Source organism: Miniopterus natalensis, chromosome 12 (genome assembly GCF_054644295.1).
Source record: "Miniopterus natalensis isolate mMinNat1 chromosome 12, mMinNat1.hap1, whole genome shotgun sequence".
NCBI lineage: Eukaryota > Metazoa > Chordata > Mammalia > Chiroptera > Miniopteridae > Miniopterus > Miniopterus natalensis.
This window is the reverse complement of record NC_142092.1, coordinates 31,742,360-31,814,448: the sequence shown is the minus strand read 5'-3', so window position 1 is coordinate 31,814,448 and position 72,089 is coordinate 31,742,360. Positions and strand designations below refer to the sequence as shown.

General features: G+C 41.8%; 1 protein-coding gene across 3 annotated transcripts; it reads left to right on the top strand.

Annotated features, from left to right (window-relative positions):
* The first annotated feature begins 14,093 nt into the window (after window positions 1-14,093).
* Window positions 14,094-43,250, top strand: VLDLR (very low density lipoprotein receptor). 3 transcript variants are annotated; one of them, XM_087822684.1, is made up of 19 exons: window positions 14,095-14,225; window positions 25,185-25,304; window positions 27,310-27,432; window positions 28,813-28,935; window positions 30,612-30,983; window positions 31,086-31,208; window positions 31,295-31,417; window positions 32,106-32,225; window positions 32,330-32,455; window positions 32,959-33,130; window positions 34,276-34,494; window positions 35,350-35,468; window positions 36,062-36,201; window positions 36,518-36,659; window positions 39,191-39,337; window positions 40,260-40,343; window positions 40,711-40,791; window positions 41,656-41,825; window positions 42,605-43,250. In XM_087822684.1, the coding sequence occupies exons 1-19, from the start codon at window positions 14,144-14,146 to the stop codon at window positions 42,638-42,640; spliced, it is 2,622 nt and encodes an 873-aa protein (XP_087678810.1). In that variant the 5' UTR covers window positions 14,095-14,143; the 3' UTR covers window positions 42,641-43,250. The 3 variants fall into 3 exon arrangements, with proteins under 3 accessions (XP_016069777.2, XP_087678810.1, XP_087678809.1); XM_087822683.1 differs by lacking the exon at window positions 40,260-40,343 and having other exon boundaries at window positions 14,096-14,225; XM_016214291.2 differs by lacking the exons at window positions 40,260-40,343; window positions 42,605-43,250 and having other exon boundaries at window positions 14,094-14,225; window positions 41,656-42,584.
* The last annotated feature ends 28,839 nt before the right edge of the window (window positions 43,251-72,089 follow it).

The following is a 72,089-nucleotide window of genomic DNA, read 5'->3' as shown; positions in this document are numbered from 1 at the left end:
GAGTAGTCCATGAAAACCACCAACAATCACTTATATGTACAGTCTCTCTTTGGAGCGAGATAAAATGCTTTACAATAAGAGATAGGTAGGGCAAGAACTATCTCCTTACCCAGATGAAGAAAGTGAGGCTCAGGAGGAGGTAAGATGCCTTCTCAGGGACCCAGAGCTTGTGAGTGGCAGAGCCTAGACTCAGCTCCCAGTTTTTGAATCCAAATGCCAGCACAGGTCACATAACATTAAAGTGATGAGAATGGCAAACGTTGCAAAGCCACCCCAGAGTCAAACGAGCCGCTTCTACAACATCCCTTTGAAAATATATTCTCTCTTTCTGGAACAGGTAACCAGAATTGCCCTCTAGACAAGCAGAGAGGATAATATTTACAATTTGGACAGTATTTTATCACCAATAGGGGCCAGAAATTTTTTTAACAGACATACCCTTGCACCCAATCTCCCACCTGCTTCTTCCTCAGCTGTTTATTAAATGGGACATGTCCACGCAATTTAAAATTGTATCTAGGGCCTGCAAGCTTCCTATTGGAATTATCAAAATACATTGCTTACTATCCCATGTTCCTAAACTCAAAGGACCTACAGAGCCTAGGGAAGAGCAAGAAGTTCAAGAGTGTCACTTTTGCCCTGGCCGGTGTGGCTCAGTTGGTTGGGTGTCATACTGTGCACCAAAGGTTGCTGGTTTGATTCCTGGTCAGGGCACATGCCAAGGTTGGGGGCTCAGTCTCTGGTAAGGGGAGTGTAGGAGGCAGTCAACTGATGTTCTGCTCTCACACCAATGTGTCTCTCTGTCTTTCCCTCTCCCTTCCTCTCTCTTAAAAAAAAAAAAAAAAAAAGAATCAATAAAAATCTATTTTTTAAAAAGAGTGGCGCTTTTAGTATGAGTTCCTCATCACAGCAGGAGAGCTAAGGTCTCTTTGTTCTCTAAAATCCCATGTTGCTAGGATAAGGGCCATTTTGCCTTTTCTTTGTCAACCATGGGCACCTCACTATTTCTCCTCAGAGGGCACCCCTCAACTGTGGGAGGTTCCAGTGGAGTAGCTCTCCTGAGCGCCTCCCGGACTAGCCTAGGTCTCTGAGCTGCATGTAGCTCTGTGAGTGAGAAAGGCTGTGGGCTTCTGGAACCCAGAAACCAGTGCATGCTACCACCAACAGAAGCATCTCCAGGCTGCGTGCATGGGACAGATGGGCACCCCCAATGCCCACCCATTGGAGCTCATACCTTAACAATGGTGCCTGTTCTGCATAATCCACATTAATGAACAAGTGCCATAAATCACATTCAGTGGTTAAATCACATACAGTGGAATCCCACTGTTCACTTCTTTCCATGAAGCAGCTTTAGTATAAGATACATTTCTCTTGTGTCCAATTCCAGACTCTATGCTGCCAAGTTAGGCAAAGATTCTGGTACACAGAGTCCCATCAATGAGAGGCCATGCTACGTGCTCCAAAGGACAGAACTTTATGAACGTTTCCAACACTCTGAGTCTGAGCTCTGATTCCAGCAGGAATATCAGGAGGTTATGAAATGTACAGTCAGTTCAGGCTGGGTACAGACTGTCCTCATTAATCACTGAAAGGGTATGTGCATGCTAGAGCCTTCTACTGTGAGCTTCCCCAAATTGTTGTGATCCCCACAATTATAGGAATGTCAATGCAGTTGAAAGTCTGGGCAGAGCCTTAAAAAGTTAAAAACAACAAAAGGAAGGCAAAATTACATGGCAAACAAATCGTCATGTTTTGTGATCCCCAACTGGATAGGACATGTATACAATGGCAAAAACTTCAGAGACCTGCTTTCCTCATGATACTAGCTCAAAGGTCAGCTATGAGAAAACACAGGACTACAGCAGGGGGTTCCAGTGGGAAGAGACAGAGATGGGTGTGGGCAGGAGGCTCCAAGTGTCCATACTGAGGGGGCTAGCCTTCCAAAGGAAAGACACTGGAAATTTCTCAGCAAGAGCAATGTGTTCAACAGGGAAAGTAGAAAAGATGAATTTGGCAGTTCAATTATAAATAAATGGCACAAATCTCATAGCCATCTCTTATTCAATGCAAAGAAGTCAAAGACTCCCACCAGATCCCCAAGATGATATTTTTAAAATTAACAAGGGAGTATTCGGGGAGAGAAACACAAAGAGCCCTCACAAATACCTAGGGAACCACTTGAAAAGGCATAGTCGGCTTGCTGCTGTGATTGTCAACCGACCATGTGCACTATCAGGCCCAGGCACAGAACAAGTATTTATCGCAGAGCAAGATTTAAACAGCCAGTGACGTTTCCTTCCAGAGATACTTTGGTGATTAATAAAATAAAGATTCTAATGGAAGAGCTACTCTATCTGATAGAGTATCAGACCTGTTGGTAGAAATACAGGAACTGAAGCCAGTTCAGATCAGCATCAAAGGAAATGGGAAGAGAATTTCACCTGATGATAAATAGTTCCTGTTTTTGCCTTCAATTTCCAAATAATCCTCGTTGCAATATTTCCGATAATTTCTCCAGTGAATCTTCCCCTAAAGTGGACTTGATTTGAGGAAATGATATCAGATCTACCAGGCACCGTTCCATCATTTCTCTTCATATCCTGTGAATTTTTTCCCATGGGCCGAACCTCCTGAGACTGTGGGGTTTTTTAATCCTCACCTGAGGATATGTTTTTATTGATTTTTTGGAGAGAAGGAAAGTGGGAGACAGAAGAAGAGGGAGGGGGGAGAGAAACGTCTATCAGTCTCCTCCTGTACGCTCCCGGGCCAGGGATCGAACCCGCAACCTAAGTATGTGCCCTGTCCAGGAATCGAACCTGCAGCCTTTTGGTGTATGGGACGGTGCTCCAACCAACTGAGCCACCCAGCAGAGGTTGTCCTGAGATTTTAAGAGAGCCAAGCAAAAGGCAGGGCAGGGACTGGGGGGAAGGAGTGGAACAAAGAAAGAAAACTAAGCAACTTTATTAGATGTGGTTTAAATTTCCTTGCAAAGACAGAAAAATAACCACTGCTTTTTTCCCCCTTCAAGTTATTAATAAAATTTCTAGTCACTGCACTCTGCCATGAGGTCCTAATTCAAACAGAGGTAGATAAGGTGTTTTTATTTCTCTCTTCAAGGAATCTTGTCTAAGACTCCAGGTTTTACCTGAGATGAGCCAATTTGGTATTGTCATAATATCACAAATACTACTTGGTGTCTTGGTATCTCTTGTTTTGTTCTATCATTTTATTTTTGCCTTACTCCAAAAAAAAAAAAAAAAAAAAAAAAAGCTAGATGGAGGCCAGCTCTAAGCATGGCCCTTTTGGAGAAAAGAATAAGAAATTATAAAAATTTACAGTGTGCCTTTTCAAAGCATGAGCTGTAGATCAAGAGACCGCAATTAGACTTCATCTAGCCATGTTTAGTATTAAAGTCCATCTTTCTGTATGTGAGATTTGGAACTCAAACTATCTGGGGACACTGGCCTAAACTCAGTAAGGACACTGATCTGTGCCTGAGCCCCTCCAAGCTGCTGGAGAGGGGCTGTTCTCCTGAGAGTCAGTTCACAGTCTCCACCCAGGGAGCAATGACATCATGTTTGCAGAGTACTTTGAATCTCCTCAGCAGAGGAGTGCGCAAACCCAAGACATTCCTCTCACACCACGTAAGACATAGCCATCATTATTTTTTTGTTTCACATTTTAAAAACTGCCCCGTAGTCAGGAGAGCTCTAAGGAGCCACTAGAGAAGTAAGAGAAGAACTTCCATGAATGACCTTCACAGGTTTTCCTGTTGAGTATTGTGAATAGTCTTTGTACTAGCCAGTGCTCTCTCCCTCATCTCTTTGTTCTTTGTTCTTTTTTAAAAATATGTTTTTATTTATTTTTTTAGGGCATGTACAACTTGGGAATGTGCCCTGACCAGACACTGAACTGGCAACCTCTCGGTGCATAGGACCTGGAGGGTGCTCAACCAGCTGAGCCACACTGGCCAGGGCCTCTTTGTTCTTTCCTAGAGTGACTGGCAAGGGGAGGAAGAGAGAAATGAAGGACCATAAAAAGAAAACTAAACAATGATCCATTCTCTTTGCAGTCACTTATTCCCAGAAGGGTGCCTTTCCCATGCTCGCTAAAAGAACCTGAGTAAAATATCTGCTTGTATGTTCCAGTTCAATTTTATACACACAGCAGGCCCTACAAGTATTTAAACCATCGCTTTTGCCCTCCAAGCGCTTAAGTCTTGTAGCAGGAAAAAAGTAAGTTTTTATTTCAAAGGACATTGGTGATGTTGGAGTGTTACAGATAAGAAGGTAAAAGGCAAGTATTAGGTTTAGTAGAAGTCTCAGGTATGTCTCATTTCTCAAACTCCCTCCTCCTGATCCCAGTCCTTCCCCAGCTCTATATCTCTGTGTAAGACGTCTAATCTGTGCTTCCAAACTACCTTCCCTCATCTTCCTCCCAAAACAGATCCTAAATAATTTAGGAACGAGGTCTGACTCAGGCCATTAAGAATCAGTCATCCTTCACTTTGGGGTTAATAAGCATGAACCATCCTTCAATTCTTGAAGGAAACCTCTCTCAGAGGATGAAGCTTTCTATTTCCCTCACATGCAAGAATTGCCCATCCAGAAAAACAGTCAGACCTAGAAAACTGCTGTGATAAACACACTTTCTGAGAGAGTTCAATTTCTCCTGGGGTGGGAGAAATAATCCTTAAGATCCCAAAACAGAATTCCAGTCTCTACTGGGCATTAAGTCTGTTGCCACCATGGTTTAACAAAAGCACAACCTGCACTGTGTTATCCTATCAGATGATCAGCTAAAATCACTATTTTCAAAACATACTTTTTCTCCCACACAACTGATTCAAGGGCTCCTTTAAGGTTTCAGTGGAAGACCCAGCTCCTGCTAAAAGTGCTCCTCCAATCACAATGAAATCCCCTTAACTCTTTGGTCTGTCTATCCATTTATTCCAGACTTCTGACTCTAGGAATCATTAAGTGGTCTTTCCTCTTTTAGATGGCAAACTCTGTCATGCCTCATAATTGAGTGGGCACTCGATAAATGAATGCTATAGTGCTCTGAGGAATAATACACTTCCTATTGGCAGCAAATCCAAGAGAAAACTTACAAGAAAGGACTGTCAATTACCACTTAACAAGCCTGATTTTGGCTCCTATAGAAAAAGCAGACAAAGCAATAACAATTTATTCTTCAACAGCAACCACACTGCTATCTAGTTGCTGCCCTCCAGTCACCTGGCAGGTGGCTGGTCCCACAGAAGGTACTCAACCAGCCCTTGTTGGTAGATTGATCTGTAAAGACATGAGATTGGTGATGTGTAATCCATCACTGATAGGTAGATGCCAGCTGGGTTCCTAACAGTCTGGCTGTGCAGAGTCTCTGACCACCCACAGTCCTTGGCTCTCTTACAGCTGAGCGATCTAGCTGGATTTGGGATGCTGAGCCAGGAGCAGAATTCACAGCTTGAGGAAGGGGAGACTATTCTGGATCACTGACAGGGGATTTGTTCTCACTTCTTCTGCAGCAGCCACCACAACTCCCCTGTCTCCATAGGGTACAGTCCATTTCACCTTCACTGCTCAGCTTGCCTTCTGTACTGCCCTGGCCCAGAGCTTCAGGCTTGAACCAAGTGGGTCACAGTTAGAACACAGATTACCTGGGAAGCTTAAAAATGCTCACACTCAAGCCCCATTTGCAGACATTATCATTGAATTGGTCAGAAGTGAACTCCAGTGTTGACAATCTTAAAAGCTCTCCTAGGAATTTGAATCTGCAGGCAGGGTGCAGAACCACTGCCTTCGGTTTTTCTAATCCTGAGGCTGTACCTGTAACCCCTTTGCTTGTCATTTATGTGGTGCCTGCTGATAACAACAACAACAATAGATGTCATTATCATTAAAAATAAGAGCTAGCAATTTCTGAGCATTTATTATATGCCGGGCATTGCTCTAACTGCTTTACTGGTATGAATGCATTGAATTCGGACCATTTTTCAGGTGAAAAAAACTGAGACATAGAGAGGGGTTAAATAATGTGCCTAAAATTTTACAATTAGTAAGTGAGGGAGCCTGGCTTTGAATCCATGAAGACTGGCTCCAGCACCTTCTCTCTCTATTTTAATTTTATTTTTCAATTACAGTTTACATTTAATATTATTTTGTATTAGCTTCAGGTATACAGTATAGTGCTTAAACAGTCATATACTTGACAAAGCGTTCCCCCCGTATTTCCAGTACCCACCTGGCACCATACATAGTTACTACAATATTATTGACTGCATTCCTTATTCTGTACTTCACATCCCTGTGACTATTTGGTAACTACCAGCGTGTACTTATCCCTTCACCTTTTTCACCCAGTTCCCTAACACCCTTCCCCTCTGGCAACCATCAGTTTGTTCTCTGTATCTATGAGTCTGTCTCAATTTTGTTTATTCATTAATTTTGTTCTTTAGATCCCTCATTTAAGTGAAATCATATGGTATTTGTCTTTCTCTGACTTATTTCACTTAGCACAATACCCTCTAGGTCCACCCATGCTGTCACAAATGGTAAAATTTCATTCTTTTTTATAGCAAGTAATATTCCATTGTGTGTGTGTGTGTGTGTGTGTGTGTGTGTGTGTGTGTATACCACAGCTTTTTTATCCACTTATCTATCAATGAGCACTTGGGTTGCTTCCATATCTTGGCTATTGTAAATAACACTGCAATGAACATAGGGGCAGCGCCTTCTCTCCTAACCATTAACCTACACAGCTTCCTTGCATTCATTCAATGCCTGAAGGCTTGCAGGTACCACACGGGTGCCTTCAGGATCCTGTACAAACAGAATAACCTTTTCAGACAGTCATACTTGTAAATACACATATCTGATCCCTTTGTCCCTTGATCAGAAACTTTCCATGGTTTACTGTTTACAGCATAAAACTCTCAACAATATTCAAACACCTCTGCACTTGTCCTCCCACCTTACACCCCTCCACCCTCCAGCAAGTCCAAATTACTTGTACTTTCTTCAACCCACCAGAGAACCTAAAAGTAGCCTTGAGAATGAGCACTTTCCTCCCCTATTCCAGATAGGCCCTTATCAGCATTGCAACTCCTCATAAATGTGTTTCTAACACAAGTTAGAGATGCTAAGACCAAAACCTTCCCAAACAGCCAGGTTTGAAGGAAGCAGATCCACTCAGAAACTCAGCCCTTCTGGGAGTGTGAGCAGTGGCATAATACAAATTTAAATCACACACATAACGAGTAAGAAAACACTGGATACATCAACTACCTGCTTCCACAAAACCCCTAGAAGTTTGAAAATGGAACTTTCATGGTTAAATGGTACATACATAAAAACTTGCCGCATTACTAATAACTTGCAAGTTGAAGTTCTTATGTCCTAAAATGCATCTGCACATGGCTAGCCCAGTAGGGGCCACAAAGCCTCCACATCCATAAAAACTCTGTGTTTTAAATGCTATAGCTCCCCATTCCATAACCTTCTGTAAAATGCATGTATGACAAGTGAGAACAACCCAATTTGGGGCCAAAATCATAGAAATTAATTATTGGAGTTTCTGGAAAGTAAAGAAGTTGTCCAGCACTTCATTTCTCATGGAAAAACAAGCCAAACAAAAAACAAAGCACACACTTTGTAAAATAAAGGACACCAGTGGGTTCACAAGGCCACCAGAATGTAGATGTCCTATATGGGTCCATTTCAGTTTAAATGTAAACTACTTGTGGTTTGCTTTACCTCTCCCAGATTTGTAAATCAACCCTGCCCTGATGTTGCATTCACATCTGCCATCCACTGGACAAAACTCTGTGATTCCTTAGTTCAGAGAGAGAACATCTTTTTATTGGGCCACCCAAGTTCCAAATACTGTCTCCCTATCCTTCTCCAGACAAAAAGCTCATCCCCAATTTCTTATAAGTCTAGACCAGGATGTCTCAACTGTAGCAGCACTGACATTTGGACCAAATACTTCTTTGTTGTGGGGGACTGTCCTGTGCACTGTGGGATGTTCAGCAGCAGCCCTGGCCTCTCCTTCCTAATTGCCAGGAACACCTCTCCCCAAGGCATGAACACTAAACATGTCTCAAGACACTGTCAAATGTTCCCTGGAGAACAAAACTGCTCCCAGCTGAGAACCACTGATCTAACCTCATATTTAACCCATTTTGAAGTTTCTCTCCAGCCATAAACTTTTTACCACATTTAGCCTTTTTTTTTTTTTCTGAAAATGCTCAAAACAGTCTGCCAAATAGTCTTTGGACTTGGGGTTTCAAAAAAACATATTCTTATTAGATCAGAACATTCAATAGGGGTCCATCAGTAGTAATAAGTACTCACTGAGCATTTGAGTTGGGGTTGAAGTAGGAGTGGAGACTTGCCTTTGCCAGGATGCAGAAGAAAGCAGTTGTTTAAAACAGTCCTTACTAACATCTGCATTCCCCTCCTGAATACTCTCCAGGAGGGGTCAGGCATGTTATTTACACTGGGTGGCCACATGTGGAGCTTTGCCCAGTGCTTTACAGTAAGCATGCTACATCCCTCAAGAGGCACCTCTATCATTAGGAAGCAAGTAACAGAAAACTCAAACCATAATGCCTTAAGCAACAAAAGGACTCTATTGGCTCAGGTAAGTGAGAAGCACTACAGAATGATCCTACTGAATCAGGATCTCCAAGGGAGAACCTGGAGAAGCTAACCTGGGCTCAGGCTCGAGGTCAAGTTTGGATGCCATTTCTCCAATTCTCTCAGCCCTCTCTTACCCGTGAGTCAGTTAGTCTTCATACTGGTTTCTTTCTTTCCTGGAGGAACAATGGCTACGACATTTTTGGCGTAATATCTATGCACCACATTGCTTAGAAGAGAGTGCCTTTCTAATCAAACAAAAGCCCCAGGCTTCATTGTAACCGGACCGACTTATGCAATGTGCTAAGGGCTGAAATATCCAATCAGTGTGGCCAGAAGACCATAGGCAGACTGGCTGAGACCCTTGAATCAATCACAGTGGCTGAGGGGGAAAGTTATACTGATGGGTTTAGGAGAGTAGTTCTCAAAGTGTATTCCCTGACCAGTGGCATCAGCATTACCTGGGAACTTGTTAGAAATATAAATTCTTGGGCCCACCCTCGACCTGGTGAATCAGAAACTCGGGGTGGGGCACAACAATCTGTGTTTTTACAAGCCTTCCAGGTGGTTCTTATGAAAGCTAAAGTTTGTGACCCACTGGTTTAGAGCATCAGGCCCTCCCCATGGAATCCAGAGTGGGGTAAATCCCACTCACTTCACTGGGGCTGTCACAAATTTAGAAAATGATGCAATGGAGGCCTAGAAAGTTACCAGCTACTACTTCAGAAGTGGGCAGCTCCTTTCACTTCTTACTTCCCATGGCGAGGCTATGGCATAGAAAACACGCTAATCAGTGCTTCACACTAGCATACTGGTTTGAAGATTACTTCTGCTGCCTGTATGTATTAGTCTTCAGAACTTAAGAAAAATGCTCAACATTAACCTTAGCATTTTCGATGGAGAAATTGGACAAATAAATAAATACATAATTGAGAGAAGAAAAGCTACATGGCAGTTAAAGCTGCATTAAAGAATTCTCTAAGAAAGTTTCTTCATCATGGCTAATCCTAAGACTCACTGGCAGTGCGGTTACATGTACAGCTGCTTGGGCAATGCCCTAGTCCTACAGAATCAGGGTCTCCGGGGGAGAGCCTGGGAATCTGCACTTTCAGCAGACATGACCAGAGACCCTGATGGATTGTGCATGTTTGGAAAACACTGCTCTAAGAGATATACCCAAAGGACTGGGGAGGAAAACTCATGAAGGAGTTATAGGAACATTTCTGACTGCAATAATAATTTCTTCCCTCCTTTCTTTATGCATTCGCTCACCACCAGTCTCTAACTGTCCTTCCTCTAGTTTTATTCTACTCTGCTTCCCAAATAAATCACCCTTCATACCACTGACAGAGTGAACTTTACAAAACACACTGGAGGTCTGTCCTCTGATCGAAATCCATCACAACAGTGGTTTCCTCCCGGGGTGAAGGCTAGGAGAGGGGTATATGGAGAAACATCTCAGTGGATGTGTTACTGTGAATATTCTATTTCTTGGGCTCTACTAGTGGGCTCATGGATAATTTACAAAAGCAAATTAACAAATAATTAAATAAATAAATAGAGCCATAAATTACCCAATTATAATAATGTCAATATAATTCTGTGACTTGAGGACAAAATTAAATACATTTTTAAAAGGAAAGAAATAAAGTATGTTAATATCTCTAGGTACTGAAAGTATGCTTTAAAATTACTTTATTTTTCTCTGTAGTTTATAATTACTCCACAGTAAATTGCATAACTTAATAAATTTTTTACAAATTAAAAAAATAATCAGAAGTCCTCACCATGGCCTACAGGATGGAGTCTGAAGTGTTAGCAGGACAATACAAATCTCCACATCATCCAGTCCTTGCCTGCCTTCTTCTGCCTTACTTCCCACCGGTGTCCCCTTGGCACCCACCCTTGAACCATCCTGAATCCCTTGCATTTTCTTGAGTCCTTGATGCTCTTTTGCTTTACTTCCTCCTTCACCCGATGTATCAGTCAGGTTAATGCCAGGTCATGCTAAGGTAACAAAAACTCAGTAGATTAAAAAAAACAAAAGTTCATTTCTCACTCAGTCTGTGTTAGGTGTCAGCAAGTTTTTTTCTCTAGAGACCAGGATGGTAAATATGTTAGACTTTGTGAGCAACATACAGTTTCTGTTGCATAGACTTCTCTGTTTCTCTCTGTCTCTGTCTCTCTTTTGGTACAACTTTTAATATATAACCTATTCTTATTGATAGATCATACAAAGCAGACCATGGCCACTTGCTGACCTCTACTCTATGTGATCATTGCCAGAGACAGGTAGACAGCAGAGAACTACTCTAGTCATTCAGACATCAGGCTAATGGAGCAGCCACCCCCATGGAACATCTCATCACCACGTAGATGAAGAGAGAGGATCTCATGGAAGCAGTTAAATGCTCCAGTCTGCAAGTGGCACCCTGTAACATCTGCTCACAAATTACTGGTGAACATTAATTTTTCAGTCCCACCCAACCCTGAGGAGGCCAGGAAGTGCAATCCTATCATATGTCCAGCAGTTAGAAGGATTGGTACTGCTTGGTAAAAATGACGACTCTACTCAGCTTGAAGACAGTTGCTCTAGAAAGCCTTTTCTGATGCCCTCACCCCCAGCCAGAATGGCTGCTTTTTTCCTGTAATCTTATAGCACTTCAAGCATCCTTGTGCTGTGCACAGGGTACTGCAATTGCCTCTTCTCTGCCTCCCCCACCAGATCCTGAGTGAACTTCCCGGGGTTAGCATCTCCATATGCCCACTGCCTAGCACAGTGCCTGCCTGCACTCCAGGGGTGCTCAATGTGTGTTCCTCCAACAGATAAATAAATGTGAATTGTGGGGAAAATGAGGTTGCGTATGCATTTACCTGGAGGCTTCTGAATCCAGTAGTGTCAAACCTCTCTAACCCCAGTTAGGTCAACCACACTAGACTCCACTCGATAAATTTATCTTTTTGGTCAGTTATTTTCTTTATTAATCAAATGCATTCCTTCTTATAAACCTGTTCTATAAGCCAATGCTTTACAGGGAGCTGGACCTTGAGGCCACAGAGAACTTTGATAGGACTGGTTTTCTTTTCACTTTACAGGTCAAAGGCAGGCACAGTGATTTTCCCAACTTACACAGCCAATCAGAGTCAGAGCCAAAAACGCTACAGGATTGGACATAGAGTTGCAACTAAATTCACCAACAGTTTATTTATATCCCTTGGAGAGATATAAAGTATAATACATGTTTGTCAAAGATGTCTTATACCATATCAATGTTTAACTTGTAATGCACATTTATCTCTGAGTAAAATATTAAAAACAAAGCCACGTGACTGTTTGTTAATGTTGTGTCTGCTCATATTAAGGCCACAGTTCATTATCAGATGGTCTTTCAGAACCCCGAGAATCTTGAAGATGCTATACACCTAATGTTTTATTTTCACACCTTAATGCCTATTAAGTGAACAGCACCTCCATGCACCTTCACTACTAAATGGCATAAAACAAATTTGAAATCAGTTTTACATGCAACATGTGTGTGTCTGCTGTAGGTCTGTATCAAACATGTAAACACAGGGTGGGCAAAACAGCATTCAAAATGAGCTGCTGTGCAAGACTCCACCAATACATCAAGTTAAGCCCTTTCCGGGTCATCAGTCACAATCTGGATATCCTCTGGTCCTACCAAAGTGTATCCTCCTAAAATTTTCCTCTCCTCTTTGTCCCCTGGATAGAGTAAGTTCCTCATAAACATCCCACTTGATAACCAGCCTTGACAAATGCCCAGGAGAACCGAACAAGGAGAGGTTAGCTAGGTAGTGCCGCCAAGTCCCATGTCAATAACAGAGCCATGCCAGAGCATGGTCCTATTGAAACCGGCAGAGTCTGAACATTCACAATAAAAACAACTCTTAAAAAATATATACACCCTTTATTTAGGAAGGTGAAATAGCTCGGTGTGCCCACCGCATCTTGTTAGATGCTTAACAGACCACAGCGAGGGAAAGTGTGTAAGAAAACTGAAGTGCACAAAAAAAGCAAATTATGGGCTCAGGACTGCCAGGCACAAAACAAGAACCAATCCTTTACAGAAGTCATGCCTTTGCTCCCTTTTTTCTTTCCTTGAGCCATGTAATTAAATATGACAAACTGTATCAAGAAGAATAAACCTAAGGGTTTCCCCTCCCCCAAACAAGAAATGGTTACGCTTTTAATTACAGGCCCCCAAACTATCATTTTGTGCAATTAGCAATTAACTTTAATGTTGATGAGAGAATGCAGAGCTGCGCTAGGAACGTCCCTGGGTTATTTTAGTCCGGTTCTGTAACAGAGCACAAGGCACCACGCGCACGCTCTCCCCCACGCTCTCGCACACTTAAAGACACATTTAATGTTTAGCAAAAACGTCATCTCCGCGTGCCACTGAGACAGACATCCCGAACCCCCAGATCAGTGCAGCCCAAACGTTCGGACCCCCTTCTCTTCATCACTTTCGCGTGGGAAGACGAGGCCAGAGGAAGATGCTACCTACCAGCCTCACATTACCAGTCTCTCTTGGGGGCGCAGGAGAGGGTGGTAGAGAGACGAGTGTTGCCCCTGGAAGCTGCCAGCCCCGTTAGTGGGCAGGCGGTGGCAATAGCAGCCATGGTTGCATCAGCGCTAACTGCTGTGCCACTGCTGCATTTGCTGCTGGCGGCTGCCGGGAGGGTACAGTAAGTAAGGACTGTAGGGAGCGCACGGTTGCTGCAGCCGCAGGTTCCCTGGAGCAGGAAATTAGGACAGGCACCGAGGATTGGAGGCGAGAGCTGCGCGCGAGCCAACCAGCAGCCGCCCCGGGCCCCCGTGAGCCCCAGGACGCACGGAGCAGTCGGGCCGCGCGAGCAGTCCGGGTGGCGGCAGCGCCGTGCCCGCGGCCACTCACGCCAGCACGCTCACACTCGCACACCCCCAGCGGAGGCACCTGGCGGCCCCAGCTCATAAGAGCAGCGCGGCGATGAGAAAGGAGGGCTGAAGCCGCCTCCCCCCCCCAACCCTGCCGCCCTGCTGACCACTCCCCCTCCTGACCCCTCTTCGCTCCTCACCCAGCGCTCCAGCAGTGGGTGCTCGGCTGCCGGCTTCTCTCTTCTGTCTCCTCCTTGGTTCTCGACTCTCCACCCCCTCTCTCCCCCTCCCTGGCTCTCCCATACCCTCCCCCCCTTACCCTCCCCTCTTCTGCAGCGCCTGCATTATTTTCTGCCCACAGGCTCGACTTGCACCGCTGCTGCAGCCCTGGGAGGTGGGTGGGTGGGTGGGCTGGCAGGTGGGGAGGAGATTGTGCAAGTTGTAGGAGAGGGGGTGTGCTCTACTTCCCAGCTCCCTCCCTCCCCCCTTCTAACTCCTTCCCCTCCTCCTTCCCCCCTCCTCTCTCCCTGCCCCCAACTCCTTCCTCCTTTCCGAAAGGCTGGTAACTTGTTGTACGGAGCAAACGACAGGCAGCGGCAGCGGCACCATCCAGGCGGGCACCATGGGCACGTCCGCGCGCTGGGCACTCTGGCTGCTGCTCGCGCTGTGCTGGGCGCCCAGGGAGAGCGACGCCACCGCAGCAGGTTAGTGAGGATGCATCCCTCCGTGGGCTGCCCGGAACCAGTCGGTGTCTGGGGGTCCCCAAGGCTCGGGTCTCCTTTTGCCCACCCCCCTCCGAGGAGGCGCCGCTCCGCTCTCCTCGCCTTTCCCCCCTCCCCACCCTGGTGGCGCCTCTGAGCTGTCAGCGTCGCGGCTACAGCGAGCCGGGCGTGGGGGACACTGGGGGGTGGGGTGTCCTAAAGCCTTGCCTGAACTAGTCTTCATTCCCTTACACTTCCTCCCACGGCTTTGCCTCGTTTTCCACCCCGCCTGGCAGGGACCGGGGAGTGTGGGCTTCTGGGCCATTGAACAATGGTTCTGCCTCCCCTCCCAGGCGGGGTGTTGGGAAGGAGGCGGAGGGCCGGGCCACGACTCGCGCCTCAGCCCCCCGCGGGCGCGCTCCTTGGACTTAAGGGCGGGTGGAGGGCGAGGGTGGGCATCTCTGGGGACCGGGGCGCAGGGTGTCGGCCAGGGCGGTGAGTCCCCCGGCGGGTAGCGCGAGCGGGCGCGCGTCCGGAGGCTGCAGCCGGAGTCTCCGCGGAGCCGCGATCGGTGCCCAGCCCGCTCGCCGAGACGGCGACTCCCGGGCTCGCCGCTGTCTCCCTGGAGTGCAGGCTACGGGGCGAGGGAGGCTGAAACGGGACTCCTCGCTCGGTGTTTCCCCCCTCCTGCGGCGTTTGTAAACCTCGCGGGTCTTCCGTGTCGCTGAACGGGGGAGGGGAGTGGAACAAAGACTTAATCAGGTTAGTTTGCGGATCCCTGTTCCGGTGAGATTTCCTCGAGAGGAATGGAGTCCTAAGGTAGTGACTGTAATTAGCCTTCATTTTAAACAATAGATCAAAGGGAGCAGCGCGGGAGCCCGCGCGGGGCTGTGGCTCGCGGAGAGGGCGGCGGTGCCTACCGTCGAGTCCCCCGGGGTCTGCGCGCTGGGCCCGGGAGCCCTGCCCTCAGCCCCCCTCCCGCGTGGGGACGCACAACTTTCCTAGGCAGGAGGCAGGAAGCCCCTCTAAGAGGATTCGGTCAGAATCCAGGCGCTCCGCCAAGGGGTCTCGGCATGACGCTAAGGGGGTGCTTGCGCGCCAGCTCTAGGGAGTGAGGGCGGAAAGCGGCCCGTGTCCCGAGGACCCACTCGAGTCCCTCGCTCCGGCTGCCAGGCGGCTCCGGGGGACCCGCCTGCCCGCAGTCACATGTCTCCTGAGTGAGAGCGAACTTGAAAAGCGTGGTCGGCCAAGCAGCCTCTCGGGCACCCCTCGGTGGTTTTTAGTCTCTGAGTGCCCCCAGCCCGGTGTCCCGAGCGTGAGAAGCTGGGACGGACTTCTCTGCCCTCCGCGATTGGCTGGCCGCCGGGTCACGTTGAGCTGGGTCACATGGCTCCGCAGACTCGCAATTTAGCAGCCTCAGTAGTGTTATCTTGAGGGGAATGTGAAAACTCGACAGGCCGAGACCCAGTGTTCTCTCAACTGCTGTCCCCTGCCTGGACTCCTCGGAAGGGCGAGAGTGTCCTGACCATGGCCTTCGATGTGTAACAAACCCGAGAGCCTGGCAAAGCCCTGCTCGCAAGTTCTCAGACTCCAACATTAATCATTAATGGATGAGCAGTACTAACTTATTAAACCATTTTTCAGAATAGTGCCATGACTTGCATTATACTTTTCCCACTATTTCAAAAAGACTAAAATATACTGGAACTTACTGATGTAACGGTCCAGGAAAGTAGGAGGAAAATATTCATTTTCACTCCATGTTCTCTTTGCTGCAGGTAATTCTCTTAATTTAACACATAACTTCACATTGGAGGCTAACTTTATCTTATAGAATGCTAGGAATGCATCTAAACTGTTGAGAATAGTTAGTTGAAGCCGTATATTCACCTTGTATTAGGTAGGTGAGGACCCTTTTGCTCCCCTAAGTCACTTATGAAATATGTGACATGCCATGAACAGTGGAAATAGAAGCCCATGCAAGACTTACTTAAATTCTTCAAAGGAAAGGAGGCACATCCTTCTGAACTGGAGGGAATTTAGGGTCTGCTGAGGCAGATGTTGACCCCAAGCCAACCCAGACTGGCTCCTGTCTGAAGTTCAAAGCCCCGGGGCATGTAGGCAGACTTTCTGGCCCTGGTCTTCTACACTTTTACCTCCCCCACCCCCACACACACTCAGGCACATACTTGCATGATGCTGTCTAAAATACTCTAGGATAGGCAAGGAAATTAAACCAGGCTAACAAGAGAAGTTAAAGTTTGGTAATGTAGTATATCTGATTGCAGGCCATTTTCCTCCAGCCTAGGGAGCCAAGAATAGGATCTGGGGTACCATAGATTTGTTAAGGCCAAAGCCTAGAAGAACAAAGGTTCTGTGAGAGCTATTCAGATATGGCTAGCAACTAGCAAAAGAGTACACAGAACTTTTCTTATTGTGGGGGTGGGTTGGTGAAATGGCAGTACTAATGGACCTGGAGGGATAGGAGACTGGAGGGCAAGGGCGAATAAACCTGGTTCATCTTGTAGCACCAAGGGACGGTGTGGCAATGATCGTAACTCTCATCTAGGCCAAAGAATGTGCATGTGAGCAGGGCTCTTTAAAGGAGGGTCACCAGGCAAGCCCATATTGGTAGTGACAGCTTCTTGAAATCTGGAGCAGCTTTGTTCCCCAAATTGCCCTGTTGGCCACTTCATGTGACATTTAGTCATGCACCTGTCCTGTGTCATTTTCATTCTTTAGTTTTACTGCTTGAATCCCCAGAGACCTAAAGCACATACAATGGCCAAGTTCATTAGAGCTGCCAAATGTTAAGACCTGAGTACCACAAAACTGCCTATTTTAATTATGGCAGCCTCCATGCTCAAAAGAAGTGACAGCCTGTTTGAAGTGTTTCTGCCTTTTATAATATTGGATAACCATAAACTCGATTTCACTTGAGAAGTTTTTATAATTCTAGAAAAGATGGAAAGTAGTTACAAGCCCCTTCTGTTACAGGAGGAGTATCGAACTGATAAGACGTAACAAGAACTCCTAGAGTGGATAGAACATGACCGTGAGATCAAGGGAACAGATAGCTCCCAGCCATATGGCTTCGGGTTTTGATCCAAAGACCAGAAGACTCAGAGCACAGCATAGATAACTCATTAAATATCTAGACCATTTTCCATTTCTCACAGAATGTGAATAAAGCTGTCCTTTTCAATAGAGGGAATAGTGATTTAGTCTGGGCAGTCACATATATGACTTTGAGTCATAATTAAATTTACTCTGGATGCTGACCGTTCTTTGGAAAGCCATCTTCACATACTAGCCTATAAGACATTAAATGCCTCAGAGGGCTATGATAAGGTCTGTGATGATGCTTATGATAAATGTACCTGCCTTAGGAGAGCTTCTGGGGTGGGCTGATACAGCTGCTCTCCAGATGGTTAGTTGATAGCCTCAAAATGGCTTAGGATGTTCCCATCTATGTTAATATCAAAAGAGTACTTAGGCCACAGCACTGGGACTACTTTCAAGGCAGAGTCCAAGAATACCTTCTGCAGAGGTGGTGGATTAGATTTACCTGTTGAGCAGAAGTAAGTGGACCAGGGACAATTTCTTTGCCCAGCTGAAGAGTTTTTAGCTAGGAAACCTAAGGATAGCTTTTCAGAGGACTTCAAGGAAGAGTATGACTTAGCTCTAGGAGACTCTGGCTTTGTAAGTGAAAATCATCTCAATTTCACTCTGTGCATTTTTCCATTTGAATTGGTATCTCTTCGCTAAGCTCTTCTGTTGGTTTGCAATAAAAATTCCAGACATCATTAATACCACCTAGTTAGATCCACTAGATGCATTGCAGGATCTAATGAGGTGGCAGGTGATACCTTATAGTTAGCACGTAACACACTTTTCCCTTCATGTGAAGTTGCCTAGGAAAGCTTGGGCCTGATGTCTATTTTGGGCTCTAAATTAAGCAAAAGAATGCCTGCTAGGTGCTGGGAGAGTAAGTACAGATTCTACTAAAAAAAAAAAAAAAAAAAAAGAAAAAAAGGTTTCATGTCTGCTTAGGAATCCTTTGCCCATTTTGTATCTCAGAGATGTTATATGGGTGGGTAGAGTGGGGGTGCAGGGAGGATATTCATGACCTTGTATTTAAGAGATAGATACCTCTCGGGACAGAAACTATAAGATGAAACCATTGGCTAGAATGGTTGATCTTGCCACCGACTTGGGTCGTCCGGGTTGGCCCTGCTGGCTAGTAGCTAGCCTTTATGTAACTATATGTGACAGTGGCAGTGGGGAATGGAGTGGGGCTTGAAGCTGCCAAACAAGGGAGGTGAAAAAACTTTGGCAAAAGCCAACTTTTGCAAGTTATTTCATGTGTTATAACTTAATACTTCCTCCAAATACTATGAGCAAATAGGGTTCCTATTTTACAAACTGCTTCTAATCTTTAGTTTTCCTAAGAAGCCTTCGCAAGATTTGAGCTACTAACTGATCCATAGGTTCCCTAAGTAGGTGGTTGACTGGTGCCGACCTTCTTTGTACATCTGCTTGAATGCACTCTGCCTCTTCTACTGAGCACCTACCATAGGGCATATGGCAGCAGGCATGGGGACACTGTGACCAGATGGTTGGTTCCTTCCTTCCTGGCATTTTATCTAGTGAGGAAGTCAACCCCGGAAATCAGTGATACAAAGACAGTGTGGAAGAGAAGCACTGGGCAGGAGTGAGCAGATCCAGTGCTTAAGACTTAATCATAAAGAGGCTGACAGCAGCTGAGAGTTGCTGGAGTTCCTATGTGCTACTTGTGTCACAACTTATGAAGTTTCCCAAAATCATTAAGAACTTAGACCGTAATGTGACATAGCCAAAAATTCTTCCATCTCTGCAGATGGTCTTATGAAGGTGATAGGAGACAAGCACAGTGGATTGCTGCCAACATTACCAAAGAGCTCTCAAACATATCAGAAGTAAAAGCCGGGTCCCACACATCCAATTTCCAACTTAACCAGTCAGCCACTGCTAATTTTCCCTGCATGTCAAACCTCTCTCCTCACATGGAAATGAGGCCAACTGGTCACGCTTGGTTTCAAGTTTAGAAAAGCTGGGAGGAATGCTTGAGGAAAGTCTATAGTTCAGACCAGCTTTATAAGTGAACTAACAAATCAACTACTGCATCCATGAATACTCACTAGTGCCGAAAGAATCTTTAGCTGCCAGACACCAGGGCCCAAATTACAAAGATAAGTTCCAGGCCCCGCGTTAGGGGAAGTCCATTTGTAGAGCTGGAAATGGTGGGTAAGAGCATCGCGGTACATGACAGCTGTATGACAGGCACAGGAGACTTCGGAAACGCAGCCAGACCACACCTGACTCAAGGAGGGAACTGAGGACCTCATTCAAGGGGTGATATCTGAGCCCACTCCTGGTAGATAAGGGAACAGGGGTAAGTAAGATGAGTAAATCAAGACAAAGCAACAGAGAGGGTGCAGGCCTGGGGAAGTGAGTGGGACACCTTGGTGTAGCCTGAGCAGATGGCAGGTGGTAATTAATAGGGAAAAGTCAGGAGGAATAGATCGTGAACTAGATTCAATTCTAGAGCCAGTGGGAAGCCTGGAAGTGATACCATCCTTGGCACTAGAAGGTGGCTTGAATCACCATCTTGATTTGGATACAGAATGTGGCAGCCTAGAGGCAGACGAACAGGAGACAAATTTAGATCAAGTGAGAGATGAGGGCTTGGACAGGCCAGGGCTTGATGGCAAAATGTCAGGGGAGAAGAATCTGGCCTCATTTTTGGACTCCTGATTTAGAGTAAGTGATGGGACCAATCACAGATGGGGCACGAGAGAGGAAGACAGATTTTAGAAGAACCTCTTTACAGTGCATGCTGGTTAAAGCATCTAGATAAATTTTCCCTACCTAATGAGCACAAAGGCCTTATGTCAAGCTGTCACCCTAGTGTATATATTGCAAGACGTATTTATCGCCAACATCCATCCAGTGATGGGCATGGGGGCTTATGGGGGGTGAGTGCTATGTATCCCAACCCTGAACTTGAAAGAGTCACTTCCATGCTAGGGAGAATCTGAGCTTCTCAACCTTCCTGTAGTGGTTTCAATGTGCGGGCAGGGACCCGCTGTGTCAGAATCATCTGGGAATTCATTACAAATGCAAGCGTGTGCCCCACCCTAGACCCACTGGATCAGAATCTCTGTGGGGTGGGGTCCAGCATTGTGCTTTATAAGCCTTCCAAAGGATTCTTATGCAAAGGAGAGCTTGAGAACCACCCATAAAACTAATAACTTCCAAAGAATATCGGGAAGGCCTTTGTTCTGACTTGACCAATGTGCCTTTGATGAGAACACCAATGCTGCTAGAGTATCCTCAGGCCTTTTCTTGTCCTTCTAAGAAAGGATACTCTAGCAGCATTTTTTTAAAAATTAAAATGAGAATAGGAGAAAGGGCTCTATCTCCACAATAAAGCTGTGTTAGGATAGTATCATTATGGCAAGTAAAACCACCTAATTCTGGGTTAAGTTGACTCTACTGCCCAAATTATAAGTCAACACAATATTCTAAAAAGAATTAGTCCTGAGTCAGATGCTCTAGTTTGTATGCATGCTCAGTAACACAGTATTTGGAGCCAGACTGCCCAGGTTCAAATTCTTGGGCAAGTACTTTACTTCTGTTCTCCAGACAGGTTTCCTGATGTATAAAAGGAGAATAGTAGTACTGACCATGTAGCATTGAGAAGTAAATGAATTAAGAGACTGAAGTCTTGGTGCAGTGTTTGGCTAACAAATAAAAGAAATTAAGTTAGTTGTCCATGATTCTTAAAATCATCTCAATCCGATGTAAATGGAAAAACTATTTTACAATTGAATTGTAAGATTCACTTATTTCAGTGAATCAGAAGGATTAGCCTAAGTATCTAACAGTTTTTAGTTGGCCCCCGCCTGTGTCTCAGAAGCTGACTTAAGGCCAGAACACATTTGTGCTTGATATCTCGGGGGCCCTCTCGCTTAGTCCCTCTTACCAACCTTCCCTGTGGGAAAACATTGCTGACTAGGATATCTGCTTGTCTAAAAACAAGCTTTCACCTATGAATAGAAAGACTGGCATTGAAGGGCCAAGCAGAAGCGAGTCCTACTAAAAATAAATGCCCTTGGCAGCCCCAGAAGTGCCAAAGCAAATGGACTGAAGAAATTCCAGTAGATAACACCCGCATGCTCAAGCTGTGAGGAAGGGGGTGAGAGATTTGAATACTTGGCCCTGCCAGTCCCAGCAGTGTGGTGGCCTGAGCCCCTCTGAGTAGCTTGAAGTTCATGTCTGAGCCTCAACATGAAACATCTCCATATTCTATGCACTGCTACTGGACATTCCTGCAAGGGTGCCGCTCCGAGCCCTGCAGGGAAATGTGTAGCCCAGTGTGAAGGCTTGGTATTTATTGTAGAGCCTATGCAGTTTTTCCTGAAGCTTACATATTGTTCCTCCATGTAACCCTTGCAGCGACAATTAGACAACGGCAGGCTGACTTCTATTTGCATTAAAAATCCTGAGTTTCTTGGAGCCAGTGACCTGCCAACATGTCTGGGTAGCAAAGTTAACTATTTAGGTAAGCAAGGCTCCTGGGACATAGGTGCCTTGAAGTAAGTTTACATAGTCTGATTCCATCTGTGTAAGTGATAGTATGAGAGAGTAATCCTTCGATACTTCTGGGCATTCATTCATTACAAATTTAAAGAGCCACATATATGACTAGGTACAAGTGACATACCACCCCCTGAACCAAAGGGGTAGGGATATTCATTCTAAGTGTTAGAGCTAGAAGGAAACCTAGATCTAGTCCAACAGTTTGATTTCTTAAAACAATAGAGCCCCTTTCAAATTCTTACACACAACGCCAAGTCAAAAGAAAGCCATCGTGCTTCAAGCCTACTTTTGCCCCACCCTGTACAGTACCTAGCTCTTCTACTTCTCAGGTTATTTTTTGAGGCATCAGTGGCTTTAGCTGAGCCTAAGAATTAAAAGAATCTTGGGTGGACACGATTTCAAACTCATCCCATTTCCTTTATGAAATCATAACACTGAACTTGAGACTTAACTGTCATGGATGCAAACAGACTACAGGTCCACAAGCCTGAAATCCCCAAAGCTTTGGAAACCAGAAGCTTCTTAGCTCATGTGGTGTTTTCAGTTCTCCTCGAGCTCTGTGCAGTCCCAGTCGAACACCAGAGGTGTAAGGTAGAATCTTTCAGAAACTTGGACAGAAAATCCACACAGTGTTACAGTCAGGTGGCCGAGGTCTCGGCACTGGGTTTCTTGTTTGAGCTCTGCCCTCTGCACGATGCAGGGAATTAACATAAGGAAGGAGCACCTTCTGCCCAGTAACTCTCTGGAAACAAAGTACTTAGGAAATCAAGAGACTCGGCCATAAAGCTTAAGGTCTTTACTCCTCGCTCTCTAAAGGGCCCTTTATAAAGCCCGCTAGCCTTACCCACCCCCACCCCATCTCACTCCTTTCTTAAACAAGCAGGGACATTTAGGAGCAGAATGTACTCCTAACCCTGGTCGTCCCTCCTTCTTAATAGAGGCTGTGCATGTGTCATGGTAAAACACAGCTTTATGACAGTCAGGCAGAAGCCTGGGGGAAGTGGAAACATCTCAGATAAGAAAAGGTAGAAGTTAAACTCCTTTTCATCTTAGACCACTGGAATAAACACTAAGAAAATGCTCATGTCTGCCCTGAGCCTGCTCAGTATGGACACTGCAAGCAGCATCGCTGGAATGTTGATGTCACTTGTTACTGTTGATAGTTTGCAGGTTACAGCTACATTCAGGGACCCTCTTTAAGGGTATTGGGACTAAACAAGAGCCTTAGGATATTCTGTGTCTGTATTTAGTCCCAGGACAGTTTGAGTGTCTATAAAATATGTAGCTTCCAGGTGACTCATTTTTAAGATCTTCCAGGTACCTAACCCTGAAGTGGAAATCCATCATTTGACACTTACTTTTATGTCTCTGTCCAAGACTGATTATACAGTTACCTTTTTGACAGTGTAGATATCAACGTCCATGTTTTTGTCTCATTTTGACTGAACAACATTAAATGACTACAACCTTTTAAAAATTCAGAGCCTTGTGGTCTGCACAGTATCCTGACAATAACCTGACTGTTCTTTCCAAGTATATTTATATCAGTGTACTCTGACTATAAACTGTTCTTTTTCTGCTTTTCAAATAAAGTACTCAAAGTAGATTCTTATTACATGGCCCTCAAACACAATGGGGATATAGAGCTAAAGCCAGTGGGCCCTGAAATATGTACTCCAGCACTGAGCATATTGAGAATATATCGAGATTAGGCTGATGATGGAGACGGTCGAGAGGCAGCCAGGTGCTTCCTATTTGGTTTAGCAATATAAAAACTAGCAGGTGAAGCTTCCTGGCAGCAACCTCTACCCTCCCCCATTTTCCCTTCTAAATCCCTGGTATCTTTACACCCAATAAAATATTTGTGGAATGAATGAAATGTATGTAGAAATGCAATCAGATCACACTGCTTTTTACCTGGGTCATAGCTTAACTAGACTCCTGGGAGCAGGTTTTAAACAAATACATTTAGTCCCTTAGAAGATAACCACACCCATATGGCAAACTTGACTTGGACCAAATTTTAATCTTCCTGGGAATTTGCCACAAAGCATAGAATCCTCCCAGACAGTGGGGAGTAGCTGATAGCAGGGAGGCCAGCTAGAGTATTGTGTACATAACACAAGAGTTCCAGTCTGTGCTTGTCACTGTAGCATCTGTTCTTACGCCAGCATGCCACAGCTGCAGATGCTGAGAGGTGGCAGGAAATCGGAAGGCCTCCCTAAGTAATCTGCATGAACTATATATGGCTCCATTGGGTTTCTCGAATATTTGCAGTATATTTGCATTAAGCAACCGGATCTTTGCCTTTTATCTCAAAGAAATCATATCCTCCAGAAGGACAGACCTGCTAATGATAGGAAACACCTGGATGTTAGTTGTCCTGTGCCAGGCAAAAAAACTAAGTGCCCTACTTACAAGAATTAGTTCATATTATTGTGTGAGTTAAATATCCATACATTGAGCATAGGAAAACTGAGGTTCTGACAAATGGAACCCAAGTCTGTGGCTCTACCTTACTTTGCTTTTCTCCAATCACTAAATTAAAAATGATTTCCATTTGTCTCTTAACTGTACCTTCTTGATGCTTTTTATCTTATCTTAGAGTCGTTTCATAAACCTGTGTTTTTTATAATCAGACTTCAAGTTCTAAGATGAGGAACCATGGTATTAAACTTCTATGTCTTTCCTTTCCTTGCTGACCTTTCTAAATCTCCTTCACTTTGCTTGTAATAGGAGCATCATTCATGAATAACAGTATGGAATGTGGACCAGAAATACCATTAAAGGATTAAGATTTGGCTGTGTGATTATAGCCACACAAGTGACTTTTAAACAAATGATAGAAAGAGTCCAGAGCCAATGAAAATGCCCCCATGTTCTCTGGGCAACTTAGGTTCCTTCTATCTTGGTCTGGCTGCATTGGCCCAAGATCAGTATTCCAATCAACCACCATGCCCAGTTTTCAGGAACCAGAAAGGAATAAAGGGAAGGAAAATGGATCCCTTGTCCCTTTGAGGATATTTCCCAGAAGTTGTATATACCAATCCTGCTGACATTGCATTAGCCAGAATGTATTCTCAGAGAGGCTGGGAAATCTAGTCTTATCTAGACAGCGTGTGCCCAGCTAAGAACTTAGTTACTGTCAGTCATTGCCCCAAGACCCATCCAAGTCTGCCCCCCCCAGAATGTGCTGGCCTGCTGAGTCTGCAGTTGTCCTTCTCAGAGGATCCCTGCCCATAGGTATTGGATAACCTGAATCTCTAACTAATCACCTTTGGATCCCAAGTTTAGTTAAGTGTTCCCTCCTGATTTTAGGAAGAAAAGCCAAATGTGAACCTTCCCAATTCCAGTGCACGAATGGCCGCTGTATCACACTGTTGTGGAAATGTGATGGGGACGAAGACTGTGCTGATGGCAGTGACGAAAAGAACTGTGGTGAGTAAAGAGTCTGACAGTCTCACTTGCCACCTCACTGGGACTTATGCATTTTATTGAGAAGTAATAATGTTACCTTGGTTTCTACAAATGTATCGAGATTCTGAAAATGGAATCCATTCCTAAGACTTCCTATGAACCAGAGTCCAAAGATTCTGTGCAACCTGGTCTAGAGGAACCTGATTGAATGTTTGACAAGGGGTTATCATCTTGAGCACAGAATGTTGAAGATAAAGTGGAGTTCCTTTCAAATGACAGGACCCGGTTTATCTTAGATCAGGCAAACATTTGGTGTAGGAAGCTAGGAGAAGAGAGGGGAGGACTAGAAGTGAAGACAGAAGACTGCTTAGAACAGACTTTCTTTGTTAAATTTTCAGATGGCTCCAATTACCTCCACCCCCCAAAAGAAAGTCACAGATAGTAAAAAAAAAACAAAACCCTAAAGCTGCAGAGGGTCAATTAACTCCTAGCACAGTAACTACAAGCCAGCACAGAGATCAGATAATTCTCTGCCTGCAATAAATGCTAATCCTAAAGCATTAGGCAGGGTGGAAGACATCTCCCAAGACATTGGGGATATACCATCACACCCACTGATCAGTGTCTGTCAAAAGATCATTGTGAGAAATGCCTGTTTATGCAATCTGTATAGCTTCATATCAGCCAGAACAGCTGAGAACTACACGTTCTTATGTAGGTACCTTGACCCCTTTGTTCTGTGTTGTAAAAATCCTAAAACAATGTTGTGTGTGAATGTCGGTGATAACATTGTCATTTGTCTTTTAGTAGATGTTATTATGAGATATCCAAACTAGAAACACAGAAGAAAAACAGCTTAATGTAGATTTCATCAACTGCCATCTTGTTATGCCATTACCTACTTCTTCATGCATCATTACTAAAATGTTAGAGTGTAAACACTGTGGCTGACTGTCCTATGTTTAAGCTCTCTGGGCAATACTATGGATGGTTTTATGCCATTTAAGAGATTAAGAGCTTATTCGGAAGCATAGGAAGTCCATTCTACAGTCTCAGGGAAGAAACTTCTCTCCAATCTCAAGACCAAACATAGTTCTCCTGTGCAACACTTTCCCATCACTTGCACTCTAACACTAAGACTTTCATCTATTCTATAAGACACTCAGTTCCATGCTATTTCTGGGTTCCTTAGGTAATATAATCCCCTCACTAAATATCCCACTAGTAGGACCTCACTCTTGTCAACTGTTCTCTTGGTGTAAGTAACAGTTCTGCCTCTAGTCTAAACTTATATATTTGACAAAACCTACTGTTTTTTCTTAGAAAGTTTTCATGTTTTGGAAGTCTTTTACCATCTGACTAACTCTAATGATACGTCAACTAAAAGCTGACAATTTGCTGAAAATTTGAAAGGGACAGCTTCACGTCAGGGGTTTAAACTAGGTACAACTCTCAGAGTTTAGAGTGTCCTAAACAAGAGGGTCACTCTGGTTTAGCTTCTGATATTGTAAAGGGGGAAGACAGTGATTAGAGTCAATTCCAAGTAGAAACTAACCTGGGTCATCTTAAGAGTCATCACTGGCTTTTCCTAATACAGTCTTTGCATAAATAACGTCTAGCCACATGGCAGGGGGGTTTGGAAGAGGTAAGTAGAAAGATGTATATACAATCAAGATCACACAAGGTGGGGAAAATGAAGTATTTCTTGACCAGACTTTGTCTCTGCCTCCCAGGTATGAAAGTCGAGAGGGAAAGTGGCAGCAATGCTCAGGGGAGCTCTGAGTGCTTATATTGAGATGTCCCAAAGGGAAAAGCTACACAATTACTTGAAACTTATAAAGCCAATTCCTATTTTTCCTGTCCAACCTCTTAGTATTGAACTTGGTTATAGTTTCAGTGGGGCTTTCTTTCAAGCATATCAACTAGCATATTTAGTCAACTTCAGCTTGAATTCCACAAGGTAATGGGAATATAGGGCTCTTGGGTAAGTGACTTCAACTTTAACCCTGCAAATAAACTTTTGTAGAGAAGAAGACGTGTGCCGAGTCTGACTTTGTGTGCAACAATGGCCAGTGTGTCCCCAGCCGATGGCAGTGCGATGGGGATCCTGACTGTGAAGATGGCTCTGATGACAGCCCAGAACAGTGCCGTGAGTGTGACTTGCTTTTAGACTTGCACTTTTCTAAGCTGTTCCGTGTCTCATAGCTCTAAGTGTTGTTTAATGCAATACTCGGTGTCATTTTCCTTTGACCCCCTTAAAGTGTAGGCCAATTGACTCCAAAGTCAGTCAGGTCATTTACAGTTCATCAGTGTCCTTTAAAGAATGTTCTCCCTAGTCTAACAAGACTGACATTCTCTTGGGTAGCTTCACTGTTGAATATTTAAGACTGAAGCCAGCAGACTTCATTAAGAACTCCTTGACTAGGTGCACAGATTTCAAATGTTTGATAATGACGAATCTGAGCAGATGGTACTCTGGTCCTGGAAGCTAAGTCAAGATGGAAGGGTCTCCCGTAGGCCGAGTATAAGCTTTTACACACACAGCTTCTCGTGTTATGAAAAAGATACCTATTACTGAAGAGGTAAAGTGGCTAGAAGTAGGGTGATACAGTGATTCTGAACAAAAACGTAACTTGAAGTTATTAAAGTAGGGAACTTACAGCTTGTTCTTAAATAAGAGAAATTTCATAGTTATGCAAATGTATATCCAAGTTCTTAGGCTGACATTCAGGAAAAAGTCTATGTGATGATAGGACAATTTGGGATCATTTGAGTGTCAAGGTGAAGAAAGTCTTGGAGTTCATTTTCAGGCAGTAGAGACCTAATGAAGCGCTAAAAGTGGAGGACTAATGAACAAAATTTTGGTCTGGAAAATGGTTACAAAAGAAAATCAAGCAGAAAGGAAAATAAAGGTGCGATGCCAATTTTGTAGGCAGGAAGTGAGGGGAGTAATAAGAATATTGGTCAAGGCAGGTGAGCTACCATATGTAACGACAGGTTCCATAAAGATTCAGCCCCGAGTTTTGGTAAAGGATGACCCAGTAAAGTCAAAATGTATGGGATGTCACTACTCTGCAAGTGTAAATCTAAAGGCAGTTGTGAAGGAGGCCCGTAAAGGAACCTAGAAGCAAGACCTCATGGGTGTTAGACCACCTGGCCTTTAATGAAGTTGGGATTAGATATCTGGGTGTGCCACTTGATATCCAACAGATAAATAACGGTCAAGGAGCAGGCCAGCCAATAAACCTAACTATGCCAAGTAAAACAAAAGCCAGATCTGGGCATGCCACGGAACCTTGAAGGAGTAACATGGTCAAGGCTCTCAGGTGTACTGCCAGGTAGCATAGGTTGGCATGGCTTCTAAGCAATGGAGCTGGCAAAGGATCTACGCAGGCTTCAACTAGTAAGTCAAATTTCACCAGCATGCCAGGCCACTGAGTTTTAGATGTACCACTTCCAAGCAGCACAGGAGCAGCGACTTTGCCCTGATGAGTCTGGAGGCTCTTTTGAGACTGTATATCATCAACAGATATGAGAACATGCCGCACAAATGAAATCAGCTGTGGCGCCCATTCTACTCAGTGTATCCCAGAGTCCTGGAGATGCGATGGTGAAAATGATTGTGACAGTGGAGAAGATGAAGAAAACTGTGGTAAGAAGATCAGTGTTGAGTGGCTTATCCCAAAGACCCCTTTGCTCAAAGAAGGGTGGGCAGGGGAAGCTAACTTAGGCATGAAGATGCAATTACATTGACTCGCTTTCAGTGACTTTGCTATCTGCTCAACTACCTGTCCTTCATAACTACCCTAAAAGTCTGAAAGAAGCTCATATGGAAATTGACCATGTCTTGCTTTGGTGTTTTCTTCTAGACAAATAGAAATAAAAAGGTAAGTGATTCAAGGCACTTACATTTAGAAGTAGCTCAGTGAAGCACCAAGTGTGTGGACTTTTGTCTCTCATGACAATAATCCAAGGCCCTTCCTCACTCTGGCTCCGCACCAGAAGGGGAGCAGGGCCAGCAAACGCATTCCTACGTCTAAATTGGATCTCCTTATTGAAATAAAATACTTGAATATCATACAAGCATTTCTTAGCCCCCAAACAGATTCTATTTTAACCCTTCCAGAAGTTAAACTGGCACAGGAGTGTTCATTAACATCATGCTAGCAGATACCCAAAGAAAACTCTACCCAGCTGGTGGTAACTTTATCTTCTGTCAGTTTCTACCTATAAAAGCCAACTCTGTTTCATTCCCTTTCATGCTTCTGTTCTTGAAAAGTGTGTAATAAATGCTACACGTTAAAGGTGAGGCCCTGGGAAAATCTCGAGGCTGAACAAACATTGTTTTGAACACTCTTTCAAGCTACCGCCCTTTTTATAGGGCCTCTGTAACTACAGCTCCCCAGGAGCACAGTTCTCCTAATGCAGTAGTGTACAAACGAGTCCAGGGCACCTGCAGTTGAAACATGTCTTGTGTGTAGAAATTACTTTCTGAGGTCAATACCACTGCACCTAGTCTAATGAGTCTTGGCGTTTAATCCTAGAATTGAGCTTTATGTATTGGTAAGCCCTGGAGCTGCCAAGTGTTTCCCTCTTAAATCTAGATTTGGCTTCCCAAGAGAGTTGTGGTCTCTACTCTAATTACCACCAAATTGTGACCTTAATTCATTTGGCCGGAATTTGAATCACAGTACAAACTGACTTATCTTTGACTCTGACTAGCTTATCGTTACTATCATACCTGGCTGCTAAATTGCAATTCTAGCCCTTGAAGTGACTTTATAAAACTAAGTATTTAGGACCTGTTATTTGTGATCCTCATTTGAAGGATATAAGGAGGAGCCATGTATGGTGGTATAGCATAATGGCTTCTTTTGGGGGATAGTGTCATAATGCTTATTATGAGTACGTTTGCCTGAATACCTGAGGCATGATAGTTTCAGCTAATGATATGGTCTGGCCTGATAAGCACTATGTCCATTTAAAGATAACTCAGTCTCTGCCTTCCAGAATGAAACTCCCCGTTTAAGTTATTGATCACTTCCTGTAAGAGTCCTTTGTGGTGCTCATCTCAAATTAATTTCTGGTCTTCAGCTCTTTTCTCTGTCCTTTATTTCTGCTCTTATTCAAGTGTCCCTGCATCTTTTACATGGTGAGACTGTTCCCAGTATCCCAGGGATTTGACTATTGATATAACTGCACTTCAGCTTTTAAATTAAGCTAGAAAGCTAGGATTCATGATCAAAGATCTGTAGGTTAGACTTTGGGATAAAAGTGTTGAAAGGCAGTTCTGATGCACTTTCAGTGGGGCGTGCTCTCTCTCAACAGGCAACATCACATGCAGCTCTGACGAGTTCACTTGCTCCAGTGGCCGCTGCATCTCCAGGAATTTTGTGTGCAACGGCCAGGACGACTGTAACGATGGCAGCGATGAGCTCAACTGTGCCCCGCCGTCCTGCGGTGCCCACGAGTTCCAGTGCAGCGCCTCGTCCTGCATCCCCCTCAGCTGGGTGTGTGACGATGATGCCGACTGCTCCGACCAGTCTGATGAGTCCCTGGAGCAGTGTGGCCGCCAGCCAGTGATACACACCAAGTGCCCAGCCAGCGAGATCCAATGTGGCTCTGGCGAGTGCATCCACAAGAAGTGGCGATGTGACGGAGATCCTGACTGCAGGGATGGCAGCGATGAGGTCAACTGTCGTACGTAGCGTTCTCATCAGTATGGCACGTTCGGTTCCCTTCCATGTAGTCACCGGGGACAACTTGGCTGGCTTCAACCCATGGTGTTCCCTCCCTTTGTAGCTTCTCGAACCTGCCGACCTGACCAGTTCGAATGCGAGGATGGCAGCTGCATCCATGGCAGCAGGCAGTGTAACGGTATCCGAGACTGTGTCGATGGCTCTGATGAAGTCAACTGCAAAAATGGTAAGGGTCTCTTCACGTGGGTTTGTCAAAGGACTGCTCTGATCAGACCCACTCATGGAATCTGTCGTCTGTGTTTCTCTTTGTAGTCAATCAGTGCTTGGGCCCCGGAAAGTTCAAGTGCAGAAGCGGGGAATGCATAGATATCATTAAAGTATGTAACCAGGAACAGGACTGCAGGGACTGGAGCGATGAACCCCTGAAAGAATGTCGTAAGTGAAGGAGTTGCTTGGGGACAGAGCTGGGATGGTTAATTAGATCTGGCTTGGCTAATGGTGTTTGGACCCTGTATAATATCTGGTTAAACTATGTACTTTTAATGAACTAAGTTCAATTGTTGGACTTAAGAGTGAATTTTTAAAAAAGAAAATATATTTTTATTTCAGAGAGGAAGGGAGAGGGAGAGAGAGAGATAGAAACATCAATTATGAGAGAGAGTCATTGATCAGCAGCCTCCTGCACACCCCCTGCTGGGGATCGAGCCCACACCCCGGGCATATGCCCTGACTGGGAATCAAACCACGACCTCCTGGTTCATAGGTAGACACTCAACCACTGAGCCATGCCAGATGGGCAAGAGTGGTTTTTATGACTTAAGAGCCCAAGCAGTGACAAACTAGTTCCTAATTTACCTCCTTAAAGATAACTGATCAGTAATAGAGAAACTTGACTGAAGCCTGGTTAACCAAGTGGCCAAGGAGATGGGGTCTATTAGTCCCCCAGTATACTCTAAGATGCATCTTTATAGGAAAAATTATTAGAGCTTGGAAAAAATCATAGGTTTGACCAGACTAACTAGATAAGAAGTTATTGCACATAGCCTGGATTTTAAATGTTAATACGACAAATATCAATTTGAAATAAGTTATCAAATAACTCTACTTGGCATTGTTATTTCAGATGTAAATGAATGCTTGGTTAATAACGGTGGATGTTCCCATATCTGCAGAGACCTAGTTATAGGCTACGAATGTGACTGCGCAGCAGGGTTTGAGCTGATAGATAGGAAAACCTGTGGAGGTGAGTCAAAGAAGAGAGCCTAAGCCCTGGGGGTGATGGGAAAGGACAGTCTATCTCTGTAGGTTATCCAGGAACAGCAAGATTAATTCTAATTTCCCTCCTAGATATTGATGAATGCCAAAATCCGGGAATCTGCAGTCAAATTTGTATCAACTTAAAAGGCGGATACAAGTGCGAATGTAGTCGTGGCTACCAAATGGATCTCGCGAGCGGTGTGTGCAAGGCTGTAGGTAAATGGACTTGGACTGGTGTTGCTCTGGTACCTTTATGAGTAAATGCTTATGAAAGGTACAGCCAATGACTATAATAGTCAAACTAAATATGAAATCAAAATAGTGCCTGAGAGCAATGCTACTAAACTCAAAGTGCATTCTCTGTCATAGGTTAAATAGAGTTCATTTGCCCAGATTCCTGCCTTGGTCGATTCCTTTTGCACATGATACCATGAGTACCTGCCAGGTTTGCTTACTTTCTGCTTCCGAAACTGGAGTGCAATTCAAATAAGTAACTTATTCACCAGCTGCCCTATTGTTGAATGCTGAGACTTCAGAACTGCCTTCTTAAGCAGTGGGAAGCACTTGCAGGTCTCCGGGGCACTGGCTCTGACACAAGTACTCCTGAGGTGTTCAGTAGTGGCTTCCCTTTTTAAGTGCTGCTCTGTTGGGGGGAGGTAACTTAGAAGGCCCTTGCCCTCTTACAGCAAAACTAAATAAACTTGACTCGTGTCTTGCAGGCAAAGAGCCAAGTCTGATTTTCACTAATCGAAGAGACATCAGGAAGATTGGCTTAGAGAGGAAAGAATATATCCAACTAGTTGAACAGCTAAGAAACACCGTGGCCCTCGATGCTGACATTGCTGCTCAGAAACTATTCTGGGCTGATCTAAGCCAAAAGGCCATCTTCAGGTAACTTTCAGTTCCATTCTTGGTGTCTTGGCCTAAGTCATTGTCACTTGTCCTTTGGGAAGGTTTGGATGAATTGCTCTTGTCTCAATCTAACATCTAATTAGCTGGAAATAGTAAATCTAAACATGGATTCTTTAACTTTTAAATTACTATCAGTTCCTCACTGGAAATGAACAGTTACCTATGAAGCAAAAGATGGCTACAGCCATGAGTATAACATGACATTTTAATTTCTCCTGTGTATTCCTCTTTCTCTACGGTTAATTGAGAACTGTTTATGGTTGCTACAAATAGAAATGGTAGTGCAGCTTTTTTCTTTTTTTTTTCCTTCTTGTTTGTTAATCTTCACCCAAGGATTTTTTTCCCATTGATTTTTATTTTATTTATTTGTTTGTTTGTTTATTTATTTATTTATTTAAAATATATCTTCATTGATTTCAGAGAGAGGAAGGGAGAGGGAGAGAGAGAGAGAGAAACATCAGTGATGAGAAAGTCATTGATCGGCTGCCTCCTGCTCGCCCCCGTCTGGAGATTGAGCCCAAAACCCGGGCATGTGCCCTGACCAGGAATCGAACCGCATCTCCTGGATCCTAGGTGGATGCTTAACCACTGAGCCACACCCAGCTGGGCCCCATTGATTTTTAGAGAGAGTGGAAGGGAGGGGGAGAGAGAAAGAAACATTGATGTGAGAAAGACACATGGATAGGCTACCTCCCAATGTACCCTGCTCTATAGGCACCCTAATCTGGGCCAGAAATCAGACCTGCACCCAGGCATGTGCCCTTAACCAGGAACTGAACCCTTTGTTGCATGGACTGATGCTCCAACCACTGAGCCACACTGGCCAGGGCAGTGCAGCTTTTTCTTAATGGGAACTGTAGAAACTCAGATGATGGGTACTGAAATCAATAGCTTCACTTAGAAGTGTGTGGGTCTTGTATATAGAATACATACAGCAACTAGATAACCTACGTTATTGTTAATTTAGTATCAGTGAGCAGCACGATTCAATCAATTGAGTGGTGAGCAGTGTTACTAGGGTTCTTTCCAAACAAAGTTGTGGACCATTTTGTAAGCAGAAAGTCTGTTCTCCAGGCTCCGATGGTGTCAAACTCTGAAATTTCTTGTGACCTACTCTGTTTCAGTGCCTCACTTGATGACAAGGTTGGTAGACATGTTAAAATGATCGACAATGTCTATAATCCTGCAGCCATCGCTGTTGATTGGGTGTACAAGACCATCTACTGGACTGACGCGGCTTCTAAGACTATTTCAGTAGCTACCCTGGACGGAACCAAGAGGAAGCTCCTGTTTAACTCTGACTTGAGAGAGCCTGCCTCCATAGCTGTGGACCCCTTATCTGGGTTTGTATTCTGTATTTTGCACTATATAACCTTTTGGATGCTGTCTGCATTGGCCAGGAGCTTTCCTCATGCCTGAAGTAGAACTGAAATACCCAGACATATCAGCCACCCACAAGAAAGAATTGTCTGGCCCAAGATGTCATGGTGCCACCTATATGACAGGTCCTCCCAGGGCAATATGAGTGCTGGTTAAGGAAACAATGTTTTTGACTTGATGTACACCAAAAGGTGTATCTGAGCCCTTGTACCCAATTAGCTTCTACATAAGGAAATTTTTGCCTAAATGCTTTGTCAGGTTAGCTCTTGGTAATCAAACCTAAGTCTTAGCATGAGTTGTGAGGATTTTGTAACCACATTACCCCAAGACTTTTATCTAAATGTGCAAGTTGTCCAAAAGTGCCGCTGAAATCAACAGACCTCGCTAGAAACATTTCACTGAGGGGTTTCATAAATTGCCACTAAATAACATTAAAAACAACAACAAAAAAAAGGTAAGGAAGCTAAGCCTGAGGTAATCAAAAATGGCCCCATTGCAACCTCACCAGCACATAATCAGCTACCCCTGCTATAAAATTTAACAGTCATCTTCACTCCTCTGAAAGAATCGGCCTTTTAAAAATGGAATATATAACCTGTGACCATTGGCTGACTTAAAAACATCAATATAGTGAAAATGAGCTTGTAGATTCTCAATGTTAATTTTGTTTATACAGAACATAATTTATAGCCTAAGGAGTGATTATTTGTCATAATCAATCCCTAGAGTTTTCTGTTCACTCTTTGAATGTTTGTCCTAAGCTACAACTTTATTCATTCTAAACCACTGAGGCTTGTTTCTAATTTAATTCTTCCCAGATTCGTTTACTGGTCAGACTGGGGTGAACCAGCTAAAATAGAAAAAGCAGGAATGAATGGATTTGACAGACGGCCACTGGTGGCAGTGGATATCCAATGGCCTAATGGAATTACACTTGGTATGTATGTTCTTCCTACATCGACCACCAATTCTACAGCCTTCATTGAACTTTAATTGATCTCCATAGTTAATTCTGGACTATAGCAGACAATCCTACAGCAGTGATTTTGGATGGAAATAACTGGGCAATACAAATGGAATGATGAATTTAAATTACATACTGTGTAATTACTAGCTTTTATGTCCATTTGGGCCTAATATCTACATGAATTCAGTGAATTGTGGGTCTTAGGGACTCTCACTCTAAATACTCCTGGCCCAGGTGCCTTAGCATTTCCTGAATTGCTGGGCTTATAACAGTTTTCTTCTGGCTCATAAAGAGAGAGCAACAAAATGATAGCTTCTTTTAAAACTTCTATCATGTGAGTAACATTTCTTAAGTCAGTTACTTTGAGAATATTAGGTACCCCTTTCGTTTCCCAAAATCCATGTATAGATTTGCTATGCTGTTTCACAAGATTTGTGGGATCCCATTAAGAATCCCTGCTGGAGCAGGAACCATGAAAGTTGAATATTGGATTCCTTCGATATTTTAAATGGGAGCCAGAGCAATGCTGACTTACCACACAATGAAATTCTTCTCCTGCCTAGACCTTATAAAGAGCCGTCTTTATTGGCTGGATTCCAAGTTGCACATGTTATCCAGTGTGGACCTGAATGGCCAGGATCGTAGGATAGTGCTGAAGTCTCTGGAGTTCCTAGCTCATCCTCTTGCACTGACGATATTTGAGGTAAGACCGGTGCCTCACGTCTAAGTTATAGTTACTGTAGCCCCTTGGGGAGAAGGAGAAGGCATGGGGGAAGGAGGGAAGGGCAGAGGAGCATGACCTGAGAAGCTGCTTTACTTAAAACCTAAGTTAAATGCTGAGTCTTTGTAGCACTTTAAGGAACCTGCACTTGCTTCTCTTATAGTTTTACACTGAGTATCCCAGGCCAGCCTTAAATAAACTTGGCCCATTAAATTGCCAGTAAATAATAATGACCTTAGTTAGATAGAGACTTGTGCTAATCTTACATGTATGTGCTAATTTGGGGTTTCTATTTTAGGATCGTGTCTACTGGATAGATGGGGAAAATGAAGCCGTCTATGGTGCCAATAAATTCACAGGGTCGGAGCTGGCCACTCTAGTTAACAACCTTAATGATGCCCAAGACATCATTGTCTATCATGAACTTGTACAGCCATCAGGTAACCTGGGGAAGCAGGACCCTTCGTGGCTACTTTAAGGGCAGGAGCATGACACAGTACCTGCCGGGTATCAGTAACTCTTTAGCAATTCAACTTGCTCTAAAATGGAACTTTTCCCTTCTATACTCTACCAAACACTTCACACCTGGTGTTTGGTATATTTTATTTCTGACTTCCTAGTAAAAGAGCTTCAGGACTTCAGCTCTTACCTTCCCTCCCAACCCTCCATGTTCAGTCTTTTATTTCAATCTTTTCCATATACCCTTGGCCTTCCTTCCCTCTTGCTAAGACTATGGCACTAGCCTCCAAAGCGCCACGAACTTTCCCTTCCTCCATCCCTATGACACATCTTGTATAGGATTGTGTCGATGCTCAGACACATCTGGCCATACTGTCTCCCCAAAATACTTGACTGGTTCTATCTAAATGAAACTTTTAACATCAAACTAGAGAGTTTTTGCACAGCAAAGGAAACTGTGAACAAAACAAAAAGACAACCTACTGAATGGGAGAAAATATTTGGAAATGATACATCCAATAAAGGGTTAATATCCAAAATATATAAAGAACTCGTATAACTTAACACCAAAAAAACCCAAACAAAACCCAAACAACCAAATTAAAAAATGGGCAGAGGCCCTCGGTAGACATTTCTCCCAAGACAACATACAAATGGCAAACAGACATATGAAAAGATGCTCAATGTCACTAATCTTCAGGGAAATGCAAATAAAAATCCCAATGAGATATCACCTCACACCTGTCAGATGGCTATCATCAATAAATCAACAAACAACAAGTGTTGGTGAGGATGTGGAGAAAAGGGAACCCTTGTGCGCTGTTGGTAGGATTGTAAATTAGTAGAGCCATATGGAAAACAGTATGGAGATTCCTCAAAAAATTAAAAATAGAACTGCCAAATGATCCAGTAATTCCATGTCTTGGTATTTGCCCAAAGAAAACAAAAATACTAATTCAAAAAGATATATGCATCCCTATGTTCATTGCAACATTATTAGTAATAGCCAAGATATGGAAGCAACCTAGATATCCATCGGTAGATGAATAAAGAAGCTGTGAGATATCTTTATAATACCTCCCAAGACAACATACGAATGAAAATATTTGCCAACAGACATATGAAAAGATGCTCAACATCACCTTATTATGCTAAGTGAAATAAGTCAGAGAAAGACAAAGACCATATGATTTATATGTGGAGTCTAAAAATCAAAATAAATAAACAAACAGAAACAGACCACAGATACAGAAGAGAACAAGCCGATGGTTGCCAAAGGGGAGGGGGGAGGGGAGGGGAATAAATAAATTTTTTTAAATTCTATCAAGTGACAGGTACAGTTCCAGGCCTGGAGATATAGGTTGAAAAAGACTAAGCTTTAGAATCCATAGAATAGAATGCTCGCAGTTTCTAATGGCCCTAAAGCACATTCATTAAAAAAAAAAGAACGTAGAAGTAAATCTTTATGTCCTTGGGTTAATGGTTTCTAATATATGATACCAAAAACACAAGTGACAGAAGAATAGGTAAATAGAACTTCATCAGAATTTTTTTAAATGTTGAGATTCAAAGTAAGAGAACTTCATCAGAATTTTTTAAAATTTTGGGATTCAAAGTATGCTTTCAAAAAAGTGAAAAGGCAACCCAAGAATGGGAGAAAATATTTGCAAATCATAAAGCCAGTAAGAATCTATTACGCAGAATATATAAAGGGCTCTTTCTTACAACTCAAAAATAAAAAAGAGCAAATACTCCAATTAAAAAATATGTAAATGATTTGAGTAGACATTTCTCCAAAGAAGCTCTACATGTCCAATAAGTACATCAAAACCTTTAGGCATTAGGGAAATACAATGACTAAGCCGCAGTTCGGTACACTTCACAAATCTTAATATTGCTAAATGAAAGGAGAGTGTTTGAAAAGAACACATGCTGTGTAACTACATTTATATGACGCCTTGGAAAGGGAAAACTAGAGAGAGAATAAGCAGATTCGTGGTTACCAGGAGCTTGAGTGAGGAAGGCTGATTAGGCAAAAGAGAACCGTGTGTATATGGTGGTTGGGTGGGTGCATGTATAAAAATGAATGAATGAAACCCTTAAACTTCCATATAGCTGGGTTCCTTCCACTCTGTGGGAATGAGGCAAGACAAAGCCAGGAGAACATGCTCATCTCCTTCCTCTGAGCCTTTACCTTATGCTTTGAACCAGTAATTAGTGCTCCTCCTGGTCACTCGCCTCCATTCCCGCCTGCTCCCTCACCATCTGCTTAAGGCGTAACTCTTGCTCTACTTCCAAGAAGTTTCTTTGGATCTGTGGTGTCCTTAGAGCATGCTCTCTGTACCCTTATATTTATTCTTCATTGGTATCATTTTAACTTGAAGGTTGGGCAGAGCAGACAGGTTTAAGTTCCTTGGGGAAAAAGACTCATGTCTTCAGCATCTAGAACAGGACTTGATGTATATAACAGCCACTGGAGTACATATTTTAAAGGACTTTTGTTCCTGACCAGGTAAAAACTGGTGTGAAGAAGACACGGAGAACGGAGGATGTGAATACCTCTGCCTGCCAGCACCGCAGATTAGTGATCACTCTCCAAAATACACCTGCTCCTGTCCCAGTGGGTACAATCTACAGGCAAATGGCCGGGAGTGCCAAAGTAAGGCTTTTTACTTTTCAACCACCAGCAGGACATACAACAGGCAATAGAATAAGACACTAGCTATAAAAAACTAGCCTGAATTTTAAGAATTATGATTTAACTCTTGGAATAGCTTTGAGAACACAGCTGGTACTATTGCCTACCAGGTGTTCATGTCATTACTTCACAGTTGACTTTTAACTCATTTCAACACTAGATGAGTCTATAGATGACACTTCAGTCAAAGTATTAACAGGCCTTGTACTGATTTGTGCCAATTAGTCCCATAACAACTCTGAGCTAGCCAACTTGCAGATAAATAGAACAAAGCCTTAACATCTTCCTACAAAGAGAGAGGCCTGAAATTATGCTTAAAGGTGGTTATGGTTACAGGAAACCTCATGGCCCCAGTGGGTGACACCATCTTAAACTCGTGCTTAAATCAAACTTACATTTTAGTCTTCTGTTCTTAGCTTTTGATTAAGTGGCAAATTAAATGCGTATGTTGTGAGCAAGGAACTCATACTGTGAGGTTTTTATTAGTTTAATACTGAGTCCCTGCAGGGACTAGCTCAGTGTACTGAGAAAGTAGTTGCAAGACAACCTGGCGATAAGAGTAGTATGCCTGGTAATGTTTTCAAGAGCATTTCTTGTAACTTTCAGGAGCCTGGACATTGCCTAGAGGGGTTAGGAAGTGTGGCATCTTTTGAACTGTCAGATTTCAAATAGTGCCTCTTCTGCCCAAAGTCTCATGTGTCTGGTTTTGTCTGAAGACTGCTGTTTCTCCCAGTTCTGACACATCTACCATGCAACTTAGTTCAGCAGTAGTTTGTCTGTTTCTCATGGAGTTAAAATAGCCTATCCCAGGGCTTGTCTGGACTAAACAGCTAGACACTCTGGAACTTTGGCCTTGACCAGGTTCTTGGTTTTTATGATTCAGGTACTGCAACTACTATGATTTACAGTGAGACAAAAGATACCAACACAACAGAAATTTCACCAACTAGTGGACTAGTTCCTGGAGGTATTGGGTTCAGTACTGCAAACCATTAATCTCAACTAACAGCCACACTTTGTATCTGTTAATTAATATAGCCTTTAACTACTAGTTCTGCCCCAATTGGTAACCTACATTTAAACTTTAAAGACTAAGAAGCTGCAAGTCTTAGCCTGACCTGACTCACTAAGAATTGTGTTAGAGAAATGATAATGAAATGGCTATTACAGCATGTGACTCACATAGTTTTACATCAGTTGTTGCTGGTACACAATTGTAGTAGATACTGAACAATGAGTGATGGATGCAACCATGTGAGGTTCTCTACCTGACGAGAACATTTCTAAGTCTGAATTCAGATCCTTCTAAACTGATTCTTTTTATTCCCCTGTAGGGATCAATGTGACCACAGCAGTATCAGAGGTCAGTGTTCCCCCAAAAGGAACTTCTGCTGCCTGGGCCATCCTTCCCCTCTGTAAGTAGATTCTTTATATATCTGGATCCCGTGAACTTGTTAGACACCAAATGGGCATTTGTAGTTAAGTTAGAGTCACCCCTCCCATGGCCCCTGGTACTGTCATAGAACTCATGACACTGAGTTACACTGGCTCCCTCCCCAACATGGTACACTGAGTTGAGAGTCCATGCCTTTCTCTTCAGAGGTATCCTTCACGCAGTGACTGGCAGTGATAAATTATGTTCAACTATTACATGAAGAAGGGTGCTTATTGCTTTCTACTTCAGAGTGGTTAGTCTGACTTACCCCCTTTCCCAGTAAGCTCCTTTAAGTAAAGAGCACTGTTCTATTCCCCTTTGAAATATATAATGCTTCATACAGAGGAGATACAGTACTTAAATGCTTTCATGAAGAACTATAGGACTTGAAGGGAGTAGATTAAAAATAGTTAAGAATTTTCAAACTCAGGAAGATGAGCCTCTAAAGCTACTAATTAGGGATGTGAATTCTAAGGCACTATGCTATAATGGCCTCTTATCCTAAATTACTGGATTCCAAGCTGAGCTAACAGAGTAAGAGGACCACTTGAAGAACTCTCCGGAACCTTCTGCAATATTAATTCAGTCAGCTTGAGCAGGGGCCCAAGACACTACATTTGCCCAGACCGATGTGCAGAACTCAGCACCAGTCTATGGAATATCACTGAACCACTGGTCTGAGCTTGTTTCAAGCTCCTGGCTCAATTATATTCTAACTTCTAGTTATCCCAGCTTCATAAAATGAGAAAGTTTTACGAATGTCAATTATCATGGATCTGTGAACATGATCTTTGTTCTGTGTTTTGAGACTAAACCTTGCTTAGTGACCTTTTGATTTTTTCAGTGCTCTTAGCAATGGCAGCAGCAGGTGGCTACTTGATGTGGCGGAACTGGCAACACAAGAACATGAAAAGCATGAACTTTGACAATCCTGTGTACCTGAAGACCACTGAAGAGGACCTGTCGATAGACATTGGGAGACACAGTGCTTCTGTTGGACACACGTACCCAGCAGTAAGTCAGCTGTGTGTCTTTTGGTGCCATGGCTTGCAGTACGACTGTTTGGAAAAGAGACTTCAGACTCAAGCTATGGGCTGCCTGGGCTAGGAAGAGCCAGTAGAATCCTGGACCCACCAAATATTTCATTTACTGGAGATTAGATAGTCTAGCCTCTTAGAACGTAAGTCAGTCAGTTGATAAGCATCTGCCCCATACAGAATGACAAGTAAGTCAACTTCAGGTCATCACTACACTCTTGGAGATATTTTTGGTTATAGAAACTATATGTAAATATTTGCATGAACCAAGTAGCTCCTTTTTGAACTGTTATAAATAAGTAAATTAGCATATCATATATAGACAAGTTGGCTTAAAGTCAGTAGACTCAGTCACTTGTTCTTTAGTTGAAGCCCAAATGGAGTATTTGGCCTTTGCTTAGGGAACAGTCTGAACAAAACAAGGGCTTGAGCCCTTCCTCTCAAGCTCTCTGGTAACACAAAGAATGGGAGCCAATTCATGGCACATGTGTGTCTTTTCATATTTTTCTCCAGGACTTAAGATCATTAAGCAGAACAGGCAGAATCAGTCACACTATTTCCTCTATCAAATAGATACAGTTAAATTCAAGTTAAAATGCATTACTGACACAACTCAACACTATTATGATCTGACTTCCCTTCTGTGCACCTTTGATTTCTGAATGATCAACTCAAAAGCAAGGCCCATTTTAGAGACAAGAGTTGCTACCAATGAGTGATCACCAAGCTCACTCTCTATTTTTTTCTTTTCCACAGATATCAATTGTAAGCACAGATGATGATCTAGCTTGACTTCTGAGACATGTCTCGACCTTTGAGGTCTAAACCAATAATTCCCCAATTTGGAATGGTAACCGAGCCAGCAGCTGAAGTCTCTTTCTTCCTCCAGCCTGGAAGAACATCAAGATATCTTTGCGTGGATCAAGCTTGTGTACTTGACCATTTTTATATGACTTTCATAAATACTCCTGTCCACATTCTGCTTCAGCTTTGGATGTGGTTACCTGTAACCCTTGAATTTCTAGACAGTATTGCCACCTCTGGCCAAATATGCACTTTCCCTAGAAAGCCATATTCCAGCAATGAAACTTGTGCTATAGTGTATACCACCTGTATATACATTGTATAGGCCACCTGTAAATATCCCAGAGAACAATCAATATTCTTAAGCACTTTGAAAATATTTCTATGTAAATTATTGTAAACTTTTTCAATGGTTGGGACAATGGCAATAGGATAAAACGGGTTACTAAGATGAAATTGCCAAAAAATTTGTAAACTAATTTTGTACCTATGAATGAAATCTTTGACCTCAATGGAGGTTTGCAAAGACTGAGTGTTCAAACTACTGTACATTTTTTTTCAAGTGCTAAAAAAAATTAAACTCAGCAGCTTAACCATGGTTTGTGCCTATTCCTCTAGGAAAAACTATAAACAGTCTTAGTAGTATGAAATGTTCTAACTAAATATATAAGCTATAAATCTTCATGTTGCATAACTAAGCCTATAATTCCACTAGTTTTTTTTTTATAACCAAACACTAAAAGGACAAGGTACCACTTAATATTTCTCTCCAATAATTTATTTTGTAAAAAAAAAAAAATCTAGGGAAGTATGTACCTAGAATTCCTCTGACTTAGAGGAACGTTTCTTTTCTCATTAATTTGTTTCCTAATCTATAAATATATGCTAAGATTTCTATCAATTCTACTTCTTCATATTAAATCTTAGTTTTCCATGTTCTATAACTATATATGGTTCAAGGGGGAGTGCCTTCTAAGGCATGGGAGAGGACCTTCTTCTTCTGTAAGTCTAGACAGTCTACCCCAGAGAGAACTAGGAAGGATAAGCAGGACCATTCTTGAACAACCTAAAGCGGCGGTTCTCAGTGGGGCTAAGGTCAGCATCCGCAGCATCTGGGAACTTGTTAAAGATACTAAATCAGAAACTCTGGAGGCGGGGTCCAGGACTATGTGTTTTCACAAGCCCTTCATGTGATTCTGATGTAAACTAATGTTTGAAAACCACTGTTCTAATGTTATTTCATGAAGGATCTGTACTTTCTCCTAATCTTTCAGTCTGGCTGGCATAAGATGGATTCCTTCCACAGACAATTTCTGAAACATTTAATATGAAGGGCAGATAAGGAATTTAGGTACAAGAAAAAGTAGCACAGGGATTTAGCAAGCTTTCCATCAGATTGGCCATGACTTCCTTTCTCTGAAGGCTCAGGATACCTGCGAGTAAAAGAAGATACAAGACTTGAAGCCCTGGGAAGACGCTCTAAGTCCAAATCGAGGTGGAGAGTCAACTGCAGAAGGTGCAGCGATTGCTTGGGGTAACAAGGAGACGAAGAGAAGATGCTTGAGTAGCTAACTGGATTGGTGGTTGTCTCCTATTCTACTCACACACAGAATGTAAATAAGACAGTTGACATCTTGCTTATGGCTTAGGCAAAGAGGTCCACAACGTGAAGAAGTTGCTTCTGTCATCCCGTTTAATAGATGCCCTCTTGTGTTTTTGGTCAAATGGATGAAAGTGAAAGGCAAGGCATAGGAGGTGTAGAGGTCAAGCATATGGAAGGAAAAGGCTGTGGTCAGGGAAGGTAGGACTCCATGCGATCCACCTGCTCTTCCCTCTTCAACTAGTCATACTTCACAGGATGTGGCCTGTTGACATGAGGTACCTGAAGTGCCTACTTGATTAGTAGGTTAGCATTCATCGTATCTAAACTCTGAAGACCATTTGGTTGACTAGTACTTTGATCCTGCTGTGGTAAAAAAGCCCACCGATTAATTTTTTTAAATTGGAGCAATACAAAATTCTTTCCTAAGAAGCTTAATGATCTGAGTGTTACAAGTATTATATAGTATTAGTCAACTATAAGGCCCAAAGTCATCATTTTTAAGAACAAAATCAAGTGTTATTCTCTAGTATCTTCTCTTGGATGCCAGTTCCTGGTGTGTTCCTTCAGGTTCTACGTCCCGATGTGCAACCTTCAAGGAGTCTAAACCATCTTTCTTTTACCTTGCCCTCCCCAGTAAGTAGCCAAGGGCAGAAACTCTAACTTAAGAGGAACAAACTGATTTGAAGAAATGAAACACTTAGATATTTTTATTGAAATAAGAAGAGTTATGCGGCTAGTCAACTCATCATGTAACAGTCATTGATGAGGGACCAGAACCTTGGGCTCCAGCATCCAAACATGAACCTCAAGACTCCTCTGCGAAATGTATTGGCATAAGCTTGCTGTGTCTCTAGAGGTTACTGTAGGAGATGAGAGTGAAGTGGTAAAACGTGAAGCTTATCCAACACTGAAGGACGATACTTGGAGTTAAATGAGCCTGTCACACAAAACCACTGAAAGTGGGTCCTCCAGACACTTTAGGAATTGCTCCTAAGACTGATGAAAAGGGTTAACAGATTTGTGGCCCCTGGTGAAGAAATCCAGTCAAGTCCCTGAGTCCAAGTTTTTAAGTGGCCTTTCCAAACTATCTACTTGGTGAGAAATAGTCCCAGTTGTTCAACCAGCTCCCTTAACACATTCTTATAGCTATTTTAAAGCTTCGGTATAATTTCCAAGCCACTGATGTTCTGCTCTTGATGGGAACACAAGGAAATAACAATAACAACAACAACAATAATAATAGTAAGGCTTCCACTTTGGCTCTTGCTTCCATTCCTTATATCCAAGTCAGACAGCCCTTCTCAAAAAAAAAAAAAAAAAAAAAAATTAAAAAATGAGAAGACAGACTTTAAATAGCAAAACTATAGGACATTTAAAGGACTAACTCTTGCCTGGCCAGACGTGGCTCAGTGGTTGAGCGTCGACCTGAGATCCAGGCGATCAGGGTTCAATTCCCGGTCAGGGCACATGCCCGGTTGTGGGCTTGATCAATGATTCTCTCATCATTGATGTTTCTGTCTCTCTCTCTCTCTCTCCCTCTCCTTTCCTCTCTCTGAAATCAATAAAGATATATTTAAAAAACAAAAAACAAACAAAAAAAAGACTAACTCTTCAGTTAACACTTAGAAATGGGAGACTTTAAAGTTTAATGTTTTAACCATCCTCAACCCCAACAAAAAAATTCTGGTGGGATGTACTCCTGTATTGGGTAGTCTAAATGGAGTAATTTCCTAGACTTATTACCTAGGGAAACAACTTATTATTTGTACCCAAATGAAAACTAGAATCCTTGTTTTGCTTTTAATGGTGAGGAAACTCGCAAAACAAACAAACAAACAAAAGCCGTATACACTTTTGCTATGTAACGTAGGTCCAAGAGTGAAGAATACAACCTGCTAATCCTGATCACTGAGTTGGAGGCCTTTGGTTTCATAGTCAAGTGTTCAGCCTTACTCTCTGGGAAAACTGAGAGTTTTATGTCCCAGTTTCAGGCATATCATGGATCTCAACTATAGAAGTTAAGGAATATGCAAAAGTAGTAAAGGTCTTCAAAGGTATCTTGTTTCCAAATACAGGAGGAATGAATATGAAGATTAAACAATGGCTTATTTTTTGGACTCATTTCTCACAAATCAAGCATGGAAGCCTTCCAGCTCAAACAGCTTCATGCGAAGGGCCATCAGCCTTCTTTGTATGTTTCACACATGAGAAGCTCAATGTGAGTTAGCAGTGAGGTCCTATGTGGGAAATTTGGGAGACCACAGACAAACTACTAAGAAACATCACAGTAACGGTCCATCTCTCTATTGTCTCCTGAATCCGTTTAGCATTTTTGAGGCTGGCTCATTAGAGAAACGGGAACAAAACTGGGCCCACTGGCTGACAGTTGCCCTGTAAATCTCTTTTTGTCCATGCTCACTGAGGCTGAGGGTAGGGGTGCCAGCCTCACTGTGCTTAAGGGGAAAGTGAGATTGGCAACAAGGATATCAACAGCACTGACTTCTGCCTCAGTGTTGCATGTGGTACCTTGGCAAGTTACTAATCTTCACTCTAGTTGGAGACGATGGGGACTGTCTTCTGAGACATGGTAAGGACTAAGTGAGAATGCATAGGAGGTGCTCAGCACAGCATCTGGCATCTAGTGGGTTCAGAGAAAATGTCATTGGTAATGTCACTTTCAATGATATGCTTCTCTTTGTATCTATTGCTGCATAGTCTAGAAACTGAGAAGTGACTTTTCCAGTGAGAGATACAGGTAACTTGACTCATTATTGAGGGTAACATGCAGTAGACCTCATCCCAAGTGTTTTCCACTACACCTGTCTGATGAGATCTTAGTCTGAAATTCAAGCAGTGGTATCGCCTTCATATAGTTAAGAAGGTAAAAGATGTCATGGTTTAAAACCCAGCAACACAGCTGGTATGGCCCTGCCTCAACCTTTTGACTTAACTGCCTGGAAACAAGTATTTGAGGGCCTGCACAGTCTCCCTTAACTTTTCACCATATGCTTAAAAATGTACTAAATAAATGCCCTCATGCACTTTATTTGATCTGCACAACAACCTGAGTAGGTAACTATTACCTCCCATGTGAAAACTGAGGCTACAAATAACATGTGATTTCACACCCCATGTGCTTACTGCCATCTCCTCTCAGAAAAAGGTGCAGTGCTGTGTCAAGGTTAAGATGGAGGTCACATTGTCTGTTTGCTGAGTTCCCTTTATTGCTAATCTTGGGATGCTTCAGCAATTCCTCAGGTGTCTCGGGGCCCTATGCTGGCCTCCACTGTGGCAGTGAATTGAGAGTCCCAGGCTAGAACACTGCACCAGCTCAGCACAGAGTATCTAACTCTGTTGATTACGCGTCATGCCTGCAAGAGGCTAGAAGTTCCAGAATTATTTTCCTTTGCCGCCTATGTGAAGCAGAAGCAGAATACTAGATTTCAAAGTAGATAATAAATATTCCCTAGAGGAATCTGTAGGCATGCAACATCATTCCTGTGTATAAAGATATTGGGGGAAACAAGCTGTAATACAGCAAACCTTAAATGTTAGGACTTTCATAGAGACTTGCCCAAGAAGGCAGGAAGAACTGTGACTGTGTCAGCTGAGCGATGATGCTGTAACTCCAGGACTCGATTTTAGTTATTATGGAATCTACCCCAGAGACTTCGATATTTCTCAATTTACACAGGGAGGAAAGAATTCTATGAACATAATGACTGGATTTGAGAAATGATCTTGCCCTTTTTAAAATTGCACTTGATACCAAAATGTGATTTAAGAGTTTGTATAAATGCCTGAGTCCAGTGTGTGCAACCAAATTGTCACACTCAGGGTCTTCAGAACTCTAGAGGTACATGCAGAATGCACCCAGTCCTGCTGACCTGTGGATAAACATACTGTACATTTAACTTAAATAAAAGTTTATTTTTGAGATAATCGTTGTAAGCTTTTCCTAAAAAGTTTTTGCTCATATCTTTCTCTTTTTCTCAACCGAATCACTGAAAATGGCTCAGTCATCCCTTTCTGAGAAAGGGCTAATACCGCCCACTTGAAAGAATGAGAGATGTCCCCTTTCTTATCATACTTAGAAGTACAATTAGTGCCTTACCACAGGAAATCACTGTGTTTCCCCCTCAAACTCGCCCTTTCCACTCCTCCCATGAAAGAAACAATCAAAGCTACAATGACCAAGGAATGTCAGGCCAGAGCTCCGAACCTTGGACTGAGCACAGTTGGTAACTGGCAAAAGGGAGGATGCCCCAGGGCAGTCGGACAAGATAGGCCTTGACTTGCAAGTAAAATCATTTCACTCTTTCCTCTCAACAGCTCTTGTCCTTGTTGAAATTCATTTACAATAAGGCCAAATTTTTGAGACCCTCAGGGATATCCCATGAGAAACTTTTTCAGTCAATGGTCCCAAATTATTTGAATTATATTGGGTGCTAATCCTTGAAATTGGCTCGAGGAATCCAAAAGAGTGGTTGGAGGAAAACAAATAAATTGAGGGCAAGAGGAACTGTCAAAAAAAATTCTTTAAAATCTCAATAGTTAGTCCTTAATGAATTTAATGAGTAAAATGTTGAGTGAATACCAGCTTTGCAGTGAACTGGATATAAGTTTGGATGTTTCCTCTACCGCTTAACTGTGGCCACAGTTAAGTTGCTTACTATCTGAACTTCTGTCCTTTGAAAATTATTAACACCTATCTATACAGGGATCTCATGAGAGAGAGAAGCAACACATGTAAAGTGTTTTTACTCAAATGACAGCTGCTATTTCCCTCTCTAGTACCAAAAAAACCCCACATGATTCTTTGGGGAGAAAAAAAAAAAAAGAGTAGCTAAAAATCTTTACTGGTGCCCTGGCCAGGTGACTCAGTGTGATTGGGGCATCACCCTGTACATCAAAAGGCTGCAGGTTCAATCCCCAGTCCAGCCCATATGAGAAATTGATCTCTCTATCTCTCTTTCCCTCTCTTTCTCTCCGTTTTCCTGTCTCTCTCCCTTTCCCTCTCTCTCTCCATTCCTATCTCTCTAAAATCAATAAAATATATCCTTGATGAGGAAAAAAATTCTTTATTTGTGTCCATTTGGAGATCTGATTTTGGTTTGCACTCATTAAATCCCATTTGCAAGTGTTTCTTTTGGGGTCTCCTCTTGAAATGCAAGCACTTGGTGATTTTTTTTTTTTTACTCTAAGAAATTACGATTAATCATCCCACATCTTTAAGCTTTGCTGAAAGCCTTGTGTGTGTGGCCCTCTGCTGATTAAAAGGCACACGTGACTGGTTTAAGTTCACCAATTATACAGAGAGGTCTATTTGATCACTCCAGCGGGTGAGGTTAGCACTCTCTCTGAATTTACTGTGCTCAGCAAATGTGATAGGCTGTAATCCAGGAAATGCTGAAGAATACTAAATTTTGGTTCTGAACATTGAATGAATCCTGGAGTCTTTAGTTCAGAGGCATTTCTTGCCTACTGGTTAAGGACAGAGAGTATATTTTAGATCCAAAGTCACTTATCTTTTCTTAAATTCACTTATTTACATGTGAGATTTTCTGAGGATTAGTGCTTTAAAACTAAAAGCAAATTTGCCTTGTACCTGACCCCAAGCAAATAGCATTGTGATTTCCTTAGAAGGGCCTAGAAATACTGGATGATGATTTTAGATAACAGTTGCTTCTCGGGTCTCAGGGGACTTAAAGTGGCTGTTTCTAAAAGGTTCCAGGACAGCTTTACAATTGGCATGCCCTAGTGTGAACAACAGTCAGGGAAAATGCAAAAAGTTCTTGAACTTTTAATGAAATTGAGAAATGATGTTTATGGATCAGCCCCTTCAAAAAGTATCTCCTCTACACACACACGCACACGCACACACACACACACACGCACTTTGTCTTCATTTTATTCATTTATTTAACAACTCTTTAGCTAGGACAATGGACTTTCTCCAGGCTGTGGAACTGGAAATTCAAGCCCATATTATCTGGAACTTAAGAGGCAGAGTGATGTTACAAATTATTAACTTTATTAGGTAGAATATGGTGGCTTTTAGATGGGATGAACCCAGTATTTTACTAGCTAGTCGGTATAGAGAACTTATTATAGCAGTGGACTTTAGGGGCTGGAAGCATTTCAAACTGTGGTATTCTTAAAATCAAAAGCAAACAGAGACCAGCCTTGACTTCCAGTTTAGTCATTAATTTAGCTCAGTTGCCAGTCACTGTGAGGACACTGCTCTCTCACTATATAAGAACAGTGCACCCCTGATCCTCACTCCATGTTTTGGTTTCAGTGCTCCCAGTTTGCAGGCAGTGTTTTTGGTGTATGCACAACACATTTTTTTCAATTACTACTTCAATGATTCATTGGTTTTACATTGGCTATTTCTGAACCTTTGTAAATGTTCAAAGTGCAAATGTAACTGCACCACTCCCTACCTTAGATGACTTCTTGTTGCCTATGGATTGAAAGGTCCTTAGGCTCAGGCTCTAGCCCACCATCACCTGATCATTTGACATCAGAGACTTAGGTTTACAATGAAAATCACTGTGCACCACCCAGGTCATTCCCTAATCTGTTGAATTTTCCACTGATGTCAACTGTGCCTTCCTCCCAACCACACTTTATTATATTAGAAAGGTACGCTGGCTTTACTAATACACAAGCATTGAGTTGCAGCACAGAAGAAAATGTTGAAAGATATTCTCATAAAACTTCTATTTTGAGAAATATTTTCACTCATGCACTGAAAAGGGCTTATGATATATGGTGGTTTCAGTTTGAAAACAAATGTACGTTGTTATTTGTGCAGTGTGAGTTACTAAGCTTTTTGGTTGGCGCTGGCCTATCCTATCCAGAGAGCTGATGCAATACAGTGAAACTCATTCAAAGTGGCTGCTGCCGTCGGATGATCAAATTGCAATATTGTTCTTAGGAAATAATAAACAATGTAGAAGGAATTATGAAGAATGCCATGCCCAGAAGAGGAGATTGTGCTTATTCAAAATGACAAATCTTCAGTGTTTTGGGGAGGCATCCGCTTTACAGAGTTGTGTTATGTACAAGTCCTAAAGATTTGTGTTTCTTTTATGACTCTAACCTGTGCAGGAAAGAAAATCTCAAATAATAACTTTCCTTTAAAAAAAAATTCCAGTCACTTAAAAATGCTGCAATCTAACCCTGGTGTTGGCACTTCATCAAGCAAGTGTCAAACCAGGCTGGATTTATTTAGCTGAACTAGAAACCCTAAGCACCAAGAGTAGTTTTTCAGTGACAATAGTTGCAGCCCCCTCTTAGCCTCTCCTTAAAGAAACAGCATCTTCCAGACTATGTGTGGTTTTCATCAAATGGGATGACTCTCCTTTCTGTGAGGGGAATCCTTCAAGCCTATAAAAGACTGAACAAGGTTTTATCTGTAGGAATTTTGAAAATTAGAATAGAATGTTTTTCCTCGTGCTATATCTAGGCCCTCATGTTCAGTCTATATTCTCCCCACAGCTGCTGGACTCATCTTCCCAAACACTCTTTGTAGACATATTTTGACCATGGGAATCAAGAAAGGTTTCAGGGCAAAGGCCAAACTCTTGAGCCTGGCATTCAAGGCCCTTCAGATGGATTTTCTAATGGGTTCTACCAACCATTTAAGAAAAAAGTAATAACATTTCTACCTAATATCGTCAAGAAAATTGAAGAGGAAGAAATCTTTCCCAAGTCATTTCAAGAGACTGATACCAACACCAGACAAAGACATTACAAGAAAAGAAATAGGTCAATAGTCCTCCTCATGAACATTGATGCTAAAGTTCTTAACAAAATATTAGCAAATCAAATCCAACAATATATAAAAATAGTAATACATCACGACTCCGTGGGGTTTATTTTAAAGATACAGGGTTGGTTTAACACTTGAAAATAAATCAACATAATTTATGATATTAATAGACTTTTTAAAAACCTATGATTATCTCAGTAGATACAGAAATAGCATTTGACAAAATACAACATCTATTCCTGATTTTAAAAAAGAATCCCTTAGTAAACTAAAAATGGAAGAGAACTTCCCAAACCTCACAAAGAGCATTTTTGAAATGCTTATAGCAAACATCACAGTTAATAATGAAAGACTGAATGCTTTCCCCTAAATCAGGAATAAGACAGGATGTTTTCTCTCACCATTTCTATTCACCATTGTATTGGAGATTTTAGCCAGTGCAATAAGGCAAGAAAATAATGAATAAAATGCATCAATATTGGAAAGAAAGAAGTAACTTTATTCACAGATGACATAATCATCTGTGTCAAAAATCCCATGAAATCTACTCCCAAAACTTACTAAAATTAATAAGTGTGTTTAGCAGATGTAAGATACAGATACAATATACAAATATTAATTGTCTTTCTATACACTAGCAACAAATGGAAATTGAAATTTAAAATAATATTTTTTACATCATCAAAATATGAAATACTTAGGGACAAATCTGACAAAAGATAGGAAGACCTAAATACAAAAACATAGTCTAGCTCAAGAAAAATATCACATGTGCACTTAAAAAGAATTTGTATTCTGCTGCTGTTAGGTAGAGTGTTCCATAATGTCACTAAGGTCAGTTTGGTTGATAATATTGTTCATATTTTCAACATCCTTGCAGATTTTCTGTTTACTTGTTTTATTAATGAATGAGAGACAGGTATTGAAAGCTATAGCTATAAATATGAATCTTTCTATTGCTTCTTGTAGTTACATCTGTTTCTGTCCATGTATTTGATACTCTGTTTTTAGTTAGAATAATACTGTTCCACACCAGACAATAATAATTTGTACGCATGCACACAAATACAAAATCACACACCCCCTTGTAGATCATTGTCGCTTATGAATGTAAATTTTTTAAATCCCAAGTTAAATGCTAGTAAATCAAGTTCAGTGACATAGTAAAGGGCATAACCAACCATGACCAAGTCATAACTCTTAAGCTATGTTAAAATAACTTAATATCAAGTAATTTAACATGGCATATCAATGGATCAAATAAGACAAGCCTTATAGTAAAAAAAAAAATTCCAAAAGGTATTTTGTAAAATTCACTGAACATTTTTAGTTGGATAGATATATGCAAAAAAAATGAAAATAGACCACCACCTTATACCACATGAGAAAATAAAAAAATGGATTAAAAACGAATGTAAGACTCAAAACCAAGGAACTCCTAGAAAGAGCTCCCAGGCAGTAAAATCTTCAACATTTTTTTAGCAATATTTTTTCTGATATAATCTCAGGCAAGGGAAACAAAAGAAAAAATAAGCAAATGGGACTATATCTAACTAAACAGGTTTTGCACAGCAAAGGAAACCATCAACAAAATGAAAAGACAACCCACTGAATGGAAGAACATATTCACCAATGAAACATCTGATAAGGGGTTATTATCTAAAACTTATAAAAAAGCTCATACAACTCAACACCGAAAAAAAACAAACAAATTTAAAAATGGGCAAAAGACCTGAATAGACTTCTCCTAAAAGTTCATAGAGGTGGCCAATAAACATATGAAAAGATGCTCAATGTTACTAATCAGTAGAAAAATGCAAATTAAAACCACAATGAGATATCACCTCACACCTGTCAGAATTGCTGTCATCAACAAATCAACAAACAACAAGTGTTGTCGAGGATGTGGAGAAAAGGGAGCCCTCATGCACTGTTGGTGGAAATGCACATCGGTGCAGCCCCTGTGGAAAGCAGTATGGAGTGTCCTCAAAAAATTAAAAATGAAGTTGTCATTTGACCTAGTGATCCACTTCTGGGAACATATCAAAAGAAACCTAAAACACCAATTCCAAAGAACATATGCACCCCTATATTCATTGCAGTGTTATTTACAATAGCCAAGATATGGAAGCAACCTAAAAGCCCACCAATGGACAAGTGGGTAAAAAAAGCAGGGTGGTACACATATAAAATGGAATATTACTCAGCCATAAAAAAAGAACAAAATCTTACCATTTGGGACAGCATGGATGAACCTAGAAGGTACTATGCTAAGTGAAATATATCAGTCAAAGAAAGACAAATACCCTATGATTTCACTTATATGTGGAATCTAAAAAACAATATAAATGAACAAACAAACAGAAACAGACTCACAGATACAGAGAATAGACTGATGGTTGCCAGGGGAGGGCGGAGTGGGGGAACTAAGGGAAAAAGGTGAAGGGATTGAGAAGTACAGATTAGTAGTTACAGAATAGTCATGGGGATATAAAGTACAGCATAGGGAATATAGGCAATAATGTTGTAATAACCATGTATGGTGCCAGGTGGGTACTAGAAATATTAAACACTTTGTAAAGTGTGATTATCTAAAAACTATGCTGTACATCTGAAACTAATACAAAATAATATTGAATGTAAATTGTAACTGAAAAAAAATAAAAATAAACTTTAAAAAATGCATTAAAAACTTCATTAAACATTATTTTACATAAAAATACTTTGAAAACCAGGATTAGAAAGATACTTCTTTAGAATGATAAAAAATATATATATAGCAAGCTTGAACCAATAGCTATTTTCATACTTAATGATGAGAGAAGCATTCCTCTTGAGGTCAGAATAAAACAAAAATGCCATTTTTTCCAAATATGTTTGCAGCTTGTTCATTTTCATTCTTCACTTAATATGCCTCCTGGCCCCAGGGTCCTTGAGTCCGCTGAGTACATGCCAGAGATAACTGCTACAGGGGACTAGATAACTGCTGTCATAGGCCTTTACCCCAACTTCCTAATTTGACCAAATAGTCATGCAAAAGCATCTGATGCCCATACGGATTTAAAAATTGGAAGTAGAAAATAAATAGCAAAAATAACTGGAAAAATGATTCCTTTTGTATCCGATGGGACAAAAACTTCTTGAAAAGCCAACTTTTTAGTCTTATTTTTAAAGAGCTTTATCCCATGGATTAACTTAACACATCCCTTGTCTCATTGCTGAAATATTTGAGAGAGAATTATACAGCGAGGAAGTGTTTGGTTTTGTTTTAATAAAAACACTATCATAGTACACCTATCTTATAGCCTGCATTTTTTTCATTTATCCATACATTATGACAGGTTCCTAGGCAATATGTTTGTCTAAATCATGACTTTATAGGCTATATAATATATCAAGATATGGCTATGCCACAAGTTACTTAACCTTGTCCCCTACTGAGGAGTTATTTATTTAACGTCCAATTTTTCTACACTTGGCATTTTAAAGAATATTTCTATCTCCTCCCAACCATACAACAAAGAAGAAACCCAAAGATTTTCCTCATAGCCCAGATGATTTTCTCCTTAATCCTGATAGAAATCTGCAAGTTTACACTGTTGAAGCAATAAACCAGAAAACCTTTAGATGAAAATAGGGTAATCAATCTGGGAGTCAACATTGTCCATTTTAAGAACCCGGACTGTTAGTTCCCAAAATGATTTAGCCCGATTTATTCTCCTGTCTACACACACACACAACACACACACACACCATCCTAAAAATTGGTGAAAGCAGAACAGCAGGAAGAAAAAGAAGTGAGGATGAAGCTAGAGTCCTAGCTCCTTCTAGCAATGGAGTCTCTCCCTTTGATAAGTCCCATTTCCAGGACCAAGTTATAGAGGTGTTTGGGTCCCTTCATCACGACCTTTGAAAGTTGAGATCCCCCAACTGGTTTTACTGGATCACTTAGGACACGACAGGCAATTCTTTCTGCTGGACTCTGAGGATTCTCAAGGAAGTTTTCAGACTCTAACAAATAGAAAAAGATGTCTTTTTGCAACTTTGCTCCATGTAAAGGCACAGCCTTGAACATTATTTTTTTAATTTTTTAAAAAAGTTTCTGGTATCATTACATACAGTACACTGCTGAATGTGCAAACTATTTTATAAAGAGCCATGTCTTTCCTGGCTCTGAAGTAACTTGGGAAGCATTAGTGCCGTTGCAAACTAGAGCATTAGGTTTTTCCCAAAAAGCACCAGTTTAGGGTGGAGTAATGGGCATCAACCCAACCAAGTTCTGGATGAGTGCAGCCCCAGTTGGTCTGTGGGCAACACAGTGCAGGGCTTCCTTGATCTTTTCAGGGCACCAGCCAGAATTCAGTGTACTTGAGTATTTCCAGGTCAAAATCAAGATGACAATGGTGTGTTGACACTGAAAAGTGATCTTAAAGGGGTGTTCTTCTCTATTGTGGGGTCAGAGGAATAAAGAATTGGTTACATTCAGTGGCACAAACTGAAACAAGCAGTTAACAGTACACATGTTTAGGCATTAGATCATAGTAGGTGTGGGCTTTAACCAAATGTTTCAATTGCTTTGATTGCCACACAGATTATAGTCAACGATTAATAAAATATGTTAGTCATGTCCTAGAGGCCCGCCTATAGAGCAAGTTCCAGGAAAAATGTTTAAAAGTATACTCTGTTTGAGATGATAGAAAAACATAGCTAGTTAAGCATAAAATAATGAGAGCTTAAACAATAACAGTGGTCAAAAAGTGTTTAGTTTCTGCCTTTTGCTTTAAAGATAATATCACTGATGCGCAACCATAAGATCTCTTCCAGAATCTTGATTCTTCGGCCCAGTGAGGTCACCCGACCACAGTGATAAAGGCACCAGACAAGATGACTTCCAGAACGGAATTAATTAGTCTAAGGAAAATCATGGAAGCTTACATAACTAAACAAACAGCTTCACTCTTGACCCCTAACCCCTAACCTTTAAAAATCCTTTAAAAACCTTTGATTAAGAACCACTGGGGAAACTATACTGTTTTCCACAGTGGCTGCACCCGTCTACATTCCCACAAAGAGTGCACGAGGGCTCCCTTTCCTCCACATCCTCGCCAACACTTGTTTGCTGATTTATTGATGATAGCTATTCTGACAAGTGTGAGGTGATATTCTCAAAAATTAAAACTGATTTTTCTGAAACAACGATGCTCTTTAGGATACCAACACAGTATAATGTTTTTGGGCAGGTTAGGTCAACCAATGGCTGTTAAAATTAATTTTAAAGCTACATTATCCTCTAGAGAATGTTTATTACATAAATGTTCAAACAGCACCTTCCCTTTGGAAGTTCGCCTTACAACCCAAGTAAAAACATATGCTAAGATCAGGAAGGAAGTAAAAAGCTCCCTAATGGGCCATGAAATTGGTGTACTGTAAAGGTGATCTCAGTTACAATGGATGCGCCCAGTTGCAACTTGCTCTTTGTGCCAACTCTGCACATTTAATGAGGGTGACTAGTTCATGCACACCCTCTGCAGCCAGAGATTACTTATTAGGTTATTTATTCAGTTACTTATGCGTTAACTGAATAAATAAATAACAAAGGGCTTTGAGCCTCCCAGTCCTGGTGATGAAGAGGGTCCTGGATCCTCCTCTTCTGCAATCTTGAATCCTGTCTCCCTGCTCTGTGCCTTTCCTTACCTGTTGCTTGACACATGGGCACCATCCTCCATTCCTAGTCTTCTGAGACTAGGCTTCACACCCGATCTCAGACTCCCTCTGCTTTAAAAGCCATAGTCCAGCTACTAGTCCACGCCTGCCAATGACTCTTCAGCCGGCACCTTCCGTGGGCTCCCCCATGCCTCCTCACACTGAGGGGACAGTCAGGCTCACTTTCCACATTCTCTAATCCAGACCATACCACTATGGGTGCCCCTGCAGGTACCGAGGTTGAGGTCACTGTGTTAAGGTCCCGTACCGAAGGAAACAGGAGCTCTAATGGAGAACATCCTAGCCCTGGATTTAGATAAGCTGAGTTCCACCCTAGATCTTGTAAGGTGAAATTTCCGCCTCCTCAAACCTACAAGAAAGAGAAAGGGGGGGCAAGTGCATAAGGGAGAAGACATGGGCTGTGAGAAGAGCAAGCAAAATAAATAAAATAATCATGGTTATAACGATCATGCAATATAATGGGAAGGCCCCTTTGATGCAACTGGTAGAACCTGTCTATCAAGGTTTCAAAGATATTTCTTCTAGGACGATCATCCAGTTGCTCTGTTGTTTTGTTTTGTTTTGTTTTGTTTTTATAACAACCTTATTTGTGTGATTTTGGGACTACGATTAGGGCTCCTTTGTGCCTCCTATAAGCAAAGACATCTCTGGAAGTATAAGAGTATCAGAGAAGGTTTTGAACACCTGTCACCAGATTCCTAAGAAAATGCAGTGTGACCTAAAGTTAAGTTTGCAGGGTGTTTAAGGGCTTATCATGATTGACTTACTGCCATTGCTGTGGCTCAACCAGTGTGTGTGTGTGTGTGTGTGTGTGTGTGTGCGCGCGCTTGGGCTCAAAAGACAGATGCTGTGTTGAAGCAGAGATGAGATGTAGGTATTATCCCGCAATTAACACACATTGACAGGTCTAATAATAGTTTATCCACAGCTAATCCTATAATTTGCTCCCATAACACTATAGCTAATCATGTAGAGGCCTGAACTTCCAGCAAGCTCGCCTCAGCATCCAGCTTCCTGCTGTGGGTGGAACACCAAAACACTGAATTGACACATCTCTAACTTAAAGATACTGACATAGCTCTGTGTGCTTTGCCTATGTTTTATTGATTCAGTTATTAATGCCAGCATCTTGTTCTTGCCATGAATTTCACATAAAATGTGGAACCAATTGCTTGTGCCTATAACCTTAAAAAATATCAAAGCCAAATAAATCTATGTGACCAATTACAGATGTTACCCCATTTTAAAGTAGAAATATTCCACTACATCTATTCCCACAAATCAGTTTTTAAAACTCCCAGGTCTGTAAAATCCCTACATGATTTATAAAATTGCAATGAATACGCCTTTTTAAAAAATTAATATTAGACTCTTCCCTATTTTAGTAATTTCTGCTTATGATTTTCCATAGCATGAGAAAGAACAAGAAACATTTATCTTTATTTTCTACCCATTAAGCTCCAAGTTACAGCAATGAAGACTCTAATGTTCACCAAAGTCATCTGCATAATAACTATAAAAATGACATATTAGGATGATTTTGGCTGCAAGCAACAAAAACCTTGACTGTCTAAATCATTAAAAAAACTGTCATTTCACTTAATACAAAATCCCCAAGAAGGGCTGCTCCAGAGTTGGTTTCTTCAGGGCTTCAAGACTGTCATCATGGATTCAGAGTCTTTCCATATTTCTGCTCTGTGACTCTGGGATTCTCAGCTTGTCCTCAACTGGTTCTCATGACTATAAGACGTCTGCAATGATCCCAGGAGTCAAGTAGATATGACAACAATGGGGAGACTGCTTTATTTAAGGAGTCCCTTCTTGTCAGTGAAGAAACTTTCCTAGATCCCTGCAGCAATTTCCCTCTAACTTATCATTGGCCAGAATTACATCACATGGCCACGCTTAAATCAATAACAGGCGAGAGAAATGGAATCCCTATGATTGGCCAATGCCATCTTTTAGCACTAGGTCTGAAGACCATGCCCTTTGAAATGTATGACAACATGGAAGAAGATAGACTTTTAAACAATAATAGCATTCTATTACAAGGGAGGAACAACTGTTGAGTTAGACAACTAGAGTCTCCAACAACTGCAAAAGTTTCTGCAATGTGGTCATTTGCTACATTCATTTTTCACTCATTAAACAAATGTTTCCTGGGTGCTCACTATATGCTATGCATTATTCTAAGTAGCAGGAGGACACCAGAGTAAGAAAAAATAGACACAATCCCTGCCTTCATTGACCTCATGATCTACTGGGCATTTCTTGATTGTCCACATTTTGCATAGTTTTGAAGCTGGAAGGGACCATAGAGAGAAAACACTCCACCTCATTTTAGAAGTGAGAAAAAAGAAACTAGGAGTGGCTAAATCATTTGCTGGACCAGGGATAAACCTGATTTTGGATTATCTGTAGTTTGCTCTCTTTGAAGCACCAATTATTCTGGATGTGAAAGCTTTTTACAGGCATAAATACAACTTGTTATATACCAACCTGAAACATGATTTATTACCAAGCAAATCACTCTACAGGAAATTATTTACTCTATGAAATGATTCACCACAATATTCACTTAGGTGACATACATATGCCATTAAAATAAAATTTAATTTATAAAATTAGTTTGTAATCTTTTTTGGAGGTAATCTCTTTGTAAATCATGAAAATTCAAATTTCTTTTATACCCCATCCCAAGTCCCATCCCCCTCTATTCTCCAGCTCTATGCAGTGCCAATCAGCCCCTGTGGGTGGTATGAGAGCTTCTGCTCTGCATCCTTAAGGTTCATTTGGAGACTTCAGAGTCCTCAGAGGGATGGGTCCACTGTGTACTCCTTCCTCCTCTACTGTGCACAAAGATAGTTAAATAACACCTATACCTAAAAATTTAGGCCACACCCTCTGGCTTCTCTATTAACAGGTGACTCCTGAAAAGTTTCAGAACCAACCAGGGCTTTGGTATGGTCTGGACATAACCTGTAATGAACTATAATGAATGTGGCCAATCTCTTCTCAGAAACTTTACTGATAATTATACTAAATTGTTTGTTTTAACTACTCCTTTGTGAATTTATTCTACAGACAGAATCATAGAGGTAAACAAATGAACAAGGATATCCACTGCAACATTACTCGTAGAAGATAAAGATCAGAAACAATCTTCATATTCCTCAATACATCACAGCATGTGCCTAAACATCATGCGATCAATAAAATAAAAGATGTCATTCTGTGAACTGATATTGAATGACCACCAGGAAACCTTATCAGAAAAAGCTCAGTGAAGAACGTTACATATAATATGCAGCCTGTTTATAAATAAATATACGAGAAAAACCCAAAAGAAATATACAATTGAACATGCATGGAATGCCTCCGGAAAAAGGAGTCATTAAACTATGGCCTGAGAACCAAATCCAGTTCACCATCTGTTTTGTATGTATGAATGGATTTTATACATTTCACTGATTGCAAAACAAATCAATAGAATATATTTAAAAGAAGAATATAATTTTATAAAAATTATATGAAATTCAAATTTTAGTGTCCATAAATAAAGCTTTCTTGGATGGCAGATACTCTTTGTATTGTCAATGGCTGCTTTGGGACTCCAATGATAGAGTTGAATAGTTGTGATAGGAACTAAAGCCCACAAAGAATAAAATATTTACTATTTGGCCTTTTACATTAAAAGTTTTCTGACCCCTGCTCTACAAGAACTTATACCAACTAATAACTATAGATTCTTCTTGGGAAAGGTACTGGAATATAAAAACAAGGGCAAGAGGGACTTGTTTCACTTTCTACACTTTTGTACATTTTAAAATTTTGTATAATGGGCAAGCATTACCTAATTTTAAAAAACATTTTGTTAATACTTACTTTTCTTAAATTATTTAAATTAATGATTCTATCAAATTTTAAACTGCCTGCTGAATAAGAAATACTGTGTCCTTAAAGTAGCAGGATACAAAATAAATGTCCAGAAATTATTATTAGTGTATAAAAATGCAAATTATCAGAAAGGGAAACTAAAAAAAATTCCATTTACAAATGCATCAAAAAACAAAAAATCTACTCCCGGTCAGGTATGGCTCAGCGGTTGAGCATAGACCTAGGATCCAGGCGATCAGGGTTCAATTCCCAGTCACGGAACATGCCCAGGTTGCGGGCTCGATCCCCAGTCGGGGGTGTGCAGGAGGTGGCCCATCAATGACTCTCTTATCATTGATGTTTCCATCTCTCTTCCTCTCCTTTCCTCTTTCTGAAATCAATAAAGATATATATTTTTTTTAAATCTAGGAATAAATTTAACCAAGAAGGTAAAAGACCTATACTCGGAAAATTATGAAACACTGAAGAAAGAAATCAAAGAAGATACAAATAAATGGAAGCATATACCATGCTCATGAATAGGATGTTAAAATGTCCATACTACCCAAAGCAATCTATAGACTCAACGCAATTCTTATCAAAATACCAATGGCTTATTTCACAGAACTAGAACAAGTAATTCAAAAATTTATATGGAACCACACACACACACACACACACACACACACACACAACCTGAATAGCCACAGCAATCTTGAGAAAGAAGAGAGTTGGAGGAATCATGCTACCTAATATTAAACCATAGTACAAGGCCATAGTAACCAAACAGCATGGTACTGACATAAACACAATCATACAGACCAATGAAACAGAGTAGAGAGCCCAGAAATAAACCAGTGCCTATACAGTAAATTAACATATGACAGAGGAGGCAAGAGCATATAATATGGATGGAAGAAGGAAAGGCACTGGAGAACTTACAAACAAGTAATCTGGGCAGCCTTGGTCCAAAATTCAACCTGGAGGCTGAGAAGAAACCCTAGGAGTATCTCCAACTTTAGAATGTTGATTTAAAAATGGTGACAATCACCCGGCCGGGTGTGGCTCAGTGGTTGAGCGTCGACCTGGGATCCAGGCGATCGGGGTTCGATTCCTGGTCAGGGCACATGCCCCGGTTGCGGGCTCGATCAATGACTCTCTCATCATTGATGTTTCTATCTCTCTCTCTCCCTCTCCTTTCTTCTCTTTGAAGTCAATAAAGATATATATATTAAAAAAAAAAAAAATGGTGACAACTGTTATATGTCCTATGTTGTATTTCCATTGCACCTTTTAAAAAGCATATTCTAAAACAGTGGCTTGAATTTAAACAAGAATTGCTGGAGATGGGCTCCTCAGGTTATTCTAAACTACATAAACTACATCCAGGGTTAAGAACCCTTACTTGGAAAGCACATCTTAAAAATTAATGTTAGCATAATTCAGAAGAAAATAAGAGAAAAATAAAAGAAATATAATTCTTGGTTGTAACCAATATTTAAAGATAACCTTAATGAGAAAAGCATGTGACCTTATATACAGGAAATAGTGAGACCTAATTAAAGAAGGCTTATTTATTTAAGCCCTATCTTCCATGATTTAATATTTGAAAGATGCCAATTCACTCCCCCCAAAAAACACCCATAAAATTGTTAAACTTGGTTAAGTGATTCTAAAATTACAAAAAAGAAGGGCTGAACCAAAATATTTTTTTTTAATTTTGGAAAACATGGCAGCAGGGGATTCTGGAAAGATAGTGCGTTGATTGCTTTCCTGCCTTCCCCCACACACAAGTCCACACCCAGCTTTATCTCACTTCCCTGAGCTTTGCATCAACGTGGGCAGCAAACAGGCAAACAGAACACTAGTGGGGTGGGTACTTCAACCTCTGTGCCAGGTGGGACCCTGGGTCACAGGGGGCAGCAAAAGATAATTCCAGGGTAAGGATCACAGCTTGATCCACAGGGATCCTTGGACTCCCACATGGAAAGGTGACACTGACCAACCTGAGTGTTCCCAGACATCGGCTGGTCTCTGGAGGCCACAAGGAGGTGAGGAGGAGCTGAATGGGTGGACTGAGGGTTCCCCTCCCTTGAGGCTGCCACGGTGGGGAGCCGACAGGTTCCCACTGCAGCCCTGCCAGTTTTCAGGGTCAGACCGCCACACCTTTCATCGCTCTCATGATCCCACCTCACCCTCCACCCCCAGTAAGGTAGCCAGCAGCTGAACCCCCATAAGCAGCAAAGAAAAAGAACCAGATCCTAAGAGCAGGGCAGAGAGAGGAGAGTAAATGAGGATTCGAGCGGGTCCCTGACTAGTGCAGATGGAGGGCGACCTTTAAACAAAATTAAAATAGTAACGATAATAAGAGCACTTAAAGAGATTCCAGTTCAGCACCTGAAGAAAGACTTTCCAAAACACATTTTTAAAAAAATAAGTAGATGAATTTAAGGCATTGATACGCAAATTCAGTGGCCTGGAAAAGCAAAAGATGAAATAAGTGAAACCACAAGGTAAAAGCTCAGAGATCGTGAGGGAAAGAGGCACAGACAACAGACCCGGGAAACGGACACGTGGGTAGTAAGATGGAAGCAATGGAGAAGAAAGAAAATTTTAAAATGTCTAAAAAACAACAACAAAAATCTGAGTTTCAGCTCTAAAGAGCCTAATGAATTTCAGGCAAAATTATCAAAAGGAGAAGAGCATTTATCCACATGCAGTCACCTTTCCCAAACTCCAGGGTAAAGAGAAAATATTGAAAGTGTCTAAGTAGAAAGAACAGTTCCCTTAAAAGGGAAGGAAACCTATAAGCTTGCAAAACAACTTCATTCTAGGGCTATTTAAAACAGAAAAAGAAAAGTGACACATTTCCACAGTAGAAGTATAACTAAGAAAATGGTAAGTTTATGTGAAATTTTATACAGCCGTTCAAAACAATTATTAAAATGAGTCTGTAGTTACATGAAAAAGCACAGATGGAAGGTGAGACTGTACATTATAAAGTAGATTATGAAACTGTGCAGTGTGATTAAATATGTTTTAAGACGTACACACAAAAGATGGAAGGAATAAAAGAAATGGCAATAGTTGGGTTAGAGTAATTAGGACTATGAGGCTTTTACTTTCTTTGTTTCATAAACTTTGTATAATGTAATATTATATTGAAAATTTCTGAGTTAATAGTTAATACAAAGTTCAGGTTTTTTAAAATGAGTTATATTTTTAATAAGTAACAATGAACCGTGATTAGAATCAGTAGATGCTAAAGTAAATTTCACATGCAGCTCATGCCTTGCAGCCAGAGCAGATGATTCAGGCTGCAATGGCAATATGCCAATATTAATTTTTAAGATTGATACTGCCTGGGGCAGAAGTTTTCCCTAAAATTTTCTATGGTATTTAAAATTATTTTTTGTTATAAGGAATAAAAGAGGCCCCAATTCCCTCCTTTTCCTGCAAGTTTGAGCAGATTCAAACCAAAGTTTTAGAGAAAAATCTTGTCCCTCTTTGAAGGCATTCCCTCCTCCCCCCAATCTGGTGGAGTCCCCCCACCCTGATTAGGCTCTTTGAGCTATACAGTGTGAAAAAGACAAAAGCAGCCCCTGACAGCAGGGCCCTGGCCTGGCACTAGCAAATTGATCTTGGTGTTGCTAGGAGGCAATGTCAGACAAGGTCACTCGATTACTGTGATAAAGTGAGATGAAAATAAATCCACTCCATAATCGTGTCTGGGCACAGACAAAAACAAGGTGTGAATGCCACCAAAATAACCACATATCCTTCTCTCAGCTTGGATGCGAGATCACCACTTCTTGCCAATCACAGCATTAGCTATGCTTCAGTCCCCCTATATTCTGGATAAAAATTAAGATACTCAATAAAAGATTTGCCCCAAATTCCTGATAGCATCCAATCAAGAGCAAACTCCTGCTTTCTTGAATGCTCCCCAAAAATCACCTAACATGAGCTTAAATCCTGTAATTTAAGTCTCATAGTATCTTTTTACCGAGACTCCTCACAGTTCCCTCCTTTGGTGTGTGGTCTCCCTCAATGCATCAGCCAAGAAACCCAACTCCGTTCACCTGCAAGTGTGTTCCTAGCGGTCCTTGGTACTGGAACACGGACAAATGAAACAGCAGCTTTATTCTTGGTTTGGGTGAACTCCAGGGCAAGCAATCGAAATTTACTTGGCAACCCAGAGTCGGTTCTTGCCATGGTACAAAAGCTGAATTAACTGCTCCCTGTTATCCGGCACTCATCAAGGCTCAGTTGAGAGAAACAACACAATATACTGCCAGAAGCATATGCAATCCCTTTCCTTCTCTAAGACCTCTGCAACCTATCCCTAAACTCAAGACCAGCCAAGAACTCTACCTGAGTCCCTGTTTGGCATCCATAGAACCACTGTTACTGAATTCAACTTGGATGTAACATTGTGCAGCTTTTTCGTAAAACCTCAGCACTTGGCCACTGTGGAGATGCCAAAGATGCCATTCATCACATAAAGCATTAAACAACTCTCAGGAGAGATGTATTTCTTTTGATAACACCAGGAACAGTTTTACTTCTCCTGAGCAACTGGTTTGTTTCCATTTGACAAATAGTGAGAACTGTATAACTGTTAAGTTTCCATTTTTCAAGTGGGTTTCTTGAAAAGTGAGCCAAATCTGTAGCAAGACTAGCCTGCTTTCTGATGTTTGTCTCGTTCCTGGCTCCCTTTTATAACACTGCCACTGTTTTCCTTTTGCCTCAATGCCAAATACATGTTTTTTGGTATCTTGTTGCATTTTATGTACCCGTATCAGCTCCATGAATTTTTTTTTTTTAATCGAGTAGGCTGTCAAGAAACAGAAAGGGGAATCAAGCCCGAATGGTGTGGCACAAATGATAAAGCAGGGTAGGCACTGAGAAGGTGAGCCCCGTGGAGGGCAGTCAGCAACTGGGCCTCGAAGGCCGGACGGGTGGAGGACCCGGACGCGTTCCAAGCTGCGTGAGAAGTATCCTCTCTCTAAAAACTGAACCCAACGGGGGGGGGGGGGGGGCGAACAGACAGTAAGGAGGCAGTAAGGAGACTTGTCTGGCTGCCCTGTCAAGTTCACGCTGGGAGATAAGCCTTGGGATGCAGAACAGGAGGGGAAGACTGTAGAGGACTTGGAAGACAGGAGCCGGTATATAGGATCGATGTAGGCCACATCTGGGCATCTAACGAACACAATTGTTCTGATCCCCACACTCAGGGGTCAGAGATGTAGGTGGCAGAAAGGGGACTGCATTAGATTGCTAGGGCTGCCATAGCAAAGTGCCACAGACTGAAGGGCTTAAACAACAGAAGTGTATTTCCTCACTGTTCTAGAGGCCAAAAGTCCAAGATCGAGGTGTTGGGAGGGTTGGTTTCTTCCGAGGCCTCTCTCCTTGGCTTGCAGAGGGCTTATTTCTCCCCATGTCTTCCCATGATCTTCCCTCTGTGCATGTCTGTGTCCTTAGCTCCTCTTCTTATAAGGACACGATTTATATTGGATTAGGGTCCACCCTGATAACCTCTTTTTTACTTTAATTACCTCTTGAAAAACCCTATCTCCTGCCCTGGCCAGGTGGCTGAGTTGGTTTGGGTGTTGAGCCATACACTGAAAGCTTTGCGGTTCAATTCCCGGTCAGGGCACATACCTAGGCTGTGGATTCGATCCCTGGTTTGGGCGTGTGCGGGAGGCAAGCAATGGCTGTTTCTCTCTCTCTCTCTTCCTCTCTCTCTAAAATCAGTGGAACATATCCTCTGGGGAAGATAAAAAAGAAAGATCCTATCTCCAAATACAGTTTCATTCTGAGGTGCTAGGGGAGAACACACAATTCAGTCCACAACAGGTACCTAGAGTAGCGTCTAAAGAAGGCTCAAAGCATAGGCAGTTAAAATAAGAAGGTTAACGTGTAGAATGCAGTTTGTCTCTGAGAGACGGAGCACCCCCTGATGAAAGGAAGCTGGGAGAAGCAACCATTCCGAACAGGTGCTGCCCACCCACCTCGGCCCTCTGAAAATCAAGTAGGGCTCATATTTTCCAGATACCTCTAATCAACGATATCAAGAGGGAAGAGTGTGCTTTGGGCTTAATGATGATGACAAAAGAATTTTGCAGACAATGACTATAATGAAAACTGTGGACAATGTATGATTCGTTCCTAAACACAATGAGTGATAAAGGACATTCAGTGACTCAGAATGGTCATGGTGAGTCTCTGGTCCCTAAGCAGGTGGTAGAACACAACTAGTGTGACTTAGACTAATCATTTTCTGGTCCTACCTATACTCTCTTCCACAGACACCGCACTGTCTGGCTGAGATGGTCAATTAATTCTCTCTTCTCCAATTACTTATCAGAGGAAGATGTATATAAATTTTGCTGACATACCATGTCAATGTCTTTCATTGAGAAGGCATCAGTAGAGCTCTGTGAAAGCAAGGCTTCACTCATTTTCCATGTTCTCTGTAAAAAGATGGAAGGCTGATCCCTGTTAACCTTGGGCCAGCTTGTAGCCTCTTCTAACCTGAGCTTTAGGTTGGTTTTAGCAGCTGTATGTTCTTTGTAGAAACAGCATTTTTCTCTGTGGAAACATCATTTCTGGTGAAATCAGCAAATTCCTGCCTGCTGTATGAATGGGAAGGAAACATCACATCCTTTTAAAAAGGATGATTTACCTCCAGTTGTGGTCCCATTGAAAAACAAATCTTTCATTTGGAAAAAATCATAGAGCCCATGAAATTTTCTGTGCTAGCAACTAAATAGCCTCTTCTCAATGATAACTCCCGACACTATAACTTAATCACCTCAATACTGGGATTGTTAGATTAGCAAGTGAATTCGTCCTGCCATTAGTGTAATCCCTTCAGGTTGCTTTTGTCTTCTGTGTTATCCCATCCATGCAGCATTTCATGAGTAGACTGCCATCCCTGAACTTAGAAGTTCAGTGGATGAAAGTTGTCCTTGATTTTTATTCTAAATGGATATTTTTTCCCTAAGATAAAATTATTTACTGGATGAAAATGGACCTCAGATCTGGCTTACGCTTAAGCTTGAGAAATACAGAATAATTTAAAATTATTGAATAAAAGATTGAGAATAAGAAAATTTTGATTTTAGCATTCAAGGCAGATAAGCCCAGGAAAGAACCAAAAAGGGGGAGAACGAGTTACGAGGCATTCACAGCAACCCCAACCTGAGGTTATAGCTCAAGTTCTTGAACTCCTCAAAGCTGTGAGAAAAGAAAGGACCACAGAGACAAGGGCAGAAGCTTTGGAGAAGAAAGGCGAAGGAAGAAAACAGGCCAGCCCGAAGAGTAGGACAAAAGCTGTTGGGGAAAGATGGCATAAGCCAAGTTTTGAGCTAGAAAACTTGAAGACCATATAGCCCAAACTGTTTTAATTTAGATGAGGGCTCAGCCTTTGAAGGTAAATTCAATGTCCCCAAAATCTTCAGTCCCAGACCCTTCCGCACCCCTCTGGTAGAAAGACCACCAGGATACGCAACATCAAAACACACCAGAGAGCTCATGGAGAACAAGACATTCCTGACAGAACCTATTTGTCCCTCAGCACCTCTCCATGATCTGCTCCCTAACCCGACTGGCTTTCCAGCCTGTCCCCATTTTGATACTGATGGGGTGAACAACCATGACATACGCTGTCACTGAAGCTGCTCAGCATCACAACCTGGCTCCCTCCACTGAAGGGGCAGCTCTGATTTAGTGACATTGTCCTTGCTGATGGGGACAAACAATAGCCAAAAGTCTGAAGTAAGAAATAAAAGTCAACAACTTTGCCTGTCCTGAAAAGAATAGGTGAAGTCAAGACATCTCCTGAAGTATTTTCCTCTGCATTCTCCCTCTGTCCTTACTAAAAAATAAATATCTTGCTTTGGGGAAGACCTGATTTTTTAGGGCCCACGGTGCAAGGCCAGACTTGGCCTTGGGAGGGAGGAGGGATGAAAGGAGGCTGGCAGCAGGTGGGCTGAGGAAGAGCGCACTGCCTGCCATCAAGTTCTAGTCCTGCCCATTACTGGCTGTCAGTGGCCGTCATTTAGCTTCTTGGAGATTCAGTTTCCCCATCTGCCCAGAAAACAGGATAATAATGCTTCCTCTGCAGGTTGCAAAGAAAATGCATGGTTATTCTGACAACATGGGGAATGCTTTTATTTTTTGGCAGCTATTGCTGTCACTAAGGGAAGAAAGTGAAATTTCTTGACCATATTTTTTGTGCCAGGCAGTGGCCACGTACTGTTCACATAAATTACCTCACTTAATCCCCATTATGCAGGCCTGTGGAGTTATTGCTTTGGAGATAGTCTAGGTCATTGAACATTTTCAGCTGCCCCTCAGAGGGCCTTGGATGCACGTTTGCATGAGGTTCTGCTGTCCATGCGTCTGTCCAGCAAAACCCTACTTTTAAGTTGTTTGCTGACAACTCGAGTTCCTTCCTCTTGGATTGGTGCAGAATAACTACCAACATTTTAAGCTATATATTTGCTACATATTTGTCCTCCTACACATGCACACTGAGAGAGAGAGAGAGAGAGAGTCCTGTGTGTTTGTATCTGTGTGATTTGTGTGTGAATGTCTGCAGGTTAAGTTTTTTGCTTTCTAGCAACCAGACTCATGACCGACAATTTGGGATCCTTTCACAAGGCAAAAAGGCCCCTCACCCCTTATTATTTCTTTGCATAACTAATGTATATCTGTGTAATTTCCATCAGAATGGTCTTCCTGTGTTCTTTCATATTTTGCAGACAAATATTCATTTTCTACATATGAAATTACCTAGTTTTCCTGACACTCAAAATCCAGCCGAACCCTTGCCTTCTTGAAAAAAACCCTTGCCTTGAAATGAAAAAAAAAAAGTTTTTGCAACTATACCAAAATTACAAAAATAGATAATAACTCCAAAGAAGACAAGCTTTGAACCCAGGCTATTGCTCATAACCACTGCATTCACCCCCCTTCCACTGATGCCAGCTCAGTATCACTTGAAAAAGTAGTGAGTAGAAAGTAGACTAGAGGCCATCAGAGCTGGGGGAAGGGGGAGGGGGAGTTGTTGTTTAATGAGTACAGAGTTTCAGTTTGGGGTGATAAAAAAGAAAGTCTGGAAATGGATAATGGTGATAGTTGCACAACACTGTGAATATGCTAAATGCCACTGAATTGTTCACTTAAAAATGGTTAGAACAGTCAATTTTATGTTATGCATATTTTTCCATAATTAAAAAAGGAAGCCTGAAAAATAAAGCGATTACTACTTATGTTGCAATTCATTTAACTTTTCCAAGCCTCAGTTTCCCCGTCAGTGAAGTGGGAATAACACCACCTACAGCTGCCTCAGAGTGTTGCTGCGATGGCCACGCTGTGACGTATGGAATGCACCCAGCCCCGCGTGTGGCACATGTGACGCTCGGCCTGTGCTCATTCCTTTGCACTGCCTAGCATTAATATGCCCATTCACTTCTACTCCTTGGGCACAGCTCGGAAGCTGGGGAACGTGTGGGCTAAATGGGAAGGTTGTCTGCTATTTAAAAGTGGCAGCACACTCCAATTTCCAGCACTTAATAGTCATTTAATGAATGTTTCTACAGCTAAACTGGATTGAATAGATAAACCACAAGAGAACAATAAAAGGATGCTGCTGTCCTGTACTGTGACAGTTCCTGACCTATGTCTCAGGGCCTCATAATCATAGGGGATATAAAGAATATTTGTTGTTGATGAAGCAACTCGGTGGTTCACTTGATTTCCTTCCAGATTTAGGCTATTTTTTAAAAGCTGACTTTTTCTAATGTACAGTTTTACTATCTTGAACAACTGGAGCCAATGGGAAATGGGTGTTCGGGGGACCATCTGTAATAAAGGAAATGGCAGTAATAGGTACAAGAAGCAGATTCACAGGGCACATATTACTTAATCTGCAGCTGGGTCTGTGCACTGAACACTGAAAAATGGAAACAGGCATTAATTGGATCCACCTTTCATTTTTAAGGTTGCATGGAGTCTATATAGGCATGAATATCATAATTAGGTAATTTAAGTTACACTGCTTTTAAATTCAGAGCATGGAGCATAAAACTTATGCCACAAATATATAACTTCTAGAAGTGTATAGTGCTTTCATTTCACATTCTGGTAGGTTATGAAGAGCAGGTCAAGTGGAAAAGGAAACAGAAATAATAGAGCAAAGGAGAGACAGGAGAGAAAGAAGTACAGGGTAGGTCAGACAGGAGCAAGGAAAGTGAGAAACCCACTGAGGAAAGAGACATAAGTACAGATAGAGAACGAAGGCCATAGAAGACTTAAGGTGATAAAAAAAAATTGTTTCTGGGGCAAGTGAAAGAGGCTACTACTTTAGTCACACCCTGGTGTTACCACTGACCTCTGTCATTATCATTTGATAGCCACAGTGTTCATAGTCCTAAAGTTTCTGT

Coding starts and splice junctions, on each gene's coding strand:
- VLDLR (XM_087822684.1), top strand. CDS start 14,144: ATGGGCACGTCCGCGCGCTGGGCACTCTGGCTGCTGCTCGCGCTGTGC. Junction 25,305..27,309: donor CAGTGACGAAAAGAACTGTG/GTGAGTAAAGAG, acceptor AAACTTTTGTAG/AGAAGAAGACGTGTGCCGAG. Junction 33,131..34,275: donor AGCCAAAAGGCCATCTTCAG/GTAACTTTCAGT, acceptor ACTCTGTTTCAG/TGCCTCACTTGATGACAAGG.